This window comes from Ambystoma mexicanum, chromosome 1q, assembly GCF_040938575.1.
Source record: "Ambystoma mexicanum isolate Mex_15411 chromosome 1q, UKY_AmexF1_1, whole genome shotgun sequence".
Lineage (NCBI taxonomy): Eukaryota > Metazoa > Chordata > Amphibia > Caudata > Ambystomatidae > Ambystoma > Ambystoma mexicanum.
In genome coordinates, this window is record NC_090922.1 from 757,252,629 (window position 1) to 757,324,717 (window position 72,089).

The following is a 72,089-nucleotide window of genomic DNA, read 5'->3' on the forward strand; positions in this document are numbered from 1 at the left end:
CAGTTTTACCCTAAAGGATGCAGTGGTGTGCTGTGTTTAGTTTATCTCTACAATCAATCTTCTTCATGTCTTACTGCTCAATGTCTGCCAACGTGCGACCTTCATTAAGTTATATGTGATTGTTCTGCCTAGGGACACATATTTGTATAATTTTCTGTGATATGGCTATGGGGACTCGACAGACATGATTTGTTATGCCGATTTGTTGTGTCTTGTGCTTGAACTCAGGGGTCTGGTATCACGTACGATAGTCACTTGTTTTGTTCCTCCCCTCCCTTTCTACACCCCTCTCCCTCACCTTTTGTTTTCCTCCAGCTCTACCAGACATGTCGTCAGGCCTAGTACGGTAGTCGACTGTCTGTTTCCATTTCCTTCCCACTCTCCCCCTCCCTTCCTTATCTATGTCTTAGCACTTGCACTATCTGAAATGTCGTCAGGCCGAGTACGATAGTTAATTTTACATCCTTCCTGTTCATGGCCTGTAAGAATGTAGTTCTATTTTCCCTTGTTCCCTTCCTTGCCTTGAAGCGCTTTGAAGCACATTGTGTATAGGCGCTATATAAATAAACGATCATATCATATCATATTATTGCTCTCACTACCACTAACTAAACTCTGGGAAAGCTTTTGCCCCCCGCCCCATTCCTTACACAGAATTCAGCCTTTGGCTATGTGAGTGTGGGAGTGCTGCAATTTGGAATGTGTGCCATTCACTGAGGACCCTACTACTGTCCTCTGCTGTGGGGTGAATGGGAGTTTTCCATGCATCACAGAAAGCTAAATAAATCTTGAAGCCTACATGCAATGCATTCAGCTAATGTAAAAACAATAGCAATCATTTATATGTCAATTTAAACCTTTTTTCTGCATTTCTCTAATAGAGGTTGGATGCAGCTGGGTCTGGGATAGACACATGGTTATGTTTGTCTACAAGAGGTGTGTTATGGCCTAGTCGAAACGTGGCTACTGGTGCTTTGTTGGACTATGTACGAAGCCATTTGCGAAATGGAGACTGCTTGCTTCTTCACAATGTGCTTTTCTCACAGTGACATTTGCAGCTTAAATTTTCATGCAAGTTTGGGACATTGGATGAACTCACCCACATTCTCATACTCCCCTACATAAGCTGAGCTATTGTGTTCCATGTGTACGGAAGGAAAGCAATCATTAATGGGGATTCAATGTATTATAGCTTTGTGGTCTTGCGCAGGCAGTATAATCCAATTTCCTGTGTTCAATGGGGAGGAATAGAGATCAACCACTACCAGGAGTAAAGGATTTGCTACTGTGTACCCTTGAGATCCTGGGCAAAGGTTATACTTTTTTGAGCAGATGATCCCTTTTTTTAGATTGGTTGCAAACACAAAAAGTTGAACTTTCTGCTTTTTTTACCTCTGCTATCCAGGTGTTTTCTTCATCTAGAACCTATGTGCACTGTTTAAAAAGAAATTGAAACAAAGGTGAATTTAAAATTCTTGGAAAAGATGTTATAGATATCATTAGAAGACCACCCTCTCCAATCCTCTAAGTTGATAAAGGAAACTAATGCACGCTTGTGAAAATTAACTTTTGGCAAACTGGTAAAAGTAGATTTAAAATTCCAGACATCTAAGTGCTCTTGCTAAATTCCAGGTTTGTTCTGAGGTAATACATGTTCCTACAATTAACACTGATCGTTTTTCTTAATGTTTCTAATGTGAAATAATCTGTAAATCTGCTAGACAAATGAAATACCCATTGTCCAACCTCTTGGAAGTAATGCAAATTAGCATCCCTCCGCTGTCCACAGACACATGTCCTCGGATGCTTCTTTAAAACAACCTTACAAAAACATAGAGTAAATGGACATTTACTCTATTACGTCCGCCAGGTCTGACCTGGCGGGCGTTACGCCACCGGCCGCAGGCGGATGCAGAAACACTGGCACCATTACCGCATGGTGCTGGTGTTTCCGCAGTCCCATTCCTGTGGAGTCCTATGGGACTCCACAGGAATGGGGAATAAAGGAATATGGTGCCGGAATTACCGGACCACCGGGACTGTAATGCCCCGGTAATTCCGGCAAGTTCAGAGCCAGTAAATCCCCATGGGTCCGGTGGCAACCTGCTGGTTTTACTGGCACAGCTACTGCCAAATTCATAATGAGGGCAAATGTCTCAAGGAAGGGTCCTATATGCAAGTTATCACAGAAAGTTGGCATGATAGTATAGTGGGATGAGAGAACTGTGCCAGAAATCCAAGTTTAATCTCATCATGACATATTTGAATGTATGTGGGCTAACTCAGTTGTATTCTCGTGTAGTTGATACAACAACAGATACAACAACAGATGATATTTATAGTGTCACACTGATAATGCTTTAAGGACAACAGTTCACTAATTGTTATGAATATAGCATCCTAACTAACATACACTACTTCTGTACAGTGAGTAAACACCTGTGATTGATAATATAAATATAACATGTCTAGTCCTACAACAGGCTGGTCCCTGCTCAAGAACCCAATACAATAAAACAGGCATTATCATGAATCCTGGATTATTTTGATGTGATCTACGGTCTGACATTGAGTTATTTTCTCTAATCCCATAACAACTCCCCATTCATCTCCTTACCACTGTAATTATTAACCTTACCCAATGCCCCACCTACATTTTGGCAAAATGTTTTTCTAGGTGACACAGACTCTGTATGTGAAGCTCCATCGCTGAATGTAAAATCTATATGTAGGGAGAAACTGTATGGTGCACCTGTGCAGATAATCTGCACAGAAATATCTCTCAGATGCATTGCTGGTTCCGTTTTTAGAAAGTGCAGGCAGGACACCTAAACTCTGAAACACATGAAGCTATAACAGGCCCTCACCCCACCACAAAGCCTTCTGAGGTCCAGAACACTTGAGAAGACCATGAGAGGACCCTCAACTAGGGACCACAATCTGAAAGCCTGTATCTAAAACCTTTTTTTTTATTGAACCGGCCTGCTTTGGCACCCTCTCCACACCCTTTCCAAGAAACTGAAGCACTGGTACCTTCTGCTGTTAACCTGTGTACCTTCCCACTGCAGTTCTGCTCCTACTTCTAGTTTTCTAGAGATCCCTGCTCTAATTCCTCCTGCACATCAAATCCCTGTAGTAAAATGTCAGGGGCTGCTCTTTTCCTGATCATCTTCCCTTCATCAACATACCACCATCAGGTTTTGAACAAAGGTCATGGCCAGAAGACAGGTAAAATCATATGTTCAATTGACAAGCTCCCAGTCCTGGTGGATTGTATCATGAAGCAGTGTGTGCAAGGCTGTGTTATGCCAAAAGTGCAAACTGTTGGTGGACAGAAAAGGCAAGGTCAAAGTGGTGTTTTTCAGACACTACCATCTTGGAGTATATAAAAACCCTTGGCAAACTTGACTGCAAACCACTGCAATGATTGTCTATCCCCGGGTGCTGTGACTGGGGGAATTAACACCCCGACCATCATCAATATGGAAAGCATTGGAGGAGGTGGCATGTTGGGGACAGGAGGTGAGGGTGAGTACATGCACAGAATAGCCCCTCTTTAAGTATGCATGAATAGACATATGTATTCTCTGAGGCCCGACATCTGCCTGATATGTGTACTTGAGATGGCAAAAGTAAGTTAGGGGTGTAATTTAGTTTCATTTTTTCACTTCCCCCTCCATTTTAAGACATTTAGGCAAGCTTACCAGTACCATAGTTCCCGGATCTGCAAACCTATAATGGGCCCAATGACTTATCCAGCTTCTTGCACCTTTTTAATATTGTATACTGGCTATCAGCAACTATAATCATACCTTCAGGATTCTGATACCTCCCGTTTACATGCTCAAAAAACAGATTCATGGGCTGATGGCAACAATGTTGCGAGCTTCTGGACAGGACATTATGAAATACTGGGCTGGGTAATGTTGTTCTCGCTGTGCTCACTGTGGCAGCTGCTGTTAATAGCTGGATTTGCCTCAGTGCAATGGTGCTGACCTATGCTCCTACCATGGCGGTACATTGTTTCAGCTATAATGGACTGTTATGATGTGTTACGTTTTTATGTACTGCTTTGTACCCCCACCCCACAACGGGTATTCTGCTGTTTTCTGGTGGTGCTTATGATGTTAGGCATGCTTAAGGAAACATGTCATTTTTCCCATAGAGTATCTGGTTCCTGCAGAAATGATCGAATATAAAAATACTTAATGAGAAATGGCTGAATGTTTTGGTGGAATTCATTAGAGATTTGTTTTCATTTTTATTAAAAATAGATAGAGGTATGGGGTAATGGGATAGGTTAAGGTATGGGGATGTGGAGTGTGTGTGAGGTCTCCACGCACATTCCCACATTATAAAAAAAGATGTTATCAAACAAATTTCGTAATTTCTCAGTAGGTTATTTTTTCCGACCATTTCACTATAATCCAGAGTATCTTTGACGAATTTCCATCTGGCATGGGTGAAGACGCCCTGGCTGTTTTGATTGTTATCATTTATTAAAATTACGTGCGTAATTCCATCTCTGAGGAGGCCCAACAAGGCCGAAACATGTTTCTGGGGTTGCTGATGATACTCTTGTTTAGAGGAGAATTGCATTTGGAGCTGGACTTCCCTTGTGGGTGGGACAAAGACTGATATGCAAATGGATATTTCTCCTCTCTGGGAAGCGCAGTGAGCTAAAACCTGGTTGCAGACCCTCCTGAGTGAAAGACATTCAATAGAACAGGTTATTTGACCCATGTTCGTTCTCAGTAGAGGGGCTCCCACACTCAATCAGTATGTACTTCAACTTCCTTTTTTTAATCCATAACAGCTTGCCAGCCTCTGGCTGCCCTCACCCTGGACCAACAGGCAACTCCTCCCCTTGGCTCTCTGTTCCACATTTACCCTTTGGAATCCCTGCACTTCTCCATTCTACAGGCTGACCACAGTCCTTCCTAGTATTTAATTCGGATTACGGCTATCCTCTCCTTGTTGCATGCCGTACCAACTTCCAATCTAATTGCACACCCCAAATCCTCACGCATCTATTTTTCTCTAGAGTACCTCAACTCACCCTGTTCGAACCTCGTAAGTAATTTTAGCTTTACAGAACTCCTCTCTGGCACCTTCACTTCCCTACAGCATTTCATGTGGTCATTCCTCACTGTACATTCACAGCCCTACTCTTCATCTAATCTCTGACAACCTCAACCTTCAACACCACTATTCTTGAACTATCCATCCATCCATCCAGAGCACAGTAGTGCATTTTACCTTTATTGTTTTGTTCATTGTTGGTTTGTAGACGTGTGACAGGTGAGTAGGCGGTTCATTCAATTCTCACTCCTATTCTTTTGCTGAGCGAAAGTCATTAATTCACAGTATATGCCCACAGAATCTGACAATAAATGGTTGTTGCAATCACACAGATACTCAGTGAGCTTTCACAGACTGTGGTTCGTCAGTTTCTCTGCATTCAACGTAGGAAGCCTGCACGTAATATGTGCATGCTTTGGCATATTCATGCAGGGTAAAACAGATGTCCTGCCTGTTTTACCACTTTTATGGATCAATGCAAATAATAATGATTATTGTTCCAAATCTGGGATCCTAAGTATAAACAAGTCACATACGTGTGTGTGTGTTCCATGTCTTATCAAATGTAGCTTTTTTTTTTTTTTTTAATAAACTTAGTTAAAATGTATAAAACCTATTTTAACCTAGTGGGCTGAATTTATCAAAGTCTGTGAACTTAGAGAGCTGTTCTTATGCACATAGTGGTGCCTTTTGCTGAATGGTACATACTTGATTAAGGCAAACAGTCTTCGTTAGAGAGTTACAATTCCACAACAAACATTGCATCTGCATATTGATTGCACCATTGTGCCTTGACTAATGGAGTATTTTCACTGGAGCATTCTTAGAATTATGTGGAATGCCAACCAGTGTTATATATGTCAGCTCTTTGGCAATCGTTTGTTCTTTGCCCCGCTCCATTGAAACTCCTTTCCACCTGAAATTGAAAATACTGTCACCTTCCCTGCATTCACATCGGACCCCAACATTTATTTCCTCTACCATCACAGACACTCCACTACTGCCCAGCACACAGCTCCCTCCCTTTTCCCTACTATAATCAACGTTTATGACTGCTGCTTGCAAAAGCCTGTCAATTTCTATTTATGGAAAGATACATAATTTATATATGTCTGTTCTTACTATCCCCATTCAGTGTTCCCACTATCACGCAGTATACATGTAAGGCGCCCTTATCTGTGACCGCCCTGTCACTGTTACTATTCTCATGTACAACATTTCTGTAACCCTTATCATTTCTCATCAATAAATGCAAATTAAATACGAATATAAAGATGTGGTTATAAATTAAATAGATTAGAGATCACAATAAATTGAAAGTAGCACTACCCCTCATCTTATTAATTTATTAAAATACATAAAAAACGAAATGGTGAAAAAAAACGAAAGCAACTCCCTTTGTCAGTCACAGTTCTCCATACATTGCCCGCAGAGGGCACATACCAGGCATTCACCTTGACAATGAAAGATCCGACATTCGGGGTCATTTTAGCATGATTAGCGTGGAAAAAGAAAGTGTTAAAGCATCTTTACTATCTCATTTTTTATTCAATCTCATGTCCCTGCTGTTCCAAGGCGCAGGAGGGCAGCATACGGAGCTTACACCTCCACTGTGCTGCCTTCCTCCGTCTTGCAACAGCACATAGTTTTACACCTGCATGAAATGTTCACTTGGTAAATAGCAGGCGTATTCAATTGTGTAATGCACAACCTTATGTAATGCGCCCAGATACCCTTGGGATAGGCGCGCTGTATAAATGAATAGATACATCAACTGGAATCCATTATAAAATGCCACCCGCAGAGCGTAATTTGCGGACAGTGTTTTATTTCTCACAAAGCAGGTAGTAAAAGTGAAGATTAAATGCGATTTTGCTTGCTATGCTGTTTACTTTCACACTCCGGTTTGAGAGTGTGGAAAATGACTTGCTAGGGACCAGCAACAAGTACGTGTAAGTGTTGGTCGTCCCCTGCTGAGCAAAACCGATGCAGATATGCAGTTACATTATATTGAATAACACCAGGCAGATTCCGTAGGAATGCATTATTGCATGCCACTAGAAACGCGTTTTAGCAGGCAGAATTGACTTTTCACGGTACAGAGTGGAAAATGGAAGCGTAAAATTGAGTTTGCCTTACTTTTACTCTTTCGTTGGCCACATTGCCTTGTGAACCTTTACCATTGCATGCAGATGTCTATCAGCAGTGGCACCCTCCATGCAATTGCTGTCTCGTGTAAAATGAGCATGTAATGAAGGGGTCATTTTATAAATGGTTGGTGCATAAAAGGAAAGCACAAAAACAAGTCTTCATTCCTTTGTGCCTCCATTGTACGCTCCAACCCATTTTCCTGCTGACACAAGTTGAAGGAGGGACACGGAGCGGAGATAACATCTCTGGTGTGCTTTACTCCTCCATCTTGTATGAACACTTTGTTTTACTCCTGCATGAGATTTTCATGCTGGCATGAAATGGATTCCTAAGAATCAGCCTCACATCAACAGCACCTGGTAAACAGCAGGTACGTGTGTTAGGAATCCACCAGTAAACACCACCTGCAATGCGAAATTTGCAGGTAACATTTACTTCTTTCAAAAAGCCGAGAGTAAATGTAAAGAAAGAAGCGGATTTCACCTTGTTTGACTCTACTTGTTTATTCTGCCCTTTGTGTGCAAGGGACGCAACAGCATGTACATGCACACGTTGGTGGTTCCTGCATGCACTGTGAATATGTTTTTCAAACGGCCTCATGAGGTTAGAGTGGTAAATCGGGGTGTAAAGGCAAAGCATAATACCTTTTACGCCTTGACTAACATCTGTGCTCCCTTTAGCAGTAGTCACAAGACGCATGGGGGCACGGAGCAGAGATAACATCTGAGCAATACTCTCCCACGCCGTCTTGTCAGTGTGTTTTGTTTCACGTCTATGGCATACACCTTGGTTTTGCACTTGTTAAAGACCAAGTTGATTCAATGCATGAATAAATGCTGCATTCAAAGGCTGGTTAGTTTTAATAGCAAAGACCTCTGAGAATCCGTCGGATGATACAGGTAAAACGAACTCTATCAGGTCCTCTGACAACTGCTTTCTGTACAGGGAGATAAAAGCACACAATGAAAAAAGAGACCCCACACGCTACCTAACACAGTGGGCACTGGAGGCTTGGGAGCTAGGTCAAAACCCAAGTCGAACTACATGCACATGTTTTTTTTAACAATGTAAAAAGATGACGCGGTTGGATTAGCAAAAAACGTATCACAATTTATTTTATAACATATCATAAAACATATTTGGTAGACCCGATGGTCACAATTTAACATAAAAACAACATAAACAAGATGCGCATGTAGTTCGACTTGGGTTTTGACCTAGCTCCCAAGCCTCCAGTGCCCACTGTGTTAGGTAGCGTGTGGGGTCTCTTTGTTCATTGTGTACTATTGTGACTCAGTCCTCTCCCCACGCCCCTAAACCAAAAAAAAGAGGACACATTTTCAATTGGCACATTTTTTTCCCCAGGGAGATAAAAGGTGTGGCGAAGTGTTGTTGCCATTTGGAGGGAGAACTCCAAAAGTCATTGTATTGTTTGCAAATGGGAGTACTGTGATCAAGGAAAATTGCACGTTACGATGGTATTTTGCAAGGTGCAGTAATTGTGCCCTGTACAATGCATATGCACGCTCTGCGGTCGAGGTTCAGCCTATACAGCCGATTTTCTGTTCTTTACACCTCCCATGTTAGCCCAAAGCGCTGCTCTCATTGCACTGTAGCATAATGTTTAAAAACAAGAACGGTCCTCATTTCGAGTTGGGCGGTGCAGTAAAAATTTGGCACTAATACGGTTACCGTGGCACTATCAACTGTGGGCCTCATTATGACCCTGGCGGTAGAGTTATCACTCTACTGCCACATTAAGAGTTCTGCTCGCCAGGCTGCTCTGTATGCCTGGTCAGACCAGACGTGCAGAGCAGCACCCGCTACCAGAACAGGATGGTAGCAATAACGTGACCGTTGTTACCATCCTCCCCATTCCCATTGAGCACTATGGGGCTTCAAATGGGAATGGGGACGTACCGGGTCCGGGTTCTGCAAATGGGAATTACCGGGCCCGCAAAGGTCGGAATGGCCTGGTAATTCTCATTTTTCCAGATCCGGACCCGAATTTGGGGGTAGCCATGCTGATAAAAATGGCATGGCTAGCTCCAAACTCGTAATGAGGCCCAATGTGTTTGGGGGAAAGTTGGCCGATTTACCTCCAACTATGAGCTGCAGGTAAATATGCCACCTTTCTTCCAAATTTCAACAGAATTACCGCCAGCCGAATTACTCTTGTGGTAATTCAGCCAAAATTCCCCATTGAGTCCTATGAGCTCCAAATTATTGGGGACTGATACCGCCACCACCACTTGTAATCTGGCAATAATACCACTGGAACAAGTGATGGGGTGGTATTCCTGTAGATTTACTGCTGGATTCGGCCCAACTCGTAATGCGCCCCCTTGGTGTATATGCCTCGCAAGTAAGTGGTGTAGCAGTGCGGCCAGCTTCATATCCACTTACGGGTGTGCTTCAAAGCAAAGTGGATCCAGGGGCAGATAGAGACACACCTACACTGAGCGGATGCATCCCTTTCCAGGGTTCATCCCCCCCCCACCTATAGAGACAAACAGGAGCTACAGGGTTCGCTCTACCTCTGCTTTATACTGAAAAAGAAGAAATAATTGAGAATGTTCACCAGGACACCCCTCCAGAGGTTTCATGGCTTCTCCTATATCCAACCGCACCCCAACCCATATAAAAGAGCAGACCCCCAAGGGCCAGCTAACCCACCCAACACCCATCCCAGGGCGTTGATAACCCCTCCTCCCTAGAGAAGCCTAGGATTGCCAGGGCTCTTCACTTGCCCCCACCTTGTATATAAAGAAACAGCCCCCCTCAGTGCTAGCTAACCCCACCTGCACTCGTCCCACGTCCTAACCACCCTCCCAGGATAAGCACAGTGGTGCCAGGGCTCTCCCTATGCTCCATCCCACGCCACCCTATATAATTCTTTTTAAAAACAGACACCCCGGAGCCTGCCTTTTCACACTCCAGGGCTACCTATGTACTTCTGCCCCCTTGGCTGATACAGTACTCTTGTTCCTTCCCCCTTGATCATCGCAGTTCCCTAGTGCTTTCATCCCAAACATTACCACACTGTGGCCCTTGGACCCCTCACTGCTGTGCACTCCTCTCACTCTTGTCTCCAGCTCCTCTCCTGGCACCATCATCCAGCCACAGCTGCCTACAACTTCCCCAGTTTGCTCCCAACATTTACAGGTTCATATGAAAATGGCTGCCATGCCCAGGCACCAATACTCAAAGTGTCAGCATTGCCCTTTAAGAGCCATTCATCATGTGCAATGGCACTGCATGGCTACACTGCCATGTAAAATACATGTCAAGTGTGCCTTCTCAATGCCTTCTATAAGCCAGATAATTGAGGGCATATGCATCGGACACATAGATATCCAGAATGTAGGGTTCATGTTGAACACATAGCAAAATACTCATGCGACTAAATCATCCCACACTATAGTATCAAATACAACATTTCCACAGGTGCATCAGCCCAGAGCTTGATGTACAATAGCATAAAGATGAGAACAAGTAGCACACTTGTTTATGATGGTCTAAAATATTAGGACATACCCCAAGGAAATGACAAACAAAAACAAAATGTATGTAAGTAAACAGTTGATGTATGATGTATGGTGCCAGGGCTCTCCCTATGCTCCATCCCACGCCACCCTATATAATTTTTTTTTAAAAACAGACACCCCGGAGCCTGCCTTTTCACACTCCAGGGCTACCTATGTACTTCTGCCCCCTTGGCTGATACAGTACTCTTGTTCCTTCCCCCTTGATCATCGCAGTTCCCTAGTGCTTTCATCCCAAACATTACCACACTGTGGTCCTTGGACCCCTCACTGCTGTGCACTCCTCTCACTCTTGTCTCCAGCTCCTCTCCTGGCACCATCATCCAGCCACAGCTGCCTACAACTTCCCCAGTTTGCTCCCAACATTTACAGGTTCATATGAAAATGGCTGCCATGCCCAGGCACCAATACTCAAAGTGTCAGCATTGCCCTGTAAGAGCCATTCATCATGTGCAATGGCACTGCATGGCTACACTGCCATGTAAAATACATGTCAAGTGTGCCTTCTCACTGCCTTCTATAAGCCAGATAATTGAGGGCATATGCATCGGACACATAGATATCCAGAATGTAGCGTTCATGTTGAACACATAGCAAAATACACATGCGACTAAATCATCCCACACTATAGTATCAAATACAACATTTCCACAGGTGCATCAGCCCAGAGCTTGATGTACAATAGCATAAAGATGAGAACAAGTAGCACACTTGTTTATGATGGTCTAAAATATTAGGACATACCCCAAGGAAATGACAAACAAAAACAAAATGTATGTAAGTAAACAGTTGATGTATGAAGGTAACAACCTAAGGGGGCAAGTGCTTCAAACTAAAGAGGAGTACTACTGAAATATACAAAATGATAGTATTAATCATTAAATGAAGCAGTGGTGGGGTCAGTTATGGAGGATGGGGTAGAGGGCATGAATAGCTCCCTCTTTACGAAGTAAGTGAATTTTAAACTGAGCTTTGAAATGATCCACACTTGGGCCACCTTTTATTGTTATGGGCAGTGGGTTCCAGTTTAGTGGGCCATGCAGGGAGAAAGAGAGGATGCGAGAGAAGCAAAGGAATGGTGTGGGGCGGCGAGGTCAAGTGTAAGTGCAGAGGAGAATAGGAGGAAACAAGATGGTGACTAAATGGAAATGCAGTCAGAAAGGTACTGCAGCGCAAGACCGGGTTCAGCTTTGTAGACTAGGAGAAGGAATTTGAAAAGGGAGCAGTTGTGCATGGAGAATCAACCAGCATGTTGTAGGTAATTAGAAGTGGGGTATGATCTAGGAAGGTTGGATAGAGTACAGGTACCAAAGATGAGGATTCTGTCTAGTGAGAGGAAGGAGTAGAGAGGAAAGCCCAGAAGTAGGCTGGAGCAGTCGTCCAGTTTGCTGAGGACAAAAGGGGAGATTAACATTTTTGTATACTGGTTAGTAAGAAAAGGATGAATTTTCCAAATGTTGAGGAGGTTAATTCGAGCAGCAGATGCAGTAGTAGCTCACTTTTAAAGATGGCTCTAAGATTGCGAGCCTTGGTTGAGGGAGTAAGAAGGTCTGATGGAAAGGAGATAGGATAGGAGATTGGAGGGATGGCATTGGAAGCTGGGAGAAAGATGGCTTCTGTTTTTGAAGCGTTCAGCATACTGCAGTGGTGAGCCATCCAGTGTTGAATTGCAGTGAGACTATTGCTAGTCTGTTTCGAGATGGCTGGGGTGAAGGAGGGAAAGGAGAAAAAGTGATAGTGAAAGCCAAAAGATGAGATAAGTCTTGATAGAGCAGAGGGATAGCGAGTGAAGAGCAGAGGTCCAAAGACTGATTCTTCAGGGATGCTGATAGAGAGAGGGGTGGGGTCAGAGATTTTCGAGTTCCAAGAGATTTGAAAGGATTGACCTTCACAGCAGGAGACGATTCAGGCAAAAGCAGATTTGTGAAGCCCAAGGTCCTGGAGAGTGAGTCAACAGTGTCAAAAGCAGCAGACAGGTTCAACAGGATGAGTATATAAGAAAGTTTGGTCTAGAGAGAAAGTTGGAAACATGCATGTCTCAAATGGAGTGTTTACTAAGTAGCCAGAATGAAGTTGATCTTTAAGGACATTATCATCAAGGTACTTAATGATCCGGCCAAAGACAGCCGCTCGAGTACCTTTGAATAATGAGGAAGGAGAGCAACTGTGTGATAGTTTGCTGCAATGTTTGGGTCACCTGGGGGTTTCTTCAATAGGGGTGAGACAGTTGCAGATTTCAACGAGGCAGGGAAAGAAAGAGTCCAACAGAGAGACAGAAGCTAAAGAGCTCAGAAATGATACGGGCAAGTTATTGAGACTAAGTCTTTGACCATTTGGGGAGAACAAGGGTTGCTAGGAGTGAAAAATGGGTTGGCACTGCAAAATATGGATAGCATCTCAATCGGAGAGGTAGGGGAAAAGAAGTTGAGCATAAAACAGGTAGCGGGAGAGGTGGTGGGAAGATGAAGGGAGGGAGAGAGAGTAGGGCTGTGAGAGTGTTATGAATGTTAGAGATTTTAGAGGCAAATGAGTGCGCAAAGTCATTAGCAGAACGGTTATGTACAATGAACATAGAGTATTCAAGACCACACAATGCACCTACTATAGAGCATGTGGACACTCCTGAGAAGGGAGATGGGTAGAATGAAGATGATGATGGTGGTGGACACACAGAGGGGGCAAGTGTCTGATAGATGTATGTGGCATAACCCCTTTTTTCTCCACGGGATAGTGATAGTATTTCTCCATCTGGAAGCTGCATGGAGCCGTAGTCCACAACAAGCAAGAGCAAGAAGCTGCACAGCCACAGTGACCGTGAGATCGACTGGCGAGTACCATTTACACAGGCCAATGTCACCATGGCCCAACCAGAGACACAGCAACAGAGTGCTGTGGACACCTGGTGCTGGTTAAGGATACCACCACTCCCATGGAGAGAATAAAACCTATACCTCAGAAAGGAGGTGCAATGTCCCTCCTTCAGTGACTATGGCAGCAGTCTCTGGCCAGGGACAGTCCTCGACTATCACCCTCCTTCTCCCCAACCATGCCCACAATTCCTGTGGCTGACAACTTCTTTACTGAACTAGTTGAGAGAGTGTCAGCTATGAGGGCTTCCAGGCAGAAACTGGTTGATGCCTGTTCCTTATTGGAGACACTCCGGGCTGAGGGAAGCAATTCCTTGAAGAAGGTGCAGAGTGATTTGGAGGCAGCAAAATATGTGGGGTAGGCATTGCTGGGGGAGGCTCAGACAGCTAGGCAAGATGACACTGAGTATGCCATCAGGCCAGGGAGCAGGTTGATGCTTCTGCACCTGCTGCTGTAGCTACATTTGCCAGAGACTGGGTTAAGGCTTTGGAGGATGACTATTTGGCCAATTAGCAGGCTGCTGCTGCTGCAGCTGCAGATCTAGCTGCTTCTGCTGAAGGCTGGACTCTGATCATCGAGGACGCCAGAGTGGCCCAGGAGAAGGCTGCTGCAGCTGTTGATGGATTTGTCACAGCATGCGCTCAGGCCAGGGATAATGTCCGAATGGCCCCGGAGCAGGTTACTACTAATGCAACAGTAAAAACATCTGCTTCAGTGTAGGCTCAGGCCAGTTTGGATTCCCATCTGCATTTTGAGCAGGATGTGATTGATGAAGCTTTAGCTGTAGGTGCACCCGCTGAAGGATGAACTAAAGCCAAGTAGGATGCCCACCTTGCCTGGGAGCATGACTCATGCAGCTGTAGCTTCAGCTGCCTCTGCTGCACGCTGTGACCAGGAAAAGGAAGATGTCTTATTGGGCCAGGATCAGGCCTATGGAGATAGCCAGTCCACATGCCATGCTGCTCGCACCCCTGCTGTCTCGAGTTCTTGGCATGTACCAACACTGCCCTCTGTCACCAGCCGCAGTACTGGCGAGACACAACTCTTCACCAAGTACTGGTGGTTACTAACGTATTCCACCGATTGTGAACATGGGTCCAATAAGTGACTGCCCACAGTGTGGACTACGCACACAGCCGCTTCCACAGCAACAAAGACATCGGCTAGAAAGTACCTTTTTGTATAAAAATAACTATGATTGGGCTTGCTCCTAGTGATGATGTTACACTGGCAGTGTAGAAGACGATCCTGATGAAGATGGCCATAATACACGCTGGCCATTGAAACCAGTTGACAGTTTTAGCCTGGGAAACAAGCTGGGACCTAGTGAATACCAGATTGCTTGATCTGAGAGAGTGAGGTCCTCTAGAACCCACTACGTCTTCGTAGTAATAGTGCCCCAGATTTTGAGTGCATTTTAAAATCTGTGTCATATGATCCCGGAAGAATACATTCTGAATACCTGAGACAGTGACACCAATTAAAGTATTTTTTTTCTATGTCGATGGTGTTTGGTATGTGCCAAGATTGGCAAAAAAACACAAAAACAGTAGTGAATTGTTGAATTCGCTTAATGTACCAGTACATTGCACATAATCTGTGGATGGTTCACAGATATGTATCTGCTCGACCATTTCTTGTTCTGGCTCTTCGTAGGTATGCCGCTCACCACTGGCTTCTAGGTGCAGGAGTTGGTGCATTCAGGGACAGCCAGGGGTATGTGCTGTCGCTTTTTGGTCTGGTTTTCCACCAGACTGCAGTATCTTGGTACAGTAAGCAAGAACTGGATACATATTGTCTGTGTTATCTCTTAATGGTATGTAGGTAGCTCTGTCCCTTTGGGTGGTATAAGAAGTCAGTGTGAGCCATGCCCACATTGTGCTGACTGAGATGCTGACCCACCAGGAGCAGTCCCTCTCCCACATGCAGGTGTGTGTAAGGAGAGAATATTCCACTGCCTCAACAACCACCCCTCTTGCTATGCTTCCACCTGTGCAAAGCGGTCACCCACCCATCTCAGGCTAGCGTGCAGATCACAATGGGTGTGTATGTTGCAAAGTTTGACCCTCAACAAAGCAGAGCCCTGAACCCAAGCAGCAATGCTTTGGGAGATAGTTGGACCATTTCAGCCTTTGACCGATAACCTCTTCCTTCCCTTGCAGGTTTATCGAGCATTTGATTTTGTTTGGCCTGCATTCTGCATTATATGTCCCACACCTCGGACGTTTGTTTGTTGGAATTAACACTGTGCTTCATCTTCACCTTCATTTCCCTGCACTAAACATGAAATATACTTCCGTAGACATAGCATGCAATGGACAATGGGAAGGACATTATCTTTCAAGACAATCCCTCTGGCCCCAATGGGTCAGCAGTATCCATCAAACGCTTCCCTGTTCAATAGAGTTATGTTTCGAATCAATTCTGTTGTGTAATTCATCTTTGTCCTGTGGGTTCATGGAAAGGGGCAGTGGAGTTGGTCCATGTTGTGCAGCACACAAACACACGTACCTCTGAAAGAAGAAGCTGTTAAAGACCAATTCCCAAAGGACAAGTCCGTCCACATGTTCCTTTTGCCCGATACGCTCTGAAGTGTCCCCGTCATGGGCACCCTCCTAAGGATCAGGGTCACCCTCACCCTTCACTGCAGTGAGCACAATCTGGCAATAGGCCATGTTGTGCAGCAGGTCACACATGGCCAGAATGTGACACACCTTCCCAGGACGATACATGAAGGCACCGCCATTAATGTGGAACCAGCAAAAGGGGCCATTCAGAATGCTACATGCCTGATCAATTGTGTTCCGGGTGCTGATGTGGGCAGCTTTGTACCACTGACAGGACGCCACAGTGATGTTATCAGCTATAGATGCATGGGGTATGCTGCATCTCTTGTGGGACAGAGAGTACAGTACAGACAGTCAATGTAAAGCAGTTGGCACTTGTGAAAATCCACATATCGAGAGCATAACTGTACCTTGTTAAATACTGTTGTGTTCATCACTTTAATATGTCTGTGGTACACTTCCACTTATTGTTGGGTAGTTTCTGCCACAGGTGTTGACATTGGTTGGTTGTCACACAGGGGGAAAGTAACATTTGCACGTTTCCTCTTTTGGGAACACAGCATGCTCTCTTTTATAGTTTACTATGGAAAATAGCAGAGTGTGATTAGCCAACAGTGGCTGTATGATTCTCTTTAAGAATGTGCTTCTTCGTTATGAATGCAGAACATGCAAATACAAAGGCAAGCTTTACTGCCGATCTACAATTGTTTCCTATGTAATAGGCCTACTCTGTAGCAAGGGCCATATCTAGGGAGATTACATTGGCTTCTTTTGTTCACATATTTTTACGCTTCGCAGGCTTTGTTGAGCAATGTCGTAGTGAAGTATTCACACAAAGTGGAGGAGGATGCCATAGCGCTGCTGTTCACACCACATGTCAGCATGGACATGAGGCAACACAAACGATGGATGCATTGTTGCAGTACGCATATCATTAATGCATCCGTCTCTCTCTCTCCTCATGTTAGATACTGAACCACGGCGTGTCTTAACAATTGCAACATTATAGAGAACTGTGTGTTACTCCTGAACATTTGTGCTTGTCTGGCATGGGAATTGAAAATGGACATTGTTCACTGCAATGCATGGTGGACAAGTAGAGCTAGGTTTGTGGGTGAGCCGGACCATTTCCCATGAGATGACCTATAGCAGGGTTGAGGGCTGGGAGGTAGTGCAGTATTGGAAAATGTGTCGAGGAGTGTTCCTTGCTGGAGAATTGGATGAAGACTGCAGGAGAGTCTGTTCTCCATTTTTCATCACGTTGTGCATGGCAATCTTTCTCCTCTTAAGCCATAGCCGGATGCGGAGCATCGCTGAGTGTGTCCAGGAGTGTACCTTGCTGGAGAATCGGCTGGAGCCTGCTGGAGAGTCTGTTCTCCATTTTTCATCACGTTGTGCATGGCAATCTTTCTCCTCTTTCTCCTCTTAAGCCATAGCCGGATGGGAGCATCGCTGAGTGTGGCGAGGAGTGTTCCTTGCTGGAGAATCGGCTGGACCCTGCTGGAGAGTCTGTTCTCCATTTTTCATCACGTTGTGCATGGCAATCTTTCTCCTCTTAAGCCATAGCCGGATGCGGAGCATCGCTGAGTGTGTCCAGGAGTGTTCTTGCTGGAGAATCGGCTGGAGCCTGCTGGAGAGTCTGTTCTCCATTTTTCATCACGTTGTGCATGGCAATCTTTCTCCTCTTAAGCCATAGCCGGATGCGGAGCATCGCTGAGTGTGTCCAGGAGTGTACCTTGCTGGAGAATCGGCTGGAGCCTGCTGGAGAGTCTGTTCTCCATTTTTCATCACGTTGTGCATGGCAATCTTTCTCCTCTTAAGCCATAGCCGGATGCCGGATGCGGAGCATCGCTGAGTGTGTCCAGGAGTGTTCCTTGCTGGAGAATCGGCTGGAGCCTGCTGGAGAGTCTGTTCTCCATTTTTCATCACGTTGTGCACTGCAATCTTTCTCCTCTTTCCCCTCGTTCTCATCTTAAGCCATAGGCGGACACGGACGTCGCAGAGTGTGGCGAAGAGTGTTCCTTGTGTTTGATGTGTTTGGTGTTTGTGGTGAGCGGGATTCCTTCTAACACCGACGGCAGTGGCACCTTGGATTTCGACTAGGGAACACTTGCAAGTCTGAAGGTTTTCGAGGCCATTGCTTTAAGGTAAAACCTTTAAGTTCTTTTTTTTTCTTCTACTGAGACTGGTTGACTCTGTTGGTGGGCAGTCCAGTTCCTTGTGAAATGCCAAGCAAAGCACCCTGCAAAACAAAGAAATATAACTTGCAGAAGGAAAAGCCGTATGGAAAATCAAATGGCTATCGTAGGGCTGAAAACCGCGCGACATAGAACTCTAGTAGAGTTGAGCGTCCCTGTAATATGCAGAACGACAAAGAAACCTCCCATGAATCGCCTCAGCAGGTTCAGGCTGTTCCTGAGCAAATAACAGAATTTGTTAAACCCACAAAATCCATTCCCTCAAAGATCAGTGGGGTACAACATAGATTGGATGACAAAACATCTTATTTGCTGGAACCCCCGGCTTTTGAGCAGGCAAATGACTTAGACATTTCATTTAGTGACATGGATGACAATTAATTATTAAAAGTATGCCTATCGTTATGCTTATCTGCACAACCCCAAACTGAGCCTGTGGCAGATCGTCTGCAGTCACGTCAGACGGGAGACCGCATGGAGGGCCAGGCATCACTCCTGGAGGGGAAGCAGAGACAACAATTGGTGTCACTGGAGATGTTCACCTCGCTGCTATCTGCTCAAAGAGGATCACAAGCCCAAAACTTTGATTACCCTATTGACAGTGGTAACACAGAGCATGTGTGGGACCTAATCTCTTCCCCTAATGATCAGTCAGCTCACTCTAGTGCTCTTGTTTCAAGAAATGTCTTACACTTTGCCCAAGAAATCTTATTGAAATTAAATTCCTGCATCTACGAAGAAGCAAAAAAGCAGGGCAACCAATTGCACAAACTTAAATCTTACTTAAAATCTAGCTGTCTGGAAGTAACCTGTGGGGAAAATAGAGTGGACCTACCTGTTGGTGTCTGCGAAAGAACTGCCATTGACTGTATGGATCTTGAGATTACGGTGGCTAGTGATCATGATGCGGACATCTCACAATCCCGCAGTCTTATCTCACTCACAAACAAACCCGGAAGAAAGAAAAAACAAAGAAGAGGGTGGCGGTTGAACACTCCCCAACACCAATATTAAATGAAGTTTCAATACCACAGTAAAATTCCATATCATCAACACCCCAAAACAATAAACAGAAGGGCAGGAAAAATAAGAAAAAGGTAGCTCTTAGAAATATAAGACAGTTGCAGTCAGCGGTTATGCTGATTAGTTGGTTACTGAAACAAAATGACAATGGGACTTCTGTCACTGAGGCTCTGGAAGGAAATAAAAGCATACTGCCCATACCCCCCAATATATCCGAAAGTATGCATAACCAGGATAAAATGGGGGCTCCGGGCTTACACCAGTTATTAAATGACTTGGATAGTACGGTGCCAATCGTAGTGTGTATACAATCAAGTTTGGAGGTGCCACTTTTATAGGATATATGTAAACTAACAATACGAAACAAGGGATCTCGCCACATTAAGGGACACGTATACAGAGCAGAAATTTGGAAAACCTTTGCCAAAATTCTGCCATTATGTATAATTAAGCTATTGATTTTGAGTTTATTGGACCTATGAAATTTGCATCAGGGGGTATGACATGGGTACATTGCCATCTTCCAATGACTGCAGCCCTTATCAGAGCGCAAAGGGGGTTGCTGGAGTTCCTTGGTTATGAACTTGACAAGGCTTCAGACCAGGCCGAGATAGGATCCTGTTGTGAACATTGTAGTCACTCTGTGAAAGTAATTACTCGAGTTCCCACTAAACAAAATTCTGCACCAAGCACTTTAGAGAATGAGGCAGGATGGCGATGGTTGAAGCATTTACTCGCTGTTCATGATGACCCAGGAAATTGAAAATTCTAGATCGCCTCTTGGAATACGAGAGGCCACTCACATTTCCTGCAAGAGCGCCCTTCTATAGGTTTCCTAACCAAACATTCTGTGTTTTTTTTGTTGCAGGGGACATGGTTGACTGTTCCTTTCATAGTAGATTGTTTTGTGGTTTACCAGCGTATGGCTAAAAAGTGGATTAATGGTTGCCCATTTGGTGGTTTGATGATTGGGGTGAAGCAAGATTGAAACTCTACCCTGATGACTCCTATAGAGGGCGGGAAAGTCTTGGCGGTGGAAATCTCCTGGAAGGGGTTGGCCAGGGGTACACATCTACTGGTAATTAATGTGTACGACCCTCCAGGGGGAAAGTCAACTGAATATGTTTTTGTATACATTGATGCACTGTTACCAAACTGTGTCAAAGCTATTGGGAAAAATCGAATCATATTGGGTGGTGACCTAAATGTCAGATGTGGGGAGTTTTGTTCTTCGCTCCCCGGCGGGACGATTAAGCCCGATTGTAAAATGGTGTTAAAAGATGCAAACAAGAGGGGAAAAATGTGGCTTGCTTTTCTAAGCAAGTGGAAATAGTATACCCTAAAGGGGACATCCTGGGCAGATCAAGATGGTCATTGGGAAAATGGGTAGCAACCCTTGATTAACAGTCAGTTGGTGGAAAGGGTGGTTAGTCTAAATATTGTGAAAAGGGATGTTAGTTATCATGCAGCTTTAAGTCTTGTATGGAACAGTGTAAAATCATTTGGAGCAAGGGGTGGCCCGCTGGGCTTAAAAACGAATCATGGTAAAAACAAAGTGGTGTGGTCTGAATATAACATCACTAAAGTGTGTGCATTAGCGGGGGAGCAGGTCCAAAGCAGATACCACCCACTAACTGATCTGAAGAATTTGAGGATTGGTTGTCCCCCCTTGCGAAAAACTCTGGTATGCTAAGGGAGGCAATCATAACTCCAAATGAAAAAAAAACACATATGTTTTTGATTTAGAAATACTGAAGCTAAAGTGTCTCTACCGCAAAGAGATTAGGGTCCTAAAAAGAAACCCATTTTGTTTATCATGCAAATAAACAAGACTAGATGCTTAAAAACCAGTATAATAACTGGTGTGTAATGGTAAACTGGCAGAAGATGCTGGCTGCAGTAACTTGTGGGGATCATAGACACATGTGGAGAGCTTTATCAAGAGTAAGAGGTACATTAGCGGCACACGTTAAATCCTATCACTGAGGAAACATGGGTCATTTTCATGGAGGAGAGGATGTTTGACTCGAAGATTAGAAATAGGGTTGCTGAACAAGGCGTATATGGGTGGCACCTTCACTTTTGTATGGAAAATGCAGGACGGCACAATAAAAATTTGAAGAACTCAAGGGCTCCAGGGCCAAAAGGGTTGGCTGCTGCCATGCAAAAAGGGGACGCTTAATTATGGTCGAATGTATTGTGCAGTCTATTTCATAGTGTGTGTGCAGATCGCATGATTCCTGGATCATGGAGAATATCGATATTAGTCCCGGTTTTCAAGACTGGTGATCGTTTGGTACCGGTAAATTATCAGTTATTATCCCTACTTGATATAGTTTTCTCCACATTTGTTTTGGAACAGTTGCAGACTTGAGTGATCACAAATAAGATTCTACACCATTCCAAACAGGTTTTCGTGCGGGTCTAGCACTATTCACAACATAAGAGTACTTGACAAAATAATTACTCAAGTAACCAGGTTTGATGCAACTTCTGTATACATAACATGTGTTGACTTTAGGTCAGCTTTCGACCAAGTAAACCTCACAACCCTTTGGGAAAAAATGAAAAAATGGGGATGCCCTGGCTGGCTGCTACAGATTGAATGATGGCTTTACATACCGATACTACTGCTCAGATCCATCTCAATAACTGTGGGAACTTGTCGCAAAGCAGGGTTGTATGCTGGCCCCCCTGTTGTTTAATATCTTTATTTTGGATTTGCTAGCCCATCTGGATAAAATTGGAAAATGCTCACCCAAGATAGGAAACATTACAGTGAATGCAATGTTGTATGCAGACGATTTGATGGTGTTTGACCATTTGTTAAGTGGCATGCAAGCAGTATTAATTGAGCTAGGTCGGTATGCTGGGGAACACGATTTATCGGTGAACCTGTGCAAAACTAAAACTATCCTGGTATCAAGGAAAGAGGTAAATTGACACAAATTAAATACATTTCTGGGGATCATTCACTACACTAATACTAATAAATACTTAGGTCTTGAACTATCCTACAAGGGTGATTATAATGCCATTGTTGGGTCTAAATAAAGAAGAGCAAAGCAAATTACTCATCTGATACACAAACATGTAAATGACCATGCAGGGTTCTCTTTGAGGGGTGTGCTCACTCTATACAGGCAATGGTTCTGTCCATCCATTTTGTATGGTCTCGAGGCATTAACCCACAGGGATAATAAGTGGTTAGAATTAGCGGAAGGGTACTTTTCGTGCTATGTTCTAGGTCTCCATCGGTATACCCTGGTTAAATATATTTGCCTTGAGCTAAGCCTAACATCATTAAAAGTTCTACTACTCAAGCTAAAGGGTGAATTATTCCTCTGGGCTTCAATATCACCTTTATGCCCTCTTCTGATGATACTTGGGGAACAAATGTTATAGTTGGGAATAATTCCAGGCTGCCCCTTTGTGGGGTTGGCTAAGGAACTGTTTTCAGTGTTGAGTTGGTACCCAGACCCCAAAATATGTTCGAATTTAGCACCGTAAAAGGAGCGATGGGGTGCATAGTACTAAATTGGGACTGGTTTAATAACTATAGTCACCTATAACAGTTGCACATGTACCCTATGGTAGCTCCGGTGGTCCATAAATATCTTCAACCAGAACTCTACTTATTACTCTGCCCCGACCCAGTGGTCCGCAGATTTCGCCTAATGAAGCACACAAATCAGTTGCCTCTGCATGCAACATATGAGGGCATGTGGGATGTACCTTCTGCATCTCGATTATGTTGAATATGTACTATTGATACAAATGAGGAGTTGGTGAAGCATATACTGACGGAATGTCCACGACTGGGACCTCTCTATATGACCATGTGGGGAACATTTGTTTATAACTTAAATGCGATTAAGTCTGATGAATTTTGGGCATTATATTTGAACTCGGATTTGGTCGCTTTGCACTTAGCACTTTATAGGGTCTGGAGGGGAGCCCTAAAATACCTTCAGGTTTGTTACACTATGAAATGTTCAAATTGTGGGAAGGCTCTAAAATTCGTTAATCAGCAAAGCTTAAAGTGAAGGTGTGATACACGTTGACAAGAAATCGATTGGGAATGCCCAAAGTTTTTTTTAAATTGTGTAAAATGATATACTTAAATTCTATTGTAAAATGTGACCAGCTCATGCTACTCTGAAACATGGGCTTTGCATATGTTTTCATGGGGGCTACTAAGTAGGACATAAGGCACATGACACGCATGGCACAGGTCCATTCAGGTGATGCGTGGCAAGCATACATGTGGGCAGGTGCTCTCCCTAGGACATGTAGGTGTTCTTAGTACCTGTGTGTACTCCCATCTGGCACAATGTTGTGGTTTGAGAGACCATGTGGCATGTGAATGGGCTAGCCATCTTACATGTCTTCTACATATGACCGGCCGCGAAGCATGCCTACACCTTGCATTTCACCAATGGTAGAAATGTCTTGTAGAGAAGGATGTGTCTCGTTTCCTTTCACATCCCTTGATGGACATTACATCTACTGTACTGCATCGGAACATTCTACTGCAGTTGTCCCCTGTATGCTTGTGCATTGCACTTTCATTTAGTACATTTTTGTTTCCTGAGTGTGTCACTCCATCCTGTTGTACCCAAAATATACTCTGAGCATTGCTCATCAGTTTTCTGTGGCTGTCTAAGCCTAGCCTCATGTGTTCCTGCAGCTGCTGTTGCTTTCTTGTGCTGCATCTCTCGTGATTGTGGGATGACAGGTCCTCTCCTCATAATGGTCTCACCCCTTATGGGACATGGCTGTCTTGGTGCCGCTCTCATGTGTTCATATTCTTCCCCCCTTCTTTCTTCCGAGTTAAAGGCCAATGTGGCACCTGCATGTTCTTTGGCTGACCTTGTTTGCCAACTGTGTCCTCCTTGTATCTACTTATCCAAGGCTGTCTTCACTCCCAATGCTCTCTCCCCTGGGTTGCTGTGCCCCTCTTTAGCTTCTACAGACTACTCCTTACTCCCTGATTTCTTGGTTTGTGAAATGACACCTCAGAACGTGGCTATCTGGATGGGTTGTGGCCTCACTCTGCATCCAGCTTTCCCTGCTATCGTGAATGTTGTACATCTGCACAAACCTCCTTGTTGGTGTTGAATGGTGAAGGGCAAGCATCTATCACCAGCTCTGTCTGTGTTACTGTAGACCAGTTGCCTTAGAAATGTGTAGATCACTTAAGCTCACATCTGCCACTGCACCTATCCTTAGGTTATCTTATCATGTTGGTCCTCTGATACACTTCTATACTAATGTTGGCCTTCTCACATAGTCAGGATTTCAATATGGCCCTCTGTGTCACATCGAGTCATTCCCATTAAACCTGCATGACACTAACCACAATGGGATGTTTGTATCCTGTCCATGGCTGATCACTCATGGGAGACATCCCTTTTATGATGAACTCATGTGCATTGGGTACATGTGATGTTTGTCCCTGTCAGATGTCTCTGTGATTTACATGTATGTTCACTCTGGGTCAAACAGGGACAAGTGTGTCCAGTTGGTTTGTTGGGGTGGTGTTTGATCAGCCACAGGCATTCACTGAGCACTTGGGGTTGTTCTTGTACATACCCATAATCCATGCCCCACATTGCTGCAGTGCCTCCATGATGTGTGATGGGTTGCACTGTGCCAGGATCATGAAGTCATGGGTAGATCCTAGAAACCTTGAACTTACATGTGTAAAGAAAGATCTGCATCACAGACCATCTGAATTGTGATGAAATGTTGCATGTGTCTGTTTCTGTAGACATGCTCAGTTTCCCTAGGTCGTACAATGGCCATATGAGTGCAGCCCATTCCAACCACTATATTGGGGAATCCTGCAATGGCATAAACCTGGCCATTTGTGGGATTGAGGGTGACTGGGGCAGTGGGGAAGGATATGCAGGAGAGAGGGTGCAAGTGCCACATCACTGCTGGTGTAAGGACAAGGATGAGGTGAAAAATTATACAGAAATTCCAAAGACAGGAACTCCCTATTACATGTTGAGTCATTCAGTGTCAAAGAGTGCCAAAGCGTCTAAAAGATAACCTTCAGTTTGGCCAATTTCTGCATGTGTATAGAAACGGCACAGATAAATCAAATTTTAAAAGAGAGGCTCAGATACTGGGCCTCATTACGACCCAGGCGGTAAGGGGTTTACGGCAGCGTAAACAGCGCCGACCCTTACCGCCTGAGTACGAGGTCCCTTAGCGCCATGGCGGATTTAACACCTGCTTTTAGCAGGTGTTAAAATCCATGGCGCTAAGGGACCATGGAGTTAATTACGCCACCGTAATTTACGGTGGCGTAATTAACGCCTTCCCCACTCCCATTATGCCCTATGGGGCAAAAATGGGAATGGGGAAGGGTAAATGGGGATTGGGGACTTACCGCCCCACCAAGGTCGGAATGGGGCGGTAAGTCCGCCAACCACCATGGCGTAAACGTAGTTTACGCCATGGTGGTAAAGTCACGGCCCAGGCGGTAACTTACCGCCTGGGTCGTAATGAGGCCCACTATCTGACAAACTCAAAAATGGAGTTTACCCACAAAGGTTGGTTTAATACTAAAATCAGACGGCCATCAACAATAGTAGAAAGACAAATTTGAAAGGGAACAAGAAAGAGACAATTGGCCCTCATTACATGTTTGCCGGTATCCTGGCAGTAATACCACCAGAATACAGGCAAACGGTATTACCGTTACCAGGTGCCAGCTACAGGTGCCAGCAATGGTAAATCAATCCCCATTCCATGGAGTCTGTAGGACTCTAGTAATACCAGCTTTGATTTGCCGGTGGGGTGCCTGATCTACCTCCAGCTCTTGGTTGGAAATAAATCAGGTCACCCCACCAGCAAACTTGTAGTTTGGCAGTGTGGGAAAAGTGTTGGTATCTGAATTACAGCCACGTATTTCCCACACCAACAAATTTCTTAATGAGCCAAATACTTTGATTAGGGACAATATTACCAGAAGAGACATTAATATCAGGAAACAAAATAACTAGAATTTGCACACACTAAGAGAACACTTGAGTTTACCACCTGTAATTGGAGCTGCCTCATACGTGGGCTGTTCAGTGTGCAAATACACTCAGAGGACCAATGCTATAGATTTAGGAAAGGAACAACCTTGAAAACAAATGGTATTCACTAATTGCAACACCACTATGGTAATGTATGCCATTGTTTGCCCATGTAATCTTTTGTGCATTGAAAAACAAAAACAAAAGTCAAAACAAAGATTCGTGAACATTACAGCATCTTCATACACAATCACATCATATCGGCTCCCTTAGTTAGTCATTTTATTGATCACAGCCACACACAGGATAATTTAAAATGGACAGTGATTCATAAAACTGGCCACAGTTATACAAATGAGGCAAAACATATTCCAACAAATGCAGAACAAAGAATGATCTTCTTAACAAAAAGCTACATTACAGGGCTTAACGATAAACTTAAATGGTAGCTTTGACCAAAACCTGAGAGACGATTACTACATCACTGAATGTAATATTACAGCACAGGAAAATGGATTAACTTCAATCCTTTGGATGATTCTTAAACAGAGATCTATCTCCATACATGTCCTGTGCATTATATTTCCATTCCATTTGCTGTCCCGAAATTACACGAGTACAAATACACCAGCCATCCCAACCGTGTTTAAATCATGGCACTGATAATGTTACATGCCCATATGTAATCATGATACCACAACAAATATGTCATTGGATGCTAACGTGTTGACCTCACAGTCAGTATGATGTCACATGCACACAATCTAATCTGTGTCTTCGAGAGTATGGGCCTCATCACGAGTTGGGTGGTAACCCTTAAAATCGGCGGTAACGCTTTCAGCGCTGATTTTAAGGGTCTGTCGGGTCACGAGTCCAAATACCGCCGGCGCCATTACAGCCGGCGCAAGTACAGCCGGCTGTACAAGCGTCGGCTGTAAAAGCGCCAGTAACCATTCGCGCTAAAACATTGCAATCACGAGTCCGGCGTAGGCGCAATTAGCGCCAGAAAAGCGGCGGACAATCCGCCGAAAATACCCCCAGCAAAAAGCTGGAGGTAAAAGAACACAGGCCACAGCAGTAAGGGCCCAGGTGAAACCAATGCAAATCAGAGGCCTACAAAGGAGCCACCCATGCACAACAACCCCCACAACACCATTCCACCAGTAGAAGCAAGGAGGAGGCAGCAATAAGGGCCCAGGTGAAACCAATGCAAATAAGAAGCCTACAAAGGACCCACCCATGCACAACACACCCTCCCCAACACCATTCCTCCAGTAGGAGCAGGGAGGAGACAGCAACAAGGGACCAGGTGAAACCAATGCAAATGAGAGGCCTACAAAGGACCCACCCATGCACAACACACCCTCCCAAACACCATTCCACCCGTAGGAGCAGGGAGGAGACAGCAATAAGGGCACAGATGAAACCAATGCAAATCAGAGGCCTACAAAGGACCCACCCATGCACAACACACCCTCCCCAACACCATGCTACCATTTGGAGCAGGGAGCCTTGATGTGGACTTCTACCTGCTGTGCCTGGAGCTACAGAGGCCAGCCAACCAGGCCAGGGCTCTGGGAGAGCAGGGGGTGGTGGGGATGAGGAGAAGGAGGAGGAGAGCAGCACCAGCAAGGCGGCCAGCCATCCCCAGGGTCAGGCCAACACCCTGGGCTCTGACTGAGGGCCAGTTGGTGACTGAATATCGGCTGGACAGGGCAACCATCACCCAGTTGCTGGACACAATCCAGGCTGACATCGCTGTCCAGTCATTTGGTCGACAGACAAATGGTCGACAGACAAATGGTCGACGCAATTTGGTGGAAAGCCAAATGGTCGAATTTTTTTTTTATTTATATATATCTTTTTCAGGTTTTCGTTTAGGAAAAAAAGGTTTATTTAGCAAAAAAAAGGGGGTTGTGGGGGACCCCCCCCCCAAAAAAAAGTGAAAATAAAAAAAAATTAAAATTTGACCATTTGTCTTTCGACCAAATTTTGTCGTGCATTGGTCCTGTCGACCATTTCTTTCCGACCAAATGACCTGTAACAGCTGACATCGGCAGCCGTATAGCCATCAGCACAACAGTACCTCTGCCAGTGAAGCACGTGTCTGTGCTACAATTCCTTGGGACTGGCAGCTACCAACACACCATTGCCATGATGCATGGCATGGCCCAGTCCACATTCAGTGCCATGCTGGGACAGGTGCTGGATGCACTGTTGATCCATGTCAATGAGCACGTTGCCTTGCCAGCCACACAGGCACAGATGAACCAGCTGAAGGGTTAATTCCATGCCATTGCTCAAGTTCCAAATGTAATAGCAGCCCTGGACTGCACACATGTACCACTCGTACCACCCCAGGCACATGAGGCAGCCTACAGAAACCGGAAACATTACCATTCCCTGAATGTGCAGATGACATGTGGCCGTCACCTCACCTTCAGCCACTGCTGTGCCCGCTACCCAGGATCCACCCAAGACTCCATGGTCCTGCGCAACAGTACCCTGCCAGCATACATGGAAAGGCACTGAGGTCAAAACACATGGCTGCTGGGTGAGTACAAATATATACCATAATGCATGTTAATCCACAACTGATAGGGCTGGTCACACACAATGAAATCCCTGAATGTCAATAGGCAGCACCAGCAGTACAGCATTTCCAATCAAGCATCTTGCACGAGAAACCTTGGACATGTCCAACACAGCAGAAGACACCCATTCAGGATGTAAAAGACATGTGGCAGCACAGTGACATATGGAAGGCCTACCACCACAAAGCCTCCTGTGTGAGTAGCACTATGGCTTCCAACACTGACACAGTACAGACATCCCACTCTGACCAACCGACAGTCATGCAAATGTAACACAAAAGTCTCCACATCCACAAATGCACCACACATAAGTAGACTGAGTAATGCCAATGTACATCCCACAATCCCTGTCCCCTGAATGTCCAATGAAATGCCTGGAGAACAGTACACAATGGTGACAACCAGCAAATGCAACAGCAGCCAAAGGAAATGGCATTGACACATGAAGTAGCCACTTATCGCATGCACAATCAGATTGAAGGGCCCCCTTCCCCAGTGACAAGTGAATGAGTACTGTTACATACTGAAACAGAGGCGTACCAAGTTGTGAGTGCCTCATAGAATCAATGCTGCTCGTAGCACAGCACACTCCACAATGTTAGTGACCAAATGACAAGTATGGCAAAATGACACTGATGACTGAGCCCTGTACACCCACTGAACTTACCTTGTCCCCAAACCTGCTTTCTCTCCCCTGCAGGTGATTCTGAATATCCCCAGTACACATGGCTCATGACCCCTGTGCGTCATCCACACACTGCAGCAGAGCGGGCATACAACATTGCGCATGCACGTACACGGATCTGCATGGAGAGGGCATTTGGACTACTGAAGGCACGCTTCCGGTACCTAGACCGTACAGGGGGGGCATTGATGTATGCACCCGAAAAAGTTGGAAAAATTGTACTGACATATGCCATGCTGCACAACATCTGCTGTCGCAGAAACGTGCCACTGCCCCCCTGATGCTCATGTGCAGCCACCTGAGGATGGGAGTGAAGATGATGTTGTGCCTGAAGGTGTTGCACGTGCACAAAGGGTTCGGCTGAGGGAGGGGAGGTTGGCCAGACAGGGATTGATTGATGTTTTTTTTTTTTATACTGGTGAAGGCTACATTTAACACTTGTCACTTCAACATTAAAGAGCACTTTATCACAATCACTACTGTCCATGCTTCGTGATTTTTGAAACATGATTTATTCTCAGTTTAACAATCCCCCCTCCCCCAGTGAACACCCAGCACACAATCCCCCCTCCCCCCAGTGTACACCCAGCACACAATCCCCCCTCCCACCAGTGATCACCCAGCACATAATCCCCCCTCCCCCCAGTGAACACCCAGCCCGCAATCCTCCCTCCCCCCAGTGAACAACCCAGCACACAATCCCCCCTCCCCCAGTGAACTCCCCACAACAGTGCAGGTAGGTGCATGTTTGTTATCAGGGCACCCACAACGATGCCATGTCCGACTAGGTTGGTCGTGGGCGCTTTCCTTGTCCAGGCCCCACTGGTGTGTGTGACCTCTGGTGGCGCATCAAACGGCGCCTAGGAGACGGCTCAAGGGATCCCTCCGTGGGTGTAGTGGAGGTCGATGGGACTGAACCGGTTGCTTGCATGTGCTGTCGGAGAAGGTTGTTCCCCTCTCTTGTCTGCTCAGCAAGTGCTGATACTGCCTCGCACAACTCCTTCACGCTTTGTCCAAATCCTGTCAGGGCTGCGGTGCATTGCTCCACCACTCTGTGTGTGCGCACATTGTCAAGCGCTATGTACTTGCATCCATGGCGTATGGATGCACTCAAGGCCTTGATGTGCCGGCTGTGCACCTTGGCCATGGATTCAACTTTGGCCTGTTTGGCCTCGATCACGTCCAGTCGGCCCATCACTGCTGCCCCCGTGATGAAGGGTACCCGTGGTGTGGCAAGTGCCGGCCTGCCACTTGTGCGCTGTTGGGGGGGGCTGCATGGGGACATGTTGCCGGGTGGAATTGGACTGCCGGGCTCTGAGTGCCGGTCTTCAGGGCTGCCATATGATGGTGTGTCTTCGTCTGGCTGTGGTGTGCGGACACGACGCACATGCACAGGTGGAGTTTGTGCTAGTTTGTGCCTGGCCCTGGGGTCCTCTGTGGTGTCACTATTCCTTCAGCGCCACTGCTTCCGGGTGAAGGCAGACGTCCTGCCTGATGCGCATGTGGAGGTGTCACTCCCACGTCGGGCTCTGATCCACAGGTGAGTCCCTCTGCATCGGGGCTATGCCTGGTGGCTTGGGGCGAGCCGGCCGTGGACTCCCTGCAGGCACGTGGGTGCTGCAGCGGTCTGGTAGGGCTGCGTTGTGGTGAAGTGGGAGTTGGCCTGCGTCAGTTCCCTTCCGTGTGGCCCTTTTGTGTAATGACCCATAGAACTTGCCCATTCTGGACTTCCTGGTCCTTATCGCATTGAGGCTTGTATTTCTTGTTACTCCCAACGTGGCTGCACCAAGCGACTTGCCTCGCACCAGCCTTCACGTCGCACACGGCACGTACTATAAATTGGCCACACCCCCGCGGCCCCGCGTGTCTCAACGCTATCATTAGGTAGTAACTTGACGTGTGTGTGCTGTTTGGCGAATCCACTATTCCTAGATCCTGGTTCCTTCTTCCTTCCTTTCACCCCATCCCTCTAATCTGCTCCCGGAATCCTAATCCTTAGTGACCGCTTCCTTTTTTCCTGGACATCCTGGAACAGCGGCCTTCCCGGAACTCTGAACATGCTCTGCAGCCGGACGAGACTCGAGCGAGCCTATACAAGACCCGATCCGTCCACAAGAGGAATCCTCCCCCGGAACAGAGCAAGAAGCGATCTCAGGTGAGACGGGGGAGATTTACGACACTTTGTGGGTTGGTGGTGCTGGTGGAGGCTCGCTGCATCGGGCGCCGTGATGATGTGGCCTCCTCCCCATCATCTTCATCCTGTGGGGTTTGCTGTGTGACTGTGGGAGACATAGGGTGTGGTTTGAGTTCATGGCAACCTACATTAGTATCAAGCAGTTCATGCCATTAAGTGGGATTGAAGACAGTATCAATCATGCATTCAACTTGCATTTTGTTCAGTCGCCATGTGGTGCTTGGTGTGAGTGTGGAGGTACAGTGCATGGGAATGTTTGTGTGACAAGATTACATGCGGGTTGTGGTGCACTGCGCTCAGGGTCCTGGAGGGTTCTGGGGGGTTCTGGGGGTGTATTCTCGCACACTCACACTCTACGTAGCTGTCCCATGGCTATGGATGTCTGTCCCCTGCCCCTTCTATTGATGCACTGCACGTGCAGGGTAGTCTAGGCAGCACTACAGTTCAATGGATCAAGGGGTCACCTATGGGTGTCTGCAGTGCCTCACACGCATTTCTTCACATTCATTCACTCAGGCTCTGCATGTGTGGTACTTTCAGTTGCATGCACTTGGGGTGGCACTCACCTGCAGTCGGATCAATGCCAGTGCCTATCTCCGCTCCACCAATTCCCTCGATGGCACTCATCTTCTCCTCCCAAGGTATGAGTTTGGGTGGGGTGTTGGTGGCCCTCCTCCAGTGCCCCTGCTTGCACTCCTGTGCTGTGAGAGGATGCCGCAGACTCTCACACGCAGGTTATTGAGGCGGTTGCGGCAACCCTCCCCATCCCGGGGCATGCATCCCACTGCATTGACCCTTTGGCTGATGTTGCGCCAAATCTCTGCTCTCCGCTGGCCACTGGATTTGCGCAGCTGCAGCTCTTCTTGATGGCTCTCAGCCTCCTCCACCAGTACAGCAAGCTCCTGGTCGCTAAATTTGGGCTTTCTCACCCTGTCCAGGGCAGACTTGCCCCTAGTGCGCTCATGTGACATGATTCGGTGTTCAATGGGGTGGATGGCTTCCAGGGGCTGTGATATCCGACGGATTGTGATTTCCAAGATGGCCGCCGCTTTGTTTCCCGTTCCGGCAGTGACGCGCAATCAGGACATGTAACTGGTCTCCACCTGCTCAAGTCTCTTGATCTCATGCTTTGGGTGACAGGGCTTAATTTGGTTGACATGAACAAATTGCTCTGTCACCACCATCTCACCCTCCTTCCTCATTACATTATATACAACAGGTGATATCTTATCTACAATCTCAACTGGCCCTGGCCATGCTGCAAGAAATTTAGAATGTTTATGTCTATTCTTTCCAAAATTGTATTTATATACCGGATCACCTATCTTATATTCGTTCACAGATGTCTTTTTATCATAATAGGTCTTTGCGCTTTCAGCAGCTCTTTCCAGATTTCGCTGTGCAAATGTAAATGCATGTTGCAAGTGCTTCCTCAATTCTTCCACATATTCGTTAACTGTGGATACACTCACAAGGGTTTGCTCATGTGTCCTGTACAATAAATCTTGTGGCAGTGCCATTTTTCATCCTGGTAATACTTCATGAGGGCTGATGCATGTTGCTTTGGCATGAGTCAACCTAATGGCCATTAATGCTAAAGGTAACCGTAGATCCCAACTGGAACCTGCCTCTGCTACAAACTCCTTTAATATCTCCACCATAGATCTGTTGCTTCTGTCTACATTTCCAGAAGAAGCTGGCCTACAGGAGATATGCAATTTCCTTTTTAACCCCAATATCTGCCACACCGTGCTCATCAAGGCGCTAGTGAAATGACTCCCCCTATCTGATTCTATCCTTTGGGGTAACCTGAACCTTGAAAATATGTGATTTAAGAAACAATGTGGCGGCAACAGTCTGGTGCAGGAATGCATTCCACCCACTTCGACATTAGACATGCCACCGTTAACAAATATCTATTTCCTCTGGCTGATCTTTTCACAGGACCAATATAGTCAATTTGCAAATATGACCATAGAAGGATTAAACCTCTTCATCAATGGAGCTCTATGCATTGGTGAAGCAAGGTTTAAATAATTGTGCACATACCAGACACCCCTGGTGTATAATTTCACATACTGGGACATATGTGGCCAATAAGCATAGTCCTTCAATATTTTAAATGTTTTTTGTGAACCCCTGTCTCCTTCGGTTATTGCGTCATGCGTGTGTTGTAACATTAGCCCTCTGAATGAAAGAGGCACCACCCACTGTGTCTGACCAGTTACAGACTCCCTAATCATCAACCCACCTGTAGTTTAATTCTTTTTTTGTTCTTTAACAACCCTCTCAGCTCTTCCTTTCCTTTGCAATCATTTTCAGCTAAGGGAATTTGTTCGGGGTAAATGAAATGATTATAAAAAAACACCAAATACTATGTCTTTGTTTTTTTGTGCCTTAATCAGATTCTGATATGGCATATCATAACGCCACTGCACCACAGGTTGTTCAATTTCTTTCGGATATTTGGAGCGTGTAACTGCATCCACCTGTATTTCACCAATTAGGTGTTCAATGGGCAATAATTCCCTCATGACAACCCCAATTTTGGCTAATTGATCTGCTTTGTCATTACCCTCCTTATCCTCTCCTGGCGTCTTTAAATGTCCACGAGTTTTCCTCCAATGTATTAAACAATTCTCAGACACTAATTTATCGATAGCTTGGATCATTTTCCCATTTTTGAGGGGCCTTTTTGTTATGCGTAAGCATACCCTTTGCCTTCCAGCCAGGTAAATACTTTACGAAGCTGTTTCGGGCATAATCAGAATAAGTTACTAGGACAATTTCTTTGAATTTGTTTTCAACTGCGGTAGCAACTGCCTTATAAATGGCAGCCAACTCTGCTATTTGGCTACTCCTGGCTCCAATTCTCATCCCTATACTAGGAATGCCTTCCCAGCTTATCCAGACATTTCTGATCCCTGCCGCCAGCTGTTTATCACTATCATTTTCAATATGATAAGCACATCCATCTACATACACAGTTGGCAAATCTTTGCACATATTTTCATTAAAATATTTGTGTGGTGATTGTTCAAATTCATTCAAACTGGGCTCTACTTCTATTTCATTTGAAACACATTCAGCTGCACAGTCATGTATATCTGCTATCCCTTGAGCAATTGGGATCTTTTTGTTCTGTCCATATCTTACCTCCACAGGGAATCCCTGTAATACCAATGTCCAGGCAGGAAGTAATTCTGGACTGTGCTAGGTTGCCTGATTTAATCATTTTACTTTGTAAAAATTGCAACAGTTGGTGACTTGTTTCAATAATTAATTTCTATCCCTGAATTATGGGAAGAAAATGTTGTAAAGCCCAGACAGTGGTCAGGAAAGCCTTTTCACATTCACTGAATTTAGTTTCAACCGAGATAACGCCTTGCTCGCATAGTTTTATGATCCGAATCATGCTTTTGAGATAACACAGCTGACATACACTGTTCAGTGAATGCTATTTATACAAAGAAATATTTTTTCTTTATGGGATAGGCTAAGCATGGTGTCTTCATGAGACATTCTTTCAATTTAGCTACTCCCTCAGATTGCTCTTTTTCCCATCTCCAGATTACATTCTGCTTCAATAATTTAGTCAAGGGTTTATTGATTTCGGCGTAATTCTCAATAAACTTCAAGTTATATCCTGTCATCCCTAGTAAACTTTTTAGACCTTTGATATTAATAGGATTTTTCAATTTCTGTATTTCTTCCACCTTTTTCTTTTGTGGATTTAACCCATGTTCAGTCACTTCATGGCCTAAGAAATTCACTTTCTTTTTGCACCATTGGGCCTTCTGCAAGGATACTTTGGAACCCCCCTCTGCAATTGGCCAAGCACATGTCTAATCTCATCAAAATGACTTTTCAGGCTCTCATTTTTAAGTATAACACCATCTACATAGACTATGGTTCCCCTTTCTGCCGCATCTGGAAGTGCTTTTCTCAAAAATATGCCAAATTCCCTCCCACTATTAACATACCCAAATGGTGTTCTGGACCAAGCGTATTGTGTTTTATCAAATGAAAATGCGAACACATTTTGAATGTCTTCAGCCAATGGCACACACCGGTACCCAGATGTAAGATCTAACGTGGTAAACTCCTATGACCCATACACCTGAGCAGTGCCTTGATCAATCAATAGGAGTGGCCATCTAGACACTGGTACTCTTTTATTAAATTCTCTCAAGTCTGCACATAAACACCATTGACCATTTGGCTTTAATACGCCCAAAATGGGAGTGTTTGAGGTACTATGAATGGGTCTGATATTGGCGCACAGATACCGGATTCCTACCACATCCCTCTGGTAATGTGGCAACATGCAAATCAGTTAGGTCACAATCATATGCATCCTTGGCAAAAACTCCTTACATTCCATAAATATTTTTTTCAATTCACTCCTGTCGTCTTCACTGTCACATGCATCTGCTGACAGAATCTGCTCCTCTCCAATTTTTGAAAATTCTGGAAAATCCACCAATGGAGGAAATTCTGTGCTTTCTTCTCGCTGTGTGGCTGTATCTCTTTGCAGAGCTGCCACGTTTACACATGTTGGAATATAAGCCTCAACTTCAATAGGTCCATTTTCTGTTTCACCTTCATTTAAATCAAATAATATGCAATTCTCCTGGTGACAGCACACTGTCTCATTGTAATCAGAAGGATACACAGACTGAACTTTGAATATCCCTTTAGGTTGAAAGTCCATTGACTCTGGCAACATGCCGTGTGCATCTACATACCTCTCAGGGATGTTCCCAATCACTGCATTGTTGAATTCTGCAGTGTAATGTGATTTTTGTATTGACATTCCTAACACAGAATTTTCCTCCAAATAAATGTCTTTGCACCCTTTGTTATCCAAATATTGGATTTTGACAGGTCCATCCCCAATCTCCACCAATGGTGTATATTCACATTCCAGCCCTTGCTGCTTCATGGATTCATTTAAGCACATACATGCATCAGAATTCTTCATCTGCTGTCCATTTCTATGCTTTATTGTTATAGTGACTTGTTGGTGAATTCAGGAATGGTAACCTCCCTTTTCACCTGTAACTCAATTGCATATGGCACCAATTGTGCACAATGATAAGCCTGTATCTTGTCTTAAAATTCAGGTGCAGGTCCTCCTAGCCGGGACCACACTTTTTGGTTAAGGAAATCCAACACCATACATATTCTGTGTGTAATGTAATTTCCCAAATAAAAATCATTTTGAGGCGTTTCTTCAATAGATCGTAAATGGCTGACATCACTCTGACACACTATCCTTTCTCAAATCAGGAACCAAAGAATCCTTTGGCCTATCAAATCTTGAGAGGGTTGGGCATGCAGGATTAGCCGACCCACCCATTTTCAAAACACATAAAAAGAGCCACTGGAAGCCAGACAGGGACTTTCTTTTTCACTTTCTGCGGAGCATTTTGACAGACAACTCCACATCCAGACTTCAGACTTCACATCCAGAGACTCCTGACTCCAGAACAAAACTCCAAGAACTCTAGAACCCAACAGCTGAACTCCTATCAGCAGGCCTTCAAAACCTAGCAACCAAACCAAACTATTCAGACAGCCGGGCTGAGCTGTCTGATTTTGGCTAGTGCCCTGTGCCAGTACCCAGAAAGCAGTGCTGAATCCAGAACCACAGACTAGACCAGAAAGCAGAGCTGTACCCAGACCAGACCGCTGTGAGCAGAACCGGTGCCTGACAGACCCAGAAGTCAGATTTATCCAGTGAGCAGAACCAGGCAGAGACCGTGGCCGTCCGTGGCGAGAGAACCGCAGCCAATCCTGACCCGATCCGTGGCAAAGTCGCATTCCTGTCCAAAATATAGTGTGAGTACCGCCAGAACTGTGCAAAACCCAATCTCTTAGTTTAAAATAATCTAATTCAAACTATTTTAACATATTGAGAACTGCATCCTAGAAATCTTGTCTTCCTTCTGTGATCTCAAACCTGAAAACTGTCATCTGTCATTCTGAGCTTGTCTTTTCTTTTGAGAATCTACCTTCACGAAATCGTCCGTATCTCCGGAATCGTTTGTCCTAGGAATGAAATCTAACTTTCATCTTAAAGCTAAGATGCTGGGCTTTCCAACGAACCCAGAAACCAGACTTTCTATTCATTATACTTTTTCCGTAATCGCGCTCGACGCACTCGGAAAAATTGCCGCAAATTGCGATTTGGCTCAATTTCTTCACTTGGCAAAATAGCAGCCCCTTGCTTTCCTTTGCTGAAATTAATTTGCCACCTGACAATCATTCATAGAGCATTGCTAAAGTGTTCCTGAACTAATACAAAGTAGCTGTCACCCACCCTGAACCTCTAGAGGGAATTAAAATCATTTTAGCATATTTTTCACTTCTTTGCATACCACCTTTAAGTACTTTGCCTGTGTTTAAAATCATCCCTGTTGATCTAAGCTTGCTAGGGGGGAACTGAATTGGGATTGTACTGTGATTGTATTCCTGAAGACTGTGTGTGTCACTTCCACCTCCTTACATTGCATAGAGGGGGGGGGGTGAATTGCCAAAAGGGGAAAAGTGGTTATATTATCTTTTGCTGAAATCACATCAAGTTTATTTCTGTACTGCCTTTTATTAATCTTTGCATCTCCTTGAAACCATAAAGCATTCTCTGATACCTTATTCCCCTCTTCCTAGTCATAAGTCACCAGAACTGTGCTATTACCTATTGCTGATTACCTATTGCTGATTACTGCTCATATACACAAGTGTGATATCAATTATTAATGTATTATAAAAGTGTGATATATATATATATATATATATATATATATATATATATATATATATATATATATATTTTTTTTTTTTTTTTTTAAACATTTTATTGGTTTTTACAAACCTTTAAAATCTGACACAAATTAACCACACATCTTTATCAAAGTTCCTTATACCCATCCACATAACATCCATTACTATAACTTTGTCAACTTTTTTCCATCTATGGTTATTCAACCAAGTTCACCGTTTACCAGAGAACTTTCAAATATTGGTAGCAGACGTGCTTCTATAATTTCCAGCAATCTTGTTAAGGGCAGGATTAGTTTCAAGTCGGTTCCCTGGAACATTAAGCTCCACCACTCGTCCGCACACAATGATGGATGAGCTAAGCTACAGGGCCCCAAGTGTATGGTCCTCTCAGATCTTAATTTTGTGCAAAATAGGACTAGATGTTTTAGTGATTCGTTTCGCTTTAAGCACAACCTACATTCAGGTCTCAGGTGGGAAAAACCCCTCCATGAGCGGAGGCGATCGTTCGTTTTGAACAAGTTCAATCTGAACAGTATAAATAGTCTGCGTGCCTGTGGATTAGGAAATAGAAGCACATATTTCTGAAGGCTGTTAAAGGCCCGTGCTTCTAATGGAGCGTTGCGCGAACTACTGGCGGCAGCTCTTTCCGCACAAGTCTCGTCCCAATCTGTACGCCAGATCTTTAATTTAGCTGCATCCGGATTCTCATGAAGCAAGTCGACTGTTATGTCCTATTTTTTCAAGATTGCCTCGCATCTGTTCGACCACATCTGGATAATTTTGTGATTTCCAGGTTGGGCATTGTAAAAGATCTCAAATTGTGGGATCTGCACCCGACTACAGGTCTTTCAATATAAACACAAAAGGCTCCAACATATTCTTGCATGCAAGGATATTAAAGCCAGTTCATATCTTATACAAGAGGTGTTCACACCCCTAGGAAGTGTTAAAACTCTTGTCCAGAAACAATTTTCCAGTTTGGCCCAGATCTCATGGGGGCATCCCAGTGCATTTTCTGCGCCATATGTCACAACCGGTATGACCTTCTGTTGGTAAAAGGCCAAGACTGGACGTAATGAGAATTTGCCAAATTTCTTGTTGATTATCAGGGCTTGGTTTGCTAGTTGGTTGCATTTCCTTTTGGTTTCCGCAAGCCAGGGCCCGTCATTGATGGCCGAACTTATTATCATCCCCAGATACTTGACACTTTGTGAGATCTGCAACGTTTCATGTCCCAAAGCCATTGTTATGCTTTTTCTGTTCCTTACTCCACCGCCGTTCAAATTCTGCAGGACTAATATTTCGCATTTTTTTATGTTAATTGCGAGCTTATTGGACGTGACGTATCGTTGCACAGCATTTAGTTTCCTTTGCAACCCGATCGGCGTCACGTCCATTACGATCAAGTCATCTGCGTAAAGCAGCCAGCTTAGATGTGTATTGGCCAATTTAGGTGGAAAGGATTTCACTTCATTGATTGAGTCGCCGATGTCAGAAATGAACAACCCAAAAATGGCTGCTGCTAGTGGGCAGCCCTGCTTCACTCCCTTGAATGTGTCGATGGAGGAAGATAACAAGCCAGATCGATCCAGTCTCACTCGAATGGAGGTATTTGAATGGAGTTCCTTAATTGCTGCCATTAAGTCTGGTGGACATCCCCAGTTCTTCAATTTGTCCCACAAGAGCGTTCTATAGATGGTATCAAATGCGTACGAGAAATCTATAAATGCTAAATATACCTTTGTATTCGTTTTGATTGCCTCCATTTTGATTAGGTTTAGCAATAGAAGATTTAGCGAGCAACCCACTTGTTTTACAAAACCTGATTGACGTTTATCAACATGTGATGATGATTTTGCCCAAGCTAGTAGTTTCTTTTGTAGCATTGTGGCATAGACTTTGCCTAACACGTCCAATAGTGCAACAGGCCTGTAATTTTTAGGGTCCGATCTGTCGCCTTTTTTAAAGATTGGTACAATAATCGCGCACTTCCAAGATTTAGGTGTTTGCCGAATTTGTGCTATTCTTTTGAAGAGTGTCTCACACAATCGTGCCCATATTTCTGGGAACTGTTTAATTGTAAAATTTGTGAGACCATCGGGTCCCGGTGCACGCGAGTTTTTTGCTTTCTTAATGATGTCTATTATCTCTTCTTTTCGAAAATCTAGATCCCATGGTTTGGAACATTCCTCCGTCGAGGCATCCACAGGCTCAGTTGAGATATAAAGGCTTCCAAAGTGCAATATCCAGTCAGCCTCTGACACCATGCAAGCTTGAATTGCATCTTAGGGCGCGTGCACATTGTTAATAAGAGACCAAAAGGCTGATGTGCTCTTATTTTGTAATGTCCTCATCATCGCTTTGGCGTCGTTTTGGAGTATAATGTGTTTGTGCGATTTTAACCAGTTCTTATACGATTGCTTGGCGGCCTTAGCAGCTTTTAAGCTGGCTTGTTTACCTAAGGACTTCGCGTGTCTTAGATCGCTGCGTAGCATACGCTTGTGTTTCAGCACTTCCAAGTCGAAGCTGTGAGCACGCACATAGCTACTGTTTTTTAATCCTGCTAATTTAGGTTTAAACTGCTTCAGCAGCTGCTCGTATTCCAAATGCTGACTAACACTGCAGTATTCACTTGTAAGATTCTCCGTCTCATCTCTCGTCAATGTTAATCGCACTCTATTTGAGGTAGCCTGAATTTTGTGCTGCCACGTGCAAGAAGGAACTTTTTCAAGTGTTAAAAATTCTGCTACCAGCATATCATTGTCGCTTTCGTTTTTCTTTGTGACCTTCAGTGAGACTATTCGCGGGTGTAACAGCTCTGAAACGAACATGTAGTCAATTATAGAGTCCTGATTTGCACGGTGCCAAGTGTTTGCAGGGGGCACGTCATTACGGATGTTTCCATTTAACATTTGAAAATTGCGTGCAGCCATCTCTTCTAACCACGACTGCCTCAGGTGTTTTTTTGTTATCGAGTTCAATGTTTTCATCAGGTCAATGTTAAGGTCTCCACATATCATTATGTTAGGCCATCCTGATAACACCACGAGAGAGTCCAATATTTTCATAGTCTTGTCTATAAAGACTTGTTTGCCGGCCCTTTTATGGTTCCAGTAGATGTTTACCACTATTAGGGAATCGGCCGGCGAACCTGCTGGGCCAGACCATTCTAAGGAGGTAGACTGAATGAATGGCGAGTGATTCGTTGAGCTTTCAAGTCTCCAGCCTGAAGATCTTCTGATCATGGTGGCCAACCCTGCCATAGGGCGACCTTTCCTAGATTTTATGGCAGGATTGAGCGCAACCTCAAAGTCATTCAAAACCGGGGCTTCTGTTAGCCACGTTTCTTGTAAGCAGATAATCTGCAGTTCGTTACTCCAATTTGAGTTGAATAAGTGCATGAATCCCCGAGTGTTCCAGGATGCAAAACGGCACACATTTCGTGCAGTACGTTTTTGGCGTTATTGATGGGATGTGTTACCCAAAGCCTCGGACAGCCAGAGCCACTCCAGGGCTTCTGTACTAGGATTTCCAGGTTGAGCTCCTGAGAGTTTGGTGGAGATCTGAGATGAATTTCCATTTATTGTTATGGTTATCTTGTCTTTTTGAGTCATTGAAACCATAGTTTGTGTCAGTGCTTCCTTATCGATTGGTAGTGAATTATTTATGACGCGCGTTGGGCTTTTATTGTTGCTTTGGCAAGAGTTTTTTTTTCCGGTTTCTTCGAGCACATTATTCTCTGGCAATGTTTTCAAGATGGATAGTCGCGCTGCAGGTTTATGGTGAACAGAAGCATCGTCTGTGATGACCAATGACTGCTGTGATTCATTCAGTGCATAAACATCGAAGCCCAAGGAAAATAATGCAGCGTTCGCTTCCAAGATTGTTGTCACAATTAGTGAGGACAACACTTGTAGTACTACCTTATCATTTCTGTTCTTATCGTAGAATTCCACGATCTTCAAGTCGTTAGAACTTATGGACCGTAGTGATGGTACCGAATGAAGAAGTCTAACAATGTTACCTCGATTCAGTATTAGCTTGTCCGAGAGTTCCAGCTTCTCAATTATAATTTTATGAATCGGCATTGTCGAGAAGTTCTTTTTAGACGATGAGCCTTTACTAAATCGCACGTGTTTTGGCACCTCTTTTGTATTGGTAGGGCGACACATGTTTCGTGTTGGTAACTGCGATCCAGCAGAGCCTGTTTGGCCATTTTTTTTCTCCAAAGTCACAGGGTTAGGTACATCTGGTGCAATTGACTCTGCAGTATTGAGGAGCTCATGATGGTGGACAGCTAAGGACCGCATCCTTTTTTCTTGTAAAGTTAAAAAGGGTGGACTCTCAGGGCCATTTGAGAGTGACGACACACGTTTATCTTTGTTGATGATCTGGCATATTCTGCCATGTTGAGTCATTTGCCGTCGCACCTCTTGAGGAGGCTCTTCTTGGTTCTGAGTTTTATTTATTATGACCGGTTCCATTGCAGGTGCCTGGTGTCCATTTAGAAGACAGTCTTGTGCGTTTATGCTCGTCAGATGCTCGGTGCCAGTGGGCACGTCTCTCTCAGGTGGTGTCGATTCATTTTCAAGATCTATGTAGTCTACATCTTCGTAAGTTGACATATTCAACATTTCGCTTGAAATGTCCTGAGCTTGGTCTATTAAGACCGAATCAGTGTTGCATGTGGAAGTTGGTTGATTAGCTGATGTTTGTTGTGATGGCTTGTTTGGCAAAGCTGACCCGAGTATGCATTTATTTAAAGTGCTGGCTACGTTTTGTACAACGTTGATATTTCGCAAAAATTTTCGCGCACCATTTAAGGACTTATGTTTCCGGCTCAGTTGGTTTTTTGTTTTTTTTGGTTGATTTGTCTGATTCGCAATTGTCCATTTTGAATGAGGTAGGTTTGTCACAGGTAGGTGACCTCCATTAAATAACGGGTAGATGGCTGTTTGAGCCCCTTCCAAATTCTTTGAAGTAGGCTCGGCGGAAGAGTTTGCACTCAAAGCCTGCTGCGAGCAAGCTGCCGCCTGAATGTCCGTTTGCGCTTGGTTAGAGATGCTCCGCGCTTGTTCAAATGCAGTATTAAAGGAGATGTCTAAAGAAGGGTCACATCCTGTGCTCCTAGAGGATTGAGGAGCTTTACTTTGGTGGTCAGTTTGTTGCCGATCTGTATTTCTCAAGGATTCCTTCGTTTGCACAATTGAAGCAAGCAGCGGTACCGACTGAGCTCCGGGCTTGTCACCCACTTTCGACAATGTCCTAAGCTCAGCGGCCGTATGCGCTTCCTTGTCTAGATTAGTCACAAGCGGTCCTTGTACACTCCGTAAGTCAATGATTGGGGCCGGTAGAGTTTTTTCGCCTGCTCCTTCTTTAGGGTGACGTTCTCTGGTTGAGAGGCGGTCTTCGAATTTAAATATCGCGAGTGCCTCTCTCGCAACGTCTGCCAATAGTTTTTTGTCCAGAGTGTCATTTTTCTTTTGCTCATTTAAGAGGTTAAAGGATAAGTCAAGTCTCTTGAATCCTTCATGTTGAGTATGGTATGAGCGCTCACATACTTGCTCCAAGTAAATTAACTTGGATAAAACTAAGGCCACCGTTGTTGATAGATCCCTAGTTGCTTCGTGCAAATTTTCATATAGTTTCATAAATGGAGCCAACGCAATTGTTGTTGATGACATCAGGATGGCTTGAAGATCTTTCGGAAATGTACAGGTGTCTTCTTTAGGAGAAGACTCATGAACTTGATAGGCCCTAGTGTTTGTTGTTGGACCTTCCTTACATTGACGGATTTTAGGGAATGGCCGTTCCATGAAAGAAGAGTCTTGAGATTCGTCTCGGTTTGTCCCGTTTAAACCAGGAGACACTGACATAGCCGTAGACAAATCATTAACAATGTTTGTGTTGTGACGAGTCGACACTAGCCTCTTTTGAGAGGATGGTAAGTGAGTAGATGCGTCATCGAGGTTAACATTAGACTCACCACAGCCGTCAATTTTTGCACGCTTATAGCACACTTTGTGCCAAATGTCCTCATTTGCTCCTGACAGCTGACAATTTGGTCTTTTGACTAAGAGTCTTTCCGTTAAAGGTGGCGACTGCAGTAGTCCCCTGTGTATGAGTTGACGGCATGATTTGTTCATTGCTATCAAGTTAACCAGGACTTTGTCAGCAATTCCCAAGGAGTCTCTCCTATTGTCTTCGTGCACGTGGTCGTCGTCCTTGGGAAACTCTCTGACATATGTGCCCGTGGAACAGTTTGTCGGAGGAAGCGACTCCGCAAATACTTTGTCTTGCAACACCTCGCCCTGCAGTCTACCAGGCCATCCCACTGGTTGGGCGGCGCGGGGCGAGATCTCATGGGGACGTACCTCATCAGCTCCAGCTGTCGATAATGCTGCGCATTTCCCCGCGGGGCCCAACCCTCCCTCCCCAGATTCCAATGGCTTGCTCGTTAGAGCGCTTGCTTTACTTTCACTCTCAGGGTGGCCACCCTCAGGGCAACCACTATCGCCAACTACTCCCCCAGCATTGACAGCTGCTCAACTGCTTCAGTAAGTACCGCGGACACCACAGGCCGAGCGCCCCCTCCTGATGTCGAGTTTCTGCATGCACTGCTGTTTCCGACCACCGGTTCAGCCCCAAACATCTCAGAGGATGCTAAGGGGGGAGGGGTGGTCTCCACACAAGGCAAGATCTCAGAGTGTGCGGCAGAGTTTATGACAAAGTTTGTGGCCGCTCTGCCTGCGATGACCATTTTTCTCTGGTTATCATCTGGTGATAGTTCCGTTTGTATAATTTGAACATTACAAACATCTGTAATCGGGCCAGGTGATGTATGAACATCGGGCCCGCTCGTCTCGACTGTGTAGTGCTCGCTCGGTTGTAACTCAGTCAAGTTTGGTGGAACAAACACACCCGCTGGCATGCTTGAGTTAGAGCAGTCGCGAGAGGCGGGGGAGGATGGACAATCAAGGTCCTCTGAGTTCGAAACACAAGAAAAGTAACGACTTACTTTGTTAGTCGGCCCCCTGTGGCTAGATACAGCAGATTCTACGGGTGCCTCTCGCTTCTTTTGTGCGCGGGTCCTTGATGCTGATGGAGCCGGTAATGATGGTGTAGTAACCGTCATAATTCACGTCGGCAATTTGTATGGCTCGCAGCTCGCCAAACAGCCTAACAGCAGGAAAGAAGTTCACAGCCCTTCACTTGCAGGGCTTAACGCCGCAAGGGCGCTTGAGGCGGCCACAAATAGGCAGGTGAAGTCAGGTGACACAGTCAGGTGACAAAGCAACAACTTCCCCTTAAGGGCACACGCACCTCAATGGAAAGGAGTTTGTAGTTCGTGGTCAGTTACCATTCCAAAAGGCACTCCAGGTACTCCAGATAGGCGCTCGCCACAGCCTAACAGCAGGAAAGAAGTTCACAGCCCTTCACTCGCAGGGCTTAACGCCGCAAGGGCGCTTGAGGCGGCCACAAATAGGCAGGTGAAGTCAGGTGACACAGTCAGGTGACACAGCAACAACTTCCCCTTAAGGGCACACGCACCTCAATGGAAACGAGTTTGTAGTTCGTGGTCAGTTACCATTCCAAAAGGCACTCCAGGTACTCCAGATAGGCGCTCGCCACAGCCTAACAGCAGGAAAGAAGTTCACAGCCCTTCACTCGCAGGGCTTAACGCCGCAAGGGCGCTTGAGGCGGCCACAAATAGGCAGGTGAAGTCAGGTGACACAGTCAGGTGACACAGCAACAACTTCCCCTTAAGGGCACACGCACCTCAATGGAAACGAGTTTGTAGTTCGTGGTCAGTTACCATTCCAAAAGGCACTCCAGGTACTCCAGATAGGCGCTCGCCACAGCCTAACAGCAGGAAAGAAGTTCACAGCCCTTCACTCGCAGGGCTTAACGCCGCATGGGCGCTTGAGGCGGCCACAAATAGGCAGGTGAAGGCAGGTGACACAGTCAGGTGACACACCAACAACTTCCCCTTAAGGGCCCAATGCACCTCAATGGAAACAAGTTTGTAGTTCGTGGTCAGTTACCATTCCAAAAGGCACTCCAGGTACTCCAGATAGGTGCTCGCCACAGCCTAACAGCAGGAAAGAAGTTCACAGCCCTTCACTCGCAGGGCTTAACGCCGCAAGGGCGCTTGAGGCGGCCACAAATAGGCAGGTGAAGTCAGGTGACACAGTCAGGTGACACAGCAACAACTTCCCCTTAAGGGCACACGCACCTCAATGGAAACGAGTTTGTAGTTCGTGGTCAGTTACCATTCCAAAAGGCACTCCAGGTACTCCAGATAGGCGCTCGCCACAGCCTAACAGCAGGAAAGAAGTTCACAGCCCTTCACTCGCAGGGCTTAACGCCGCAAGGGCGCTTGAGGCGGCCACAAATAGGCAGGTGAAGTCAGGTGACACAGTCAGGTGACACAGCAACAACTTCCCCTTAAGGGCACACGCACCTCAATGGAAACGAGTTTGTAGTTCGTGGTCAGTTACCATTCCAAAAGGCACTCCAGGTACTCCAGATATGCGCTCGCCACAGCCTAACAGCAGGAAAGAAGTTCACAGCCCTTCACTCGCAGGGCTTAACGCCGCAAGGGCGCTTGAGGCGGCCACAAATAGGCAGGTGAAGTCAGGTGACACAGTCAGGTGACACAGCAACAACTTCCCCTTAAGGGCACACGCACCTCAATGGAAACGAGTTTGTAGTTCGTGGTCAGTTACCATTCCAAAAGGCACTCCAGGTACTCCAGATAGGCGCTCGCCACAGCCTAACAGCAGGAAAGAAGTTCACAGCCCTTCACTCGCAGGGCTTAACGCTGCAAGGGCGCTTGAGGCGGCCACAAATAGGCAGGTGAAGTCAGGTGACACAGTCAGGTGACACAGCAACAACTTCCCCTTAAGGGCACACGCACCTCAATGGAAACGAGTTTGTAGTTCGTGGTCAATTACCATTCCAAAAGGCACTCCAGGTACTCCAAATAGGCGCTCGCCACAGCCTAACAGCAGGAAAGAAGTTCACAGCCCTTCACTCGCAGGGCTTAATATATTGTTTAATTGTCAAATAAACCTTTTAAATTTGCAAAACAAACTTACTTCCTGGCTCAGTGGGATTCTAAGAGGGGGTGTTATATAAGGGTTGTCATCCAGAGTAAACGAACAGGACATAAAAATATATCAATAAGGGTTTCCCTTAGCATCCCAGAGTAGGCATTGACTTAGCTGTAGTGCTGAATTGAATCCGCTTACACTACCACATCCTACCTCAGTTACTACAGTTGACTCCTGGATTGAAACCTTCATCAACGTACATAAAGAAGCAAAAGAACACCTAGAAAAGGCCCGAAGAAAAATGAAACATCATGCTGACTCCAAAAGACGACCGGGGCCTTCATACTCAATAGGTGATAAGGTCTGGCTATCCTCAAAACTTCTACCTCGACACTTACAACCAAATAAATTGGCTCCCCGGTACTACGGCCCTTTCTCCATAAAGGAAATCATCAACCCAGTGGCCTTCTGACTCAGACTACCAGAATCTTGGAAGATGATCCACCCAGTCTTTCACACTTCTCTGTTGAAAGCATACATCCAATCATCTCGAACTGCTCCAAGATCTACCCCTGTGATTGTCAATGATCAGTTAGAATATGAGGTTTACAGAATATGTGACTCCAGGTACAGACGTGGTCAGTTACAGTATCTGGTCGAGTGGAAAGGGTACCCTCCCAGTGAACGCACCTGGGAACCAGTCTCAAACATAAATGCCCCCAGACTGCTCCAAAGGTACCACCTTACACACCCGGGCAAAACCGGAGGAACTGGGTTTCGGAGGAGGCATGCTTTTATGAACCACCGTACGCATCCCTTCTGGACTTCATGCTCCCTCACCCATAGGGGACTGAACTCAGCAGTCCTCCCAACATGGCCGCTGAACCCGGAACGCTGTTTGCCAGTCTCCGCGTTGTACGCTCTACATTCTACAAAGCAGACACGCCCCCGCAGCCCTGCGCGTCTCAACGCTACCGCTTGCAGTAGTCAGACGTGTGTTGCTGGAGTTCGTTCAGTGATTACTTCTGATTCCTGGTTCCCGGTCCCCTGAATCTCCTCTTCCTTCAGCCTTCCCTTTTTCCTCACCTTGCATGTCCTGGATTTCCACCGCATTCGTATCTCTGATTGTGAACCTTGCCATTTCCTGGACTTCTTCCCGGACATCTGAACCCTTCCTGGAGCCGGAACACGAACCACACACTGGAACCCGAGGACCCACGCACGGGCGTATACAAAACCCGAACAGTGCGCAAGAAGACATCTTCGAAGATCACGAGCAAACAATACAGACAGGTGAGAAGGGGGGACCTCCAGGATATTTTTGAATTTTTATTTAACCAATGTGAATGCACACTTTCCAATGTGACCTATATGATATATTTGAATATTTATTTAGCAAAGGTGAATGTGCCCTTTCCCATGTGACCACCATATATATTTGCATATTTATTTTCCAAAGGTGAATGCGCACTTTCCCATGTGATCTCCATATATATTTGCATATTTATTTTCCAAAGGTGAATATTTAGTTACCGAATATGAATGCACACTTTTCTCCGGTGACTTCATTGTTAAATATGTGTATATTTAGTTAAAGTGAATGTGCAGGTTCTCAGAGCATCTCTCTGAGGTATATGAGGATTAATTGAAATGTCTATGCACAATTTTCCAGGTGCCAACCCGTAAATGTATGGACAGTTATTCAGCAAATGGGAGTGAATTGGGTCCCAAAGGACCCGGAGGACCCACTGAGAAAAACCTAAGATAGAAAATGTGTAATTAATTATACCAAATGTGATGAAATGAAAACTGTTGAACATTGTTACTTTCATGTATTATCTGAGAGATCCTCAGTTAGGAGCTCAGTAATGAAATATGATTAATGTGCAACACGGATTGGTTGGACTGAATAAAATATATAAAGGAAAGTGGTTCTCGCCTGGTACACAAAGCCAGACTGTGTCTGTTTATTTAACCAGGGGCCCTGGTGTAGCTGTCTCCCATATGGATGGACATCCACCTATCCCCCTGGGTACTCCTGGTATGCACATGAGTGCAATGACGTGTCAGACTCCTTTGCTCAGGTCTCCTACAGGTTGCAGTCCACTCGTACATAAATAGAAAACAAAGAAACAAGGTAGAGGCAACTTACAATTTTGGAGGCGCTGCTGAGATCCCAGGGGGTATCACACCATTAGACACTGGTTTAAAATATAAGTGACATTTACACATAGTCAAAATGGCGCATGAATATGTATTACACTGGATACAAGCTGAAGGACTCAGCCCAAGGCCTGTTTCATCCTGAACACATCCTGATGTCCCGGTACACATTACAACAGACAAGGTATTAGCTATGACTGTTCCTTTAGAATCCATCACCGATAAAGTAAAGAGTGTGGGCCGCATACCTGGGCAAGATGCAAAATGTTTTATGCTATGATATGGTGGAGTTTCTACTACAGGCAAAGCCTTGCCCATGGAAATCCAAGGCGGGGATCCCGTGGTTATCTGCCCTTTGTGGCGGTTAGACACCTGGCCTGGCATACCCCTCTGTGCAGAAACTACTACACCCACCAAGGATGCCATTATCATTGCTGCTGTGGTGGCTGAAGCGGTTAGAGTAACTATGGAGCGACAATCACAGTCTCCCTTGATTGGTGAACATGGAGCATACACCCGGCTGCTTCCCTTTTCAGGTGAAAAACCCGTGCCCAGAAGGGAAGAGGTGTACGAAGTATGGATCAACCTCGCTCAATTTATGCAACATGACTGGAAAGTTTCAGATCAGGAGAAGAGGAGGCGAGTGCAAGAGGCTTTGCGAGGACCATCCCTACATACGGTACAGTCCCTGCCACACTGAATCCTAATCCAACCTCCCTACAAGTGATTGACGCACTGGAAGGAGCATTTGGCACTACTGAACCCAGGAAAGATTTGATGATGAGGTTCCAGGCCACCTCTTTGAAGCCGGGGGTGAAATTATCTGAGTTCCTGGTGAGGATTGAACACATTTTGCACCTAGGACACCATAGAGGAGGAGTAGAGACTTCCCAATTTAACAGGTGTCGTTTGAAGCAGATACTTAGGGGGGCAAAGGATGCTGCCATACCCCTCCTCCAATTGAGACTGCGTGAGAAACTAGACACATCTCCATCCTATGAAGATCTACTTAGGTAAATGAGAGCTCTGGAAGAAGAAACCAGCGATGTTAATGCCCAGAGTTATCCTGTGCAAAGCAAAATCCCGGCTCCAAACTCTACAGAAACAGATTGAGGAGTTCCAACAACTGGTAAGAAAACTGCAGACACAGCTGCTACCCAGGGAAAACCTGAATGCACATCAGCAGCGAGGCAGAGATGTCTCTCCCTCAGCACGTGAAAGAGAACACCAGGCATTTAGGCAAGGTCAAGAGCCTCGAGACTGTTTTATCCAATCATCTGCACCCTTGCCACCATGGAGATTTTGCATGTGGGGATGACAGCCATTCAACTCGTCTGTGTGACCAAGACCAAGACTATGCCAGGGTGGCGGCCCGATTTTCTGCACTAAAGCCCACTTCAGCTGAGCCTTGTTGGGAAACACAAAGGAGGTTGTAGCGGAGGAGCATCTAGAACCTTGAACCCAGGAGTAAGCTCCACCGTCCATAACGCCAGCATATCCATAAGTGCACAAAATCCTGACTTACTAACTACCAAGGACCAACTTAAGCTCAGGAGGGTCTCACAGCTGACCACATCTGTCTTTTCCATGAGATCTGAAAATAAAAACCAATGTCACCAGCGGCTTGCAACAGACTACGAACTCATGCTCATTCTCCAAGTGGTTTTTCTGCAGGCCTAATTGAACCCCCATGATAATCCCAGTTGAACTTGAAGGGCGAAGCACTACAGCACTACTGGACAGTTGCTCACAGGTCACCATAGTCTATGAACCATACTATCACCAACATATGGCAGATCTGCCCTTAGAACCTCTGGAGGGGCTAAATCTGATGGGGGTTGGAGATGCGTCCTGCCCATATCTGGGTTACATAGTGTGAAAATCCACCTCGACTAAGAGGTGGCTGGAGTAAGCACCACTTTCACCACCCTGCCACTAGTGTGTACCATCAAGAACCAACATCCGGAGGTACCCCAGGTCATGGACACCAACTCTGCCCTATTTGGTACACTAGCCAGAATGTGTAGGGAGATGGTCGGTCCACAGTTTGCACATTCTCTGATGATAGACCCAGCATGCCAAAAGGTCTACCTTAAGAAAAGCATGGAGAAGGTGGCACAACCCAATGGGCACGTGGGAGGCATGACCACCACTAACTGCAGTCAACTTGACATACTACCTGGTCAGATAATCATGGTGCCTGGTTATGTACATCTCGGGGATCGAAATCGTGGTCGAATATTAGTGATGGAGGTTCCTGAAGGTGAAGAACTGCCTGTAGGCCTGATGGTCCAACGCATGCTTATCGGGGATACTGGCCCAGGCGTGACCCACATTAGAGTCCCTATCACTAATGTCACTGATAAAACTGTGCATTTACCCAGAGGCCTGATAATCGCACAGCTTCATGTTGCTGACTCAGTGGCGCAAAAAACTGGAACCATAAGCTTACATCCTCGCTTGGATGTGGGTAAGATTAACTTTGGGGTATCCCCGTTATTGGAACACGAGAAGAATCACCTACGGGATCAACTGGCACTGAGGGCAGATGAATTTTCAACCAGTGACTGGGATTTGGGTGAAGCCAAGGGAGTGCAGTAACACATCGGCCTGAATGATACCACTCCTTTTAGAGAATGATTGTGAAGGTTGGAACCTGCGGATGTGGAGCATGTCCAGCGTCATCTTGAAGAATTGCTGCATGCAGGTATAATCCAGGAGTCAAGAAGCCCTTATGCCTCCCCCATAGTAGTGGCACGAAAGAAGAATCAGGATGTGCGGCTGTGCATCGACTACAGGCGACTGAACAGCAGAACTTTGCCAGACCAATATACCACTCCTTGAGTGGGTGAGGCTCTCAACTGCCTGGCTGGGAGTCAATGGTTTTCTGTAATAGATCTCTGAAGTGGATACAACCAGATCCCCATGTTACCTGAGGATTAGGAGAAGATGGCTTTCATTTGCCCATTAGGATTCTAACAGTTTACCAAATGCCTCCTGGGATCTCGGGAGCGCCAGCTACATTTCAATGTTTGATGGAATGAACAATGGGGGATATGAAACTACTTGAGGTGCTGGTTTACCTAGACGATGTGATTGTGTTTGGGCGGACCCTGGAAGAACATCGCCAGAGATTACTGAAGGTTCCTGATCATCTCCAGCAGCAGGGGTTGCAAGTATCCCTAGAAAAATGCCAGTTTTGCTGAACCAGGGTGAAGTATATTGGCCATGTAGTGTGGGGGGAAGGAGTGAGAGTGAACCCCGCCAAGATGCAAGCCTTTGAGAACTTGCAAGAGATGAGAAGTTTCCTGGGGCTCTGCAATTATTACCAACGGTTTGTGCCAGGTTTCGCCATAATAGCTCGACCGCTCACGGACTTGACCAAAGGGTTATCCAGCAGCACAGAAGACGGTGACTGGCAAGGGAAAGCAGTCCACGCCCCCGTATCATCCCAAAGAAAACTTTGATCTGCGATGGAGTGAGAAGTGAGAACAAGCCTTTATCCAGTTAAATAAAACACTTACCGAATCACTCGTACTGGCATACGCTGATCCCCGCCTGCCCTACATCCTACACCTGGATGCCAGCTCTGATGGGTTGGGCACCGTACTTTATCAAGAACAACAGGGATATGTTTGACCTGTGGCATTCGAAAGTATGTGTCCCTCAATAAGGCAGTTAACCCCCTCAATGAGAGGCCATAAAGGACACACCCCAGGAGGGAATGAGACCAGGACCAAGTGCGGTTGAAATTAAAAGGTTTTATCTAAATCGATATAGGGCATGCAAAGGACACTGCAAACTCTTCGAGCGCTCTGTCCGACAATAGCAAAGACAGTCATTTATATTAGAAATAAACGTCATGCATGAGCTAAGCTATAGGGGCCACAGAGTCTTGGGATTGGATGGCAACGTCTGGCTACTATGTTAACTATATGCTGCGTGCTCCATGATTGGCGGGGATCCACGTGCTGGCATCATGAAGTGCTTGAGTCACCTGGGCTCATCGGGGTGGAGCTCCAGGGCACTGGCTGTCAACGAAGATTCACCACTTTGGTTCTAGAAACTTGCCCTTGTGGCCATTCATACACATTCTTCACACTCATCTATACCAAGTTGTTATGTAAAACTTCTAACACATCAATATAATACCTGGGTGGGCACACAGGAAAGCAATATACAATAAAAGGCTTCCTTCATACATCATCATAAAGTTGTAATTAACAAAGGGTCCCGTCTCCTGGGTCCAGGTATCAAGGGGGGCACGGGTCAAGCTACCTTCATCATTTTATCATGTAAAATGCAGTAAATGATGGCTCTGGGGATGTTTATATAAGGACGGATAACTGTCTGTGTGGTCTGTTGAATTTGGGGTGAACTAGAATACGATTAGTTCATTGGGGGCACATAGCTGGCACCTCAAAGGCGGCGGGATTTAGGACCGGGTAGCTCGTAATTCAATAGGCCTGCCATGGCAGTACACAGTGGTTGTATGTCGGCCTCTGAAATGGGGGTGGTAAATACTTGATGTGGGTCCAGCAGGAATGCGGGGAGGTGAGTCTGTGCTGTTCAAACACCAGCAAGCCCCGGCGGGCCTAGCCAGGTGGAGGGAGAGATAGCCTTGTTACTTTGTGTGAATCTCTATTCACTGGGCTGCACAAATACTATTAGAGAGGACAGATTGATAGGGCTGAGGGCATTAGGTAAAGTTCACATTTCTGCCGTTCCCATGTGCTTACATTACTAGGTTTATAAAATGGAAGATTTTCATTGGCACATACATTACATAACGTTAGTCAGTCTCATGCTTGCAACTCATGAGGAAGGTGAAAATACAACAAACGTGAGGTAGTACCAGCTTGGGTTATATACTCAGGAGCAAGAAACCAATGTGTTAATCTAATATTTTAATTATAGTAAAAACTGGCTCACATGCAGTACAACATATTTCATCACATCAGACGCAAGCATTTTATATATTGCTTTTTCGTTACCCTTTTTACAATAGCAGAAAACATTAGTCGGTACAAGGCGGATTTTCGAGTGGTCATACATTAGGCATCAGAACAAAAAGGTGTCTTGGAATTGGCGGGGGTCACCTCGCTTCAATACGAGTAACTGGCATTATACGTTTGAACAGTTTTTAACACACATCTTAGCATCACGGATAAGACTGAGAAACTCGAAAGTTTTACATTCATGGTTAGTATTTCATCTGGGGGAACTGGGCTGGGGGTCATGGACACCATATATCACCAGTGCAGAGGTTATGTGCAGGGTCGGGGTATGCTTGATAGGGATGGCCTTTGTTCTTTCCCAGACCCCAACTACAAGTCTGGTCACTTCTAGGGCAATGATGTACTGCGGAAGGTAACTGATACAGTGTTTGTTCTGTTACTTTTTTGCGTCTAGTTGCTCATGAGAACGGGCTTTCAGCGGATATGCCATGGGGTGGAGGCTGGGGGGAAGTTCAGGAATCTCTATGCATGGTGAAATAGCGGCCGAGCTGCAGGTTGGGGGCTGCCAACGAGTCATGAGCACCACGTAGGTGGGCAATGTGGGGGAGAGGGGGTCCTAGAGACCTGTCCTCCCATACATTTCCCCCTTTCATTACTTAAGTAATGAATATTGTAACTCACCCAACCTTTGGCGTTCTTTTTCATTAGCTATTGCTTCATCCCACGCTGGTGTCCCCTTGATTGACATCCAGGCTCTACACACCTCTCGGAGACTCTCCCCCCTTCCTAGCATAGTCGTCCGGTGTGCAGGTCATGTGTATGCATCCCCCATGCCCCTCCAGGTCTACCCATACCCCCTTATACCATTCCCGTTCCAGAGGTTCTTTTATTGTTGTATGGTATAACCTATCCACTATGTCCCCGTCATAGTATAATGCCACGATTCTATATTTGGGTTCAGGATCCTCACCTGTTTGCACTTGTGCCTCCTACATGATCTGTGGTGCTCCTCTAGTGTTTCCCATTGTCACCATCATCATTGCACCATTAGGAACTGCGTTTGCGCAGCACCAAAGACCTAGCTAGCGCACACGAAATATCAGGAGGAAAAATACGATGATGGATATCAGCATTTCGACAGTCACTCCTAGCCAGGATGGTACCCAAGAAAGAATGTTGTCGAACCAAGAGCTCGGGTCCACTCCACCTTCTTTCTTCATCCACTCCACCAAATTGTGCACTGCCGCGATAACGTGTGATAGTGTTCTGTTGTCCGTATCTGTAGAAGGCATGAATGTGCAGCACACGCTCCCGATTTTTTGGCAAACACCTCCATCCATCGCCGTTAACCGGTCTAGGACATACCTGTTCTGCATTGTCATTAGCTTTAGGGCCCTTTGCTCCACCTTGATCACGTTGAACCCTTCTTCAGTGTCACTGACCAACTGGATCAGCTCCCAGCGTGTGATTTGCAGCCACTTTGCGTTGGCTCGCGCCTGGATATTAGGGATGCAAAGAATGTTTCAGCAGAATTGAATACTGGGTACCTGTCAGAAATTTGTGTCAACAGTTCTGCGGATGCCTTGGATATGTAATTGGATGATCTCCGCTTTCTTGATATCACACCTTGTGCGTTGTCCACGGACAGGACATACATTGGTGGTTCTTCTGTTGGTTGTGAATTTTCTGGGCGACGGGCGGCTTGCAGTCCTTCTCCTCCTTCGATGTGACTCTCCGGGATCACCATCAGGGCAGAGTGCAGCGTCGCCAAAGACCATGTGCCCCTCCAAGTTTGTGGGCGGTGCAAGTCTGCCTGTTTACTGCAGACCCAGTAAGTGTCCATAAGGGCTGCTTTCCCTTTCTTCATTTCTTGGATAATGAGCGTTCTATTGCAGTTCATATTTGTGCCCAGGTTGTTTTTCCCCTCGCCAAGGAAGCATAGTTCGTATGTAACTTCCTTTTGCAATTTGAATGCTTTTTCTCTGGCTGTCACCCATGTTAGCTTTGTGATATCCTTCGTCCAAACTGGTGCGCAGGTTTTCTCAACCTATTGCAATTTCTCTTCTGGCAATCCTCGGAGCGCTTCTGCTTTGCATGTTATTACTTCCTCTTTCCACTTATTTTCTGAAAACAATGTTCCTTTAATCACTAGGAATGGTTCTTTTAAACATATCACTCCTTTGGGTCTCGAGTAGCAGGTTTTCTCGTTTTGAAGCATTTCAAAAGATACTGTGTGTGCCTGGAAGGTGTTCTTAATTCTACATAGGGTGAGATGAAGGAGACACTGGGCGTCTGCAAGAGGCATTTCTTGAGGCAGTAGTACCTTAGGTGTGCCTGAGGCGTGGGGGATTAAGGAGCATATGTAACAGCTCTCATTCGTTGTTTGCTTTGCAGTGGAGCTCATATCTGCATACCATTTATTTGATTGATGTGGCTGTCTAGGGTCTTCTATTGTGTCTAGCCCCAGGCCGGAATACTCGTCATATTTCCTCCTTCCTACCTCCCTCCTCCTTCTGCTGCTTTTGAGTTACTCTTTCGCATTCCTTGCTGCTTGCAGTGTTTTTCCCTGTTCACCCGACCACCCTTTTCCCACTCATTATATAGGGCCAAGAATCTTTCAGTCATTTATGCATTTTCTTCCTGTATACTTGCGGGGGATTCATGTTTTATGGCTGGATGGACTGTTGGAGTGACTGGGGTGGCGGTAGTGTCATATAACCATGATAAAACAGAGGGATTACGATCATTTAGACCATAGACACTATTTTCAGAAGCATTGTACGGGGAAGTTGGGTGTGGGGTCAGCCTATTGCTGGTGTCATTTGGGTGCTGTGCGTGATCAGGGTGAGTGTCATATCCCCATATGAGCTGCAAGCCATCCCATATTAAATAGGCCCCTTCTTTGACCATCTTCGTTCCATTCCCCATGTTGGTTCCATTCCCCCCCTCATTCATATTGATAGAGATGCATGTGATAGCCCAATAAAGAACTAGTCCAAACATCATCGTAAAGAATATAACTGCACATACAAACAGACCAAACTCATACGAATATCTACGCAAATCAAAGTTCTCGTTGCTATTCCTGTCTGCCCTAACATTACTCGGTGCGGGCGGCCCGTTCGTTGCCATGGTTTCTCCTATATATGAAAACATAAAAGTGCATTAAGCATCCTCAAATATTATATATGTTATTTTCGTTTCAACTTTTTTAGTCAGAAAGAGAGAGAGATGTTTGTGTTGCTTTTTCAAAATTATATACACTTTAAATGTTACACAGTTATTTTATTCAGTTATTTCTTTTTAAGTTATACCATTATCTAATGATAGGAGGCAGCTACATCTTTTTTCTTCACTTATTGTGACATTTGTTCTTTCTCTTGTACTCCTTCATCCTGTCCTTGTGTGACATTATGTTGGTGATGTTGGTGGGCTGTCCCCACAACCCCTCACTATGGACCCCTGCCTTTTGGCCTACATTGCTGGGTCCACTGCCCTGTCCAGTTAATAAAGTAAAAAACTTGGGGGGTTATTCTTTCGGCCTCTCCATGTCCAATCAGGTAGCGGCGGTCTGCCAGTCCGCCCATCACCAGATCAGGGTTTTAAAGAGGGTCCTGCCTATGATTCCGGAAGCCATGCAGCCCTCCTCCCCCCCGTGGTGGCGGCGCTGGTCCTTTCATGGTTGGACTACTGTAATTCCCTGTATCTATCTCAACCAACTGGCTTGCTCCAACACCTTCAACCTATGCAAAATCTGGCAGCCAGACTGGCCACTGGCTCCCCCTATGGTGCCCATATTTCACAGGTGCTTCTTCAACTTCTTTGGCTTCCTGTGGCGCAACGAGTCAAGTTTAAGTCATTATGTATTGTCCATTGGGCAATCCATGGCTTGGGAGCAGAATTCCTTCAATCCAAATGTTCACGTTACACTCCGGATCGCAACCTCCGCTCCTCTTCAACCAACTTACTTACGGTCCCTAGGTTTAACCGGGAAAGACTTGGTGGCAGAGCTTTTTCTATTGCCGCAGCCAAGCTTTGGAACACTCTCCCATTATCACTCAAATCTTCCCCCAACCATTTGGTTTTTAGGAAAACCACTCTGTTCTAGCTCACTGATTCCTTACTGTTCCTCTCTAGCTTGTAGCTTCCTTACTAGCCCCATGATGCCTCTTGGCGACCGTGCACTTTACAAATTGAGGTAACATAACATAACATTATCATAGGCCTTTCGCATGTCTGTTAAATGTATCCAATATCTCAGGCCCTTCACCTTAACTGCCGTTGGTGTGCAGTACACTACTTCGTATGGGCCATGAAATCTTGGGGCATTCCATCTACGCAGAAAACTCCTTACATACACCATCTCCCCTGGCATTAGCTGGCCTGTTGGGTTCGCTTCTGTGAGCTTTATTGCTTCATTTCCTTCCTCATTTGTGAACGGGGGCGCAAGCTGTTTTGCTATCATACGAGCAGCTTTTGTGAGTTTTGTCAAGTACTCATTAAACTCTTCACCTAGTACAGTGGCTCTTCTATGGGCGTCTGAATGTCTGCGTAGTGGGGAGCGTGGCATGTGCATGCGCCTTCCCGTTACGATTTTGTGTGTTGACAGATGGTGGTCCTTGCTAGGCTGATTTCTCAGCTCGAACAAGGCCAAGGGCAAACAGTGTACCCAGTTTTTCTTGAGTGAGATACACAATTTCGACAACCTCTGTTTGAGGAGGCCGTTGATCTTCTCAACTACAACATTACTTTGCAGGTGATAAATCAAGCATAGTTTGTGTTTTATGCCTAACAAAGCTGTTACTTCTTTGAAGGGATCATTAACAAAATGTGTGCCATTATCGGAGCGAATTACATTGCAAATTCCCCAGCGTGGGAATACCTCCCTCACCAAGAATTTTGCAGCACATCCGGATGTGCACACGGCCCATCCTCGACCCACCGTGAAAATGGACAAACCACTACTATCATGTAGCGTGACCCATAGCACCTCTCTCCCATGTCTGCATAATCAATGTGCTGCTCTCTGAAGGGGCCTGTTGGTTTTGGTATTGTTCCCCGTAATGTCCTTACTGTCATTCCTGAATTATATATTTGGCACGTTGTACATTCCATTGCCATTTTAGAAAGTTGTTCCTGCAACCCTGGAACAAACCAATTCTGTTGTATTTCGGCGGCAAATTGTTGTTTCGCATTATGTGCTGGGAAATGTAGTTGTTGGAAGGCTATTTCTAATAGTTTAATTGGCATCACTACTTTACCTGTGCTGTTTTGACGCCATGGGAGGTCTGTTGATGACTGACTACACCCCCATTTTTCCCACAATTCTTTTTCCTCTTCCGTTGTCCTGTCTTGCAGCTCCAATATTTGCGATACGGGCATGGCATTATAGCCATCTGGGAGATCCTCTTCTATATGTTTTTGTATCAGGTACTCACCTGTTCTCTCTTTTATTAAGTAAGACACTTCCTTGGCAGCAGCATCCGCTGCCGCGTTTCCCAAAGAGATGACATCTGTATTGGTTGAATGGGCCTTGCACTTCACTATAGCTACCACGGTAGGGTCTTTTAATGCCTCTATTAGTTCCTTAAGAAGCTCCGCGTGTTGTACAGGTGACCCATCAGCCCTGTGGAACCCCCTCCGACCACATCTTGCCAATCCCCCGTGTACAGTGGTAGTCATGTAAGCTGAGTCCATGTAAATTGTAACTGCACACCCTTTTGCTACATGTAATGCTTCAATGAGTGCTTCTAGTTCTGAAGCTTTAGCTGAGTAATGGGCGGGTAGACGCTGCTGTATTAGCACTTCGCATTCATCTTCCTCTAACTTCACAACAGCTATTCCCACGTGTTTTTCTCATGTCTCTGAATTTATTGATGTTGACCCGTCTATGAAGAATACCTCTCCTTCAGTCAGGGCATTTTCACTCACCATGGTGGTGTCTCCCTCCTCACCTCTTTATGTTGCACAATCGTGCGCTTGCTTGTCTTCTACTGTGCATGTTTCTGTAATGAATCTTGCAGGGTTCACTGTTTTGCATCTCACTATGTGTATGTTTGCGCTGGACAGAATTATTTCATACGCTGTGGCTCTTTGCATTGTGAGTGTGCTTTTTGATCTTTCCAGGATAGCGAATAGGGAATGCTCTACGAACAGTGTCATAGAACATCCCATCATTATTGTTGCACTTTTCTCAATGGCGAACGCTGCAGCTGCGAGAGATTGCTCGCTGGCGAAGTGTCCTTGCATTACTGCATCCAGTGTTCCACTGTAATAGGCCAGTGGCTTGTGTCCCAAAGATGTCTTTTGTGTCAGTACTGCTGTCATGAGTGACCCCTTGCAATGTGAGAACAGATTAAACTTGCAGTCATAGTCTGTGTTCGCGAGTACTGGTGCGCTTGACATTAGTTCTTTGAGTGATGTGAAGGCATCATCTATTTCTGCTGACCATTGTATTTCTGTGTTTTCTCTTTGAGCTTCTTTGAGTCCCTGCAGCAATGGCCTTGTGTATGCGGCATAATCTAATATCCATGCTCGGCGGTAATTACACATGCCGAGAAATGTCTGCATTTCCTTCACTGTTTTTGGTCTTTCTACTGCTGTTATGGCAGCTACCCTGTCTGGTATGATTCTCTTACCGTCTTTTGAAATTAGCTGTCCCAGGTTCAATAATTCTCGTTGACAATATTGTAACTTTCCATTATCCACCTTGTAACCTTTGTGGGCCAACAATGTTAAAAGAGTAATATAATCTTTCCTGCACTCCTCCTCATTTTTTCTGCAGATCAGCAAATCATCCACGTACTGAATAATTGTGCTGTCTGTCATCACATTTCCTAGATCTTTGTGTAGATTTCTATTGAATATGCTTGGGCTTTCACAGTACCCCTGTGGTAGTCTACAGTGCTCACACCGTCTTCCTCCCAATGTAAATGCTGTTAGATATCGGCACTCTTCTGCGAGGGGCACTGAGAAGAATGCATTTTTCAAACCAAGCACTGTGAAGTGAGACGCATCTTTCAGGATGCTGCATAGGATGGATGTAGGATTGGGAACCAATGAGAACTCCTTTTGAATGACGTCATTGAGTGGGCGTAGATCTTGGATCATCCTCCAAGCCCCTCCGTTTGCATTTTTAATGGGGTAGATACAAGTATTGCATGGTGAGTTTGATGGCACGATTATTCCCTGTTCTAATAAGGCGGTGATTGTTTCTTTTATTCCTTCTTCTGCTTCCCGGCATAGGGGGTACTGTTTTACTCTGGGCAGTAAAGCCCCTTGTTTGAGTTTAACTTAACTGGTGTCACCCCATGCAACAGTCCCACATCATGGGGGCCCACAGGTCACCCGGCACTGACTGCATGTCATCATCAATAAATGAAGGTGGTGCTCCTACCACTGCCATCAGTTGCACTGGCACTTGTCTTGTCTGTATCATTATGTCACAGGGGATTGCTATTTCCATTATTATTTTCCCATCACTATCTGAGTCTGTGAAAAGGTCTTCATCTGGTAGATCTCGCAGTGCAATGTCGGCATTGATGCACAACACTGTGCGCCTCTCGCAGCCATGTAGGTCCATTGAAATGACCGCTATCCTTTGTGCTGAGATCTGAACTGCATGTAAATCTAATGCCATCACTGTTCCTGGCACTATCTCCGGGCGTGCTATGGGGTGGAAAACAAATTCTGCAGGCACCCTCCACTCTAGGGGCTTCAATTCTGGGACCACCCGTGCCAATGTTTTTAACACCTGCATGAACATATCTGGATCCACTGGTATGCCGCACACTTCTGGCGCTGTTGCTCGTGTGTGCACTATCAACATCACTCGCAAAGGGCAAATCCCCGGTGTTGAGCAAACTATTCCTCTCTCCGTAAAGGAAATAGTCATGTTAAGCTTACTGAGAAGATCCCTTCCCAATAAGTTGATCAGAGATTGTTCGTAGTACAATAGGGGTGCTCTTACTGTTTTACCCCTCACTGTTACATCCAATTCTTCTGTGTAAGGAACTTCGACCACCGCACCAGAGAACCCCTGCATCTCCAATTTACGATTAGAAAGCAGAAACCTGCCTTCATGTAGGCATAATTTTTCGGCTCCCAAATCCACCATAAAAATGAATTCTTTGGTTCCTATCTCCGCCCCTATCAACGGTTCTTCTGCTGCATCGAGGGTCGTCGATATTACTGGACACACAAGTGCTCTCTGTGGGCTGTCCTATGCTGGGTGCCTTGTGGTCCCCCCTTGGCTGAAAACATTTCCTGATACCACCGCCACTCCTCCATATGGTGCAGGTGCACCATTTGCTGTTGTGGCGAAGGGGTTACCCTATGTATATGGCATGTATTTGCGACATTGTGGGTGCTGTTGGATATTATGTGGTTGCTCCCTGTGTTGTTCTGGGCACATTTGTTCTTGCTGTCTTTGCCCCCCTCCCATTGGTAACCTGTATGGTCTCCCTGGGTGGTGGTGACCATAATGCTGGTCATCTTGGTAATTATTGTTTGGCCTGCTTCTACATTCTCGTGAGAAATGTCCCCACCTCCCACAGTTCCAACGATTTCCTTATCCTCCTCTAGGTCCCTGCCCCCCATACCCGCCATTTCCTCCATACACTGGACCACACCCTTTGCGCCCTCTGTACCCACCTCTTCCTCCCTGGGTGCTCCACACTTGCCACTGCGGTCCTCCGTACTGCTCCTGTCCATTCCACTGTGACTGCCCATTGTCAGCCCAATTTGCTGCCATCCTTCCTTGTATCACTACTGATCCCTCCTCTGCATCCCTATCTGTGGGGAGTGCTGCTACAGCTGCAGCGACCTTCACCAGTTTCGTCTGTATTAACTTTGCCTTGTCTGCCAACCTTCTATGTGCTACCTCCTTCTCCTTTCTTTGCAGTGGTGTACTATTATACTTTGAATTTCGGGCCAGCCTTCCGCTTCAATCCCAGCTATTTTGTCTAGTGCTTTCTGAACTTCCTTTGGGAGCCATCTCATTATTATAAAGTAAAATAGGGACGTTGATTGATCCCAGGCCATACCTGTCTCCGCTCTCCACATCTCCTGCACCCGTAAAATGAAATCCATAGCGTCTTCCCCATCATTCATTGTACACTGCATTACTGACTGTAAATCAGGCTTGTCTGGGAATGTGTCTCTCAAAGCATCCCATATCCTTGTGCGCACTGTATTGAAGGAAGCTCCCTCATGGCGGTCACAATCTAATGTTATTCCCGGGAAACCAGCCTTTGCCCAGACCATGTCTGCTTGGTCACCCACTGCCGATACCAACAAACTTTTGACATCACCCACTGCTAATGGCACCCCCGTGGTATGCTTCTCAAATGCATATATCCACTTACTTGCTCCTCCCGAGTGCGGGGGCAATCATTTCAATAAGTTGGCCTTATCCATCTGAGCCCATGGTATGTCATTTGGCCTCCCACCTCCTCTGTGTATCAGCAGAAGCTGCAGTTTATTCTTGGTTCCTTTCCCAATTCTCACCTTCAACCCTTTTCTCCCCAACGTGGCCATTCTTCCCATTCTATTTCTTAATCTCCCAGTCCACTCTTCTTCCATGGCCCTCCACAGGGGTGTTTCATCCAACCTTTCTGACCTTCCCCTGCTGCTACCCCCAGTCTCCCTGCTTCCAGCTCATCGTCCTCTATGTCACACCACAGCTCTTCCATTCCTCCAGTGGCCATTTCTCCTTCCCCGGTGTTGTCTCCAAGCGTATGTGGTTCCAATTCTATTATTCTAGTTGGCTCTTCCTGTAATCAGAATACTATTTCCCCCTTTTTCCACCCTTTCCCGGAGGACCTGTCAAGTATTTTTGCCCTCGGCGTTTGCTCTGTTCTTGACGTGCTTGTCCCACCTTGTTCACATATATTCCGTTTTCTAGATAGCTCACTCTGGGCCATTGAGAGTTGGGAATCTAAGTGTTGTGATAATTTCTCAATATCTGCTGTAGGAGTTTGTGGCATTGTGGGTGCTGTTGGATATTATGTGGTTGCTCCCTGTGTTGTTCTGGGCACCTTTGTTCCTGCTGTCCTTGCCCCCCTCCCATTGGTAACCCGTATGGTCTCCCTGGGTGGCGGTGACCATAATGCTGGTCATCTTGGTAATTATTGTTTGGCCTGCTTCTACATTCTCGTGAGAAATGTCCCCACCTCCCACAGTTCCAACAATTTCCTTATCCTCCTCTAGGTCCCTGCCCCCCATACCCGCCATTTCCTCCATACCCTGGACCACACCCTCTGCGCCCTCTGTACCCACCTCTTCCTCCCCGGGTGCTCCACACTTGCCACTGCGGTCCTCCGTACTGCTCCTGTCCATTCAACTGTGACTGCCCATTGCCAGCCCAATTTGCTGCCATCCTTATTTTTATCACTACTGATCCCTCCTCTGCATCCCTATCTGTGGAGAGTGCTGCTACAGCTGAAGCGACCTTCACCAGTTTCGTCTGTATTAACTTTGCCTTGTCTGCCAACCTTCTATTTGCTACCTCCTTCTCCTTTTCTTTGCAGTGGTGTACTATTATACTTTGAATTTCGGGCCAGCCTTTCGCTTCAATCCCAGCTATTTTGTCTAGTGCTTTCTGAACTTCCTGTGGGAGCCCTCTCATTATTATAAAGTAAAATAGGGACGTTGATTGATCCCAGGCCATACACCTCTCCGCTCTCCACATCTCCTGCACCCGTAAAATGAAATCCATAGCGTCTTCCCCATCATTCATTGTACACTGAATTACTGACTGTAAATCAGTGTCATGATGCCTACCCCCGGAGCACCAGGCCAGGCCCAGCACCCCCGGGAGCAGGCATCATGCCCCCGGGTAAAAGCCCATCGGCCCCTGATAGGGGCTCTTTGGACTCTGTCCTGGCGCCGTTGGCGCCAGGCTCATGTTGGACATCAGTCCTGGCGCCATAGGCGCCAGGCTCATGAAGGAAGGTGTTTTGTGCACTTACCTGATGCAGACCATGCTGCAAGATTCAGGCCTCCCTGAGACCTGAAAGGGACTATTTTTTCATTGGGACTATTTTGCCACTCGGGCGTGGCCAGGGAAGGATACTTACCTGGAACTACTTTGGGGGCTATTTAAGCCACGCCCAGACAGTAGCTCACACTTCGCGTTGTTCTGCATCCAAGCAGCTGAACGCTCACCATGTCTGCTCCTGCATCTGGTCTCCAGCCACGCCCGCCTTGATCCTGGAACACATGTAAGGAAAGAAGAGAAGAGAAAGGTGAAAACCAAGAATTTTATCAAACGTCTTACCTGCATCCGGAACCTTCACGCCAACGTTCCTGTTCCTGAGAAATGACTTTCATTTAAAAGCACTGCGTTGCTCGCTGCAGCGCCGCGCTTCTCTCACCTGTCCTCGGGAGTTCTTCTGGCTCCACCGCGACTGTTTGCACCGGTCGCCACATCGCTGTGCCTAGGGCAGAGAAGAAGAGACAAAAGGTGAGCAGAAGGAACATATGAGGAAAGCCTAATTTTCCGCCATAACACTTACCGGTCTTCTGTTGGTGGACCATTCCTCATACCGGTCTTCTGTTGGTGGAATTCCACCAGCACCTTGGCACACCTTGTCACTAGATTTTATCACGGACCTGCCCCCTTGTAATGGATACAATACTATTCTGGTTGTGGTGGATTTATTTTCCAAGATGGCCCATTTTATTCCGTTGAAAGGATTACCTTCAGCTTCTGTCCTAGCCAAGGAATTCCTCGAAAATATCATCCGTTTTCATGGATTCCCGTCCATGCTAGTCTCCGACCGGGGAAGCCAGTTTATTTCTCATTTTTGGAGAAAGTGTTGTCAACTGGCACAAATCGACGTAAGACTCTCAATCAGCCACCACCCACAGACCGATGGTCAGACGGAGAGAACGAACCAGACCCTTGAACAATACCTACGATGTATGTTGCACCAATCGGAGGGCAATTGGAAGGATATTTTATGGGTGGCCGAATATGCATACAATAACTCGGTACACTCTGGAACTGGACAAAGCCCCTTTTATACCCTATATGGACATCACCCTCGTACTTCAGACCTGGACTCACCTCTGAGCCTTGAAATGCCCGCAGTGGGCCATTTGCATTCCACGATAACTCAAGCCTTCAAGGATGCAACTGCACATTTGCAACAAGCGAAAGGGAAATACAAAAAGAATGCGGATCTGCATCGGAGTGAGGCGCCTCCATACCAAATAGGGGATCAAGTATGGTTAGCTACCAAACACTTATTGCTCAAGGGACCCCAAACTTTTAATCCAAGGTATTTGGGCCCTTACTCGATCAAAGCTATAATTAACCCAGTGGCAGTCAAGCTCAATTTACCAGCTAACATGTGGATTCACCCCGTTTTTCCCGTTTGAAACCAATACAACCAGGAACCAGATTAATAAAGCCACCAGAACCAATCCAGATAGATGGGGGGCCTGAATTCGAGGTGAAGAACATTTTGGATTCTAAGATCTCAAAATCAAAACTTTTCTATCTAATTGATTGGAAAGGGTACTGGCCTCAGGAAAGGTCTTGGGAACCCAGCGACCACTTACATGCACCTCGGCTGGTAAAAAGGTTCCATCGGAATTTCCCAAACAAACCGAAACCTAAAGAGGGAACCACCTTGGGAGGGGCCTTGGGAGGGGGTGCTGTCATGATGCCTACCCCCGGAGCACCAGGCCAGGCCCAGCACCCCCGGGAGCAGGCATCATGCCCCCGGGTAAAAGCCCAGCGGCCCCTTATAGGGGCTCTTTGGTCTCTGTCCTGGCGCCGTTGGCGCCAGGCTCATGTTGGAATCAGTCCTGGCGCCATAGGCGCCAGGCTCATAAAGGAAGGTGTTTTGTGCACTTGCCTGATGCAGACCATGCTGCAAGATTCAGGCCACCCTGAGACCTGAAAGGCACTATTTTTTCATTGGGAGTATTTTGCCACTTGGGAGTGGCCAGGGAAGGATACTTACCTGGAACTACTTTGGGGGCTATTTAAGGCACGCCCAGACAGTAGCTCACGCTTCGCGTTGTTCTGCATCCAAGCAGCTAAACGCTCACCGTGTCTGCTCCTGCATCTGGTCTCCAGCCACGCCCGCCTCGTTCCTGGAACACATGTAAGGAAAGAAGAGAAGAGAAAGGTGAAAACCAAGAATTTTATCAAACTTCTTACCTGCATCCGGAACCTTCACGCCAGAGTTTCTGTTCCTGAGAAAAGACTTTCATTTAAAAGCACCGCTTTGCTCGCTGCAGCGCCGCGCTTCTCTCACCTGTCCTCGGGAGTTCTTCTGGCTCCACCGTGACTGTCTGCACCGGTCGCCACATCTCTGCGCCTAGGGGAGGGAAGAAGAGACAAAAGGTGAGCAGAAGGAACATATGAGGAAAGCCTAATTTTCCGCCATAACACTTACCGGTCTTCTGTTGGTGGACCATTCCTTATTTCGGGTCGGCGCCGCTTCGTTGGCAGGTACCGCACCCCAGCCCCTATGGGGAAAGGACAAAAGACATTACTGGAGGAATATAAAGACATTAAGAGGGATCTCCCCCATCGCTAACTCACCTGAGTTTACCATCGGCAATTCAATCCCTCAACACATCGCCTTCATTCTGCACCTGAAATAAAGGACAGATCATAGGTTAGGAAGGCAACAGAAAAGGAGGCTCAACACTTGAACTTTTGTAATCTTCATACTTACGGCGTTCCGCTATGAAAAGTCAAGTGGATTTTGCCAGCGCCATTCTGAAAACCAGTGAAGTAACTGGACTAACACGCGACCCTGCACCAGAAGCAGGATGGAGAGTTCATCCTTTCAAACCATAAGGTGAGCTTCAACCGGGGATTTCGGAGGAAGTTAGAGAAGAACAAGGGGGGCAACGGGGGAGCAAGCACACTATTCTGCAGACTGTTAATCCCCTTTCTCATCTGCAGAAGGATATTCCTATGGGCCAGACAAGCAACATTTGAGGGTCCTGCTCAGTCGGTGTTCCGAGTTCTGTGCATCACGCTCGAAGAGGCCACAGCAACCCAGACTAGACCAGTGCCTCCGTGGGAGTCATGTGAGCGTTACAATCAGGCTTGTCTGGGAATGTGTCTCTCAAAGCATCCCATATCCTTGTGCGCACTGTATTGAAGGAAGCTCCTTCATGGCGGTTACAATCTAATGTTATTCCCGGGAAACCAGCCTTTGCCCAGACCATGTCTTCTTGGTCACCCACTGCCGATACCAACAAACTTTTGACATCACCCACTGCTAATGGCACCGCCGCTGTATGCTTCTCAAATGCATATTTCCACTTACTTACTCCTCCCGAGAGTGGGGGCAATCATTTCAATACGTTGGCCTTGTCCATCTGAGCCCAGGGTATGTAATTTGGCCTCCCACCTCCTCTGTGTATCAGCGGAAGCTGCAGTTTATTCTTGGTTCCTTTCCCAATACTCACCTTCAACCCTTTTCTCCCCAACGTGGCCATTCTTCCCATTCTATTTCTTAATCTCCCAGTCCACTCTTCTTCCCTGGCCCTCCACAGGGGTGTTTCATGCAACCTTTCCGACCTTCCCCTGCTGCTACCCCCAGTCTCCCTGCTTCCAGCTCACCGTCCTCTATGTCACACCACAGCTCTTCCATTCCTCCAGTGGCCATTTCTCCTTCCCCGGTGTTGTCTCCAAGCGTATGTGGTTCCAATTCTATTATTCTAGTTGGCTCTTCCTGTAATCGGAATAGTATTTCCCCCTTTTTCCACCCTTTCCCGGAGGACCTGTCAAGCATTTGTGCCATCAGCGTTTGCTCTGTTCTTGACGTGCTTGTCCCACCTTGTTCACATATATTCCGTATTCTAGATAGCGCACTCTGGGCCATTGAGTGTCGGGAATCTAAGTGTTCTGTTAATTTCTCAATATCTACTGTAGGAGTACTTACCTGCCCACTAGTTCTGGGGCAATCATATGGTGGCGGGGAGTGGGTTGTGGGGCAACTGCAGGAGTAGGTGTGGACACATACACAGGATCACTATACCCCTCAGCGGGCACTGGTTTATTCAGTAGGCGGTACAACCGCATTACCTATATTGACCCCTCTTTCCCCCTACCCTCGCCTTCACCTTCAAAGGGAGTGGTGTTAGTGGTGGTTTGCTCCTGCGCTAGTTCTTTCCTTTTGAGTGGGGGCACCTCTTCAAACAGTCTCCATAAATCTAATATTTCTATTCTATTATGGAATTGTTTTCCCTTGTATTTTATGAATAGGCATGTGGCTACCATGTCCAGAACACTTTTATCAAACAACCCTCCTTGGGGCCATACCTGGGGTAGCCCTTCTCCCTTCAATTCTGTGACCCACTGGTCATGATACTTGTTTATGCGCTCTGCATAGCCTGGTACAGTTTTACAAATGTGGGCCTCAGGTGTTTCAGCCCCCATGTTATTCTCTCGTTGTTTACTCTCCTGTGTTACCTGTGTCTATCACTGTAGCTCACGTGTGTGTGTGTTTAGTACTAGCAATTCTTAAACGCTAAAATATTTCTGCAAAATATCTCAGCCCTGAATTTTATCGGGTCACACTTACAATAACCATTTCACAAGACCCTTGTTACCATTAATTTAGCATTATAACCTTGCAGTGCAATTTTTTCAATGGAAAAAGCATAGCGTATTCAACACATGATAGATATCCAATAAACATTTAACTTACAACACATAACACAGACCCTTCCTTGTAATTTTCTTTGGAAAAGACCCTCTGTCCCTTACCCAGTTCTTCCCTGCAACCCTTAAAGTTTATAGAGTATTCTATCATATAATTTCACCCAGAATAAAGAAAAAGAGGAAAGCGTTTTATAATCTATACACCGTGTCTCTTTCTTCTCAGACACCTTTATTTCTATTCTCCAATATTTCTCTTATTCCCAGCACTAGTCAAGATAGCACTAGGCGGCGCCGCCTTCTACCCCCTTGCAGAGCTAGGTTCCCTTCTTAGTTTTTTTCACCTTGTTATCCTAATGGCTATATGCAGAGAAAGAGAAGAGTATTAAAGTATTAAAGTACCAGTCGATTTACCCTTAAGAAAAACCCCTCTTTACCTCGCTTGACCTTGTACACTCTGGTCTCTATCCCCCTCCTTTTATTGTTACTCGCACTTAATACTCACGTGCCCGTCTTGATCCGAGACTCTCCGGACCCGGTCCGGCCAGCGGCGCTGCCTCACACTCAATGGCCGCCCCCGGCTCCAGCGAGCAGTACTAAGGTTTTTTTTGGAGCGGGACCCATACCCTTTCGCCCTACTGTGTGTGCACGTCTAAGCATACCAGTTGCCTTAGGCGGGCAGCTCTCTTGAAGTGGCGCGCCGTGCATCTCCACTGTGGCCGGGGACGTCTCGTGCCAAAAGGGGACAATAAAGACGAATCACGTCTAAGGGGTCACCACTGAAAGTAAGTGTCCCCCAATAAGGCAGTTAAGCCCCCTCAATGTGAGGCAATAAAGGACACACCCCAGGAAGGAATGAGACCAGGACCAAGTGCGATTGAAATTAAAAGGTTTTATCTAAATCGATATAGGGCATGCAAAGGACTCTGCAAACTCTGAGAGCGCTCTGTCCGACAATAGCAAAGACAGTCATTTATATTACAAATAAACGTCATGCATGAGCTAAGCTATAGGGGCCACATAGTCTTGGGGATTGTATGGCGATGTCTGGCTACTATGTTAACTATATGCTTGGTGCTCCATGATTGGCGGGGATCCACGTGTTGGCATCATGAAGTGCTTGAGTCAGCTGGGCTCGTCGGGGTGGAGCTCCAGGGCACTGGCTGTCAATGGAGATTCACCATTTTGGTTGTGGAAACTTGCCATTGTGGCCATTCATACACATTCATCACACTCATCTATACCAAGTTGTTATGTAAAACTTCAAACACATCAATATAATACCTGGGTGGGGACATAGGAAAGCAGTATGCAATACGAGTCTTCCTTCATACATCATCATAAAGTTGTCATTAACAAAGGGTCCAGTCTCCTGGGTCCAGGTGTCTTGTCAGGGGGGGCACGGGTCAAGCTACCTTCATCATTTTATCCTGTTAGATGCAGTAAATGATGGCTCTGGGGGATGTTTGTACAAGGACGAATAACTGTCTTTGGGGTCTGTTGAATTTGGGGTGAACTAGAATGCCATAAGGTCAGTGGGGGCACATC